General features: G+C 34.3%; 2 protein-coding genes, 2 long non-coding RNA genes and 1 pseudogene across 4 annotated transcripts; 2 read left to right on the top strand and 3 right to left on the bottom strand.

Annotated features, from left to right (window-relative positions):
- Window positions 1-20,893: 20,893 nt before the first annotated feature.
- Window positions 20,894-23,003, top strand: LOC108478482 (xanthotoxin 5-hydroxylase CYP82C4-like). Its single transcript, XM_017780942.2, has 2 exons — window positions 20,894-22,028; window positions 22,106-23,003. Exons 1-2 carry the CDS (start codon window positions 21,090-21,092, stop codon window positions 22,727-22,729), a joined length of 1,563 nt encoding a protein of 520 aa, XP_017636431.1. The 5' UTR covers window positions 20,894-21,089; the 3' UTR covers window positions 22,730-23,003.
- Window positions 23,004-24,892: 1,889 nt separating this feature from the next.
- Window positions 24,893-27,265, bottom strand: LOC108477203 (pentatricopeptide repeat-containing protein At2g15630, mitochondrial). Its single transcript, XM_017779676.2, has one exon. The coding sequence runs from the start codon at window positions 27,031-27,033 to the stop codon at window positions 25,138-25,140; it is 1,896 nt and encodes a 631-aa protein (XP_017635165.1). The 5' UTR covers window positions 27,034-27,265; the 3' UTR covers window positions 24,893-25,137.
- Window positions 27,266-29,038: 1,773 nt separating this feature from the next.
- Window positions 29,039-30,014, bottom strand: LOC108478245 (uncharacterized). Its single transcript, XR_008275586.1, has 2 exons — window positions 29,577-30,014; window positions 29,039-29,232 (listed from the first exon to the last, which is right to left on the bottom strand). It is a non-coding gene; the product is annotated as an uncharacterized LOC108478245 (long non-coding RNA).
- Window positions 30,015-40,097: 10,083 nt separating this feature from the next.
- On the bottom strand, window positions 40,098-70,996 carry LOC108477627 (protein JINGUBANG-like; annotated as a pseudogene).
- On the top strand, window positions 62,641-68,565 carry LOC128285755 (uncharacterized). Its single transcript, XR_008276304.1, has 3 exons — window positions 62,641-62,713; window positions 62,796-62,864; window positions 68,503-68,565. It is a non-coding gene; the product is annotated as an uncharacterized LOC128285755 (long non-coding RNA).
- Window positions 70,997-72,089: the final 1,093 nt, after the last annotated feature.

Here is a 72,089-nt window from a genome sequence, read left to right as displayed (position 1 = left end):
ATAGGTTGTTGCAATCGTGTTGGCCCACGCCTTCGCCTTGTTAATTTCTTACAATACCTTTCGTAACCATACATGGCCTCCTTGCATTTGGTCTTTATAACTCATTGTTCGTTTTGGAAATAGTGCCATAAAAAAAATATGTCTCCTGCACAACTGAGGTTATCGTCAAATGACTTGTTCCTTTTAGAACAGAATTTATGCATTCAACCATGTTTGTGGTCATATGACCATATCCTAGGTCGCCATCGTATGCTTGTGTCCACTGTTTGAAAGGTATGTTACAAAAGTAATCTGTGCCTTGATCGTTAACTGAATGCAAATTCTCTAACATCTCATGAAAACGGTCCTTATTGATCTCATACCCTGCCAATATAAGTTGATAGTGAAAATTACATACCAATATTCCATTCAGAATAAAGTGAATATTACAACTGAAAGCATATTAATAGAGATTAAATACCTATGCTGGTCACTTACTTTCGTTCAGTCGTAGACTGATATTGCCCGTAGTAGTTGGACGCAACATGCCTTAGAGAATATCGATGGTGTGTGCGATCCCATAGGCTTCCATGTCACTCAATTGCTGCTAGTATTCTTGTACTCTGATCCGATATAACGCAAATATCAGGTTGGGGGCATACATGTCTCCTTAACCTGGAAAGAAAGAAATCTCAATCATCAACTGACTCTCTCGGTCTTATTGTAAATGCAATTGGAAAGATTCTCCCACCACCATCCTGTGCCACAACTAACAATAGTCGATGGGTATATCTACCATACATAAAGGTACTGTCAATTTGTACCAATGACTTGCAGTATACAAATGCGTCCTGACATTGCTTAAAGCTCCAGAACAGACGTTTGAAAACTTAGCATCCACGGAGCAATCGGTCGTTGTAGTACGCAGGGATTGTTTCAAGGCCTGTTATGTAACCTAAGATGTACCTCTCCAGCACTTGACACCACTGCCAAACCTCATTATATGAAGCGTCCCGCCCACTATGCATTTTTTCCAACGCCTTTTGCTTAGCTATCCAAGCCATGAGGTAAAAGGTTATGTACCTCAATTGGCTACGAATACTGGCAATTATACATGATACAGAAGTTCTGGGATCTGCCTTCAACATCGATAGTATTAAGCTAGCTATCATGCCTAAATCCATCTTGGGATGATATTGTGACACCTGTTAACGAAGTACGTTAAATAATGCAACATTAAGTAATAACATTATTATTCAAAACCCTAAACACCCAGTAATACTGTACCAGCAACACAGGTATGTGGACCTTTGTACTTTTTTATCTTCCACAAGCCTATCTTTTTCTAAAAGAAGCCATAATTTTTTATGAACATGTACCGTCTTGCACTGCACACTTGGCCTTGAACTTCTCGGATTTGAATTTAACCATATTGTAGTTAACCCCGTGATTGATACTATGTTGTTTCAAAGCACCGAGAAAACTATCCTTACTATAAAACTCCTTACCAACTTCCAAATCATCCGAATCTAATGTCAAACCTATACAGTTATGGGTTTTGTGTGGTAGATCTGGAAAGTCCAACACATCATCTGCCGATATGTCGACATTATGCATGTGGGCTACGCCTTGAATCACGGATCTTCTTCTTCTTTATCTGAACCCTCTTCAACGTCTTCAAGTTCGAATGGAACAGACTTTGGTTCAAAAAATAATGCAACTTCTACACTATCGGAGCCAGGCTCTCAAGGTGGATCCACATCGGACTCATCATCCAACCCACTATTATCTGCAACGTACGAGATCCCCTTGCCAGTGGACGTCGTTGGGAGTACATTATCCCTTCTTGTAGATGTTTCGTAACGTTTCCAATTAGATGTAGATTGCCAACCACTAGGCATTGATGTCATTCCCCAATACGTATATCAAACATCGAACATTGACCCATCGATGTGTATGTCCCATCCACTAATCGAGTGTCATGAAAGAGTTGTGTTTTCTATACAGCCACCAAACACGGACGCTTCCATGTTCTACCCCCCACTAACGGAGTGTCGGCTAGGGGTCTTGTATTCCTCTCAAACAGTAACTGATGTTGAAGTCGCAAATGTTTCATTTGGCAATGAAAATTGAACATATAACTCAAGATAGGGTGATCCATTAGGGAGATAAGTCTGCACCACCGCCTTAAAGTTACGAACACCTTTGATATCAAATGAATCATATGTCACGGGATCAATCGAAGCACAAAATCGATACTTAATAGAAGAAACCCTACTTGGCGTCATTCCGAAGATTTTGTGCCTAATTCTTTTACGAAATTCTGTAAAATCTATACTCTGGTTAAAAAGCATTTGCAATGTGTTCTCTGATAAAAAAACAACACCGTTCTCGGCGTCACGGACCTCACCATCATAGTAAATAACAGCACTAATACGTTCACTCATCTTCAATTTCTATTTTGCTTAGCCTCTCTAATTTTTCTTGCTGTAACTTATGCATCCTGAGAATGAAATTTGCCTCGTTTATAGCCTAAGGTCAATCATAAACTACTGTAGAAAAAGAGCGTCCACATGGGAGTTTTTTTCAGAAATTTTGCTAACATTGCATCCTGCTTGAAGCATTTTTAACACTATTTGTTCAGAAACATCTTCTCAAAATTATTTTTTCAAGAACTACTGTAGAAAAAGAGCGTTCACGTAGTAGTTTTTTTCTGTAATTTTGCTGACAGTGCATCTTGCTTGAAGTGTTTTTGACACTATTTGTTCAGAAACATCTTCTCAAAATTATTTTTTCATGAACTACTATAGAAAAAGAGCGTCCACGTGATAGCTTTTTTCTATAATTTTGTTGACAGTGCATCCTACTTGAAGCGTTTTTGACACTATTCATAAATGTCTTCTCAAAATTATTTTTTCAGGAACTACTGTAGAAAAAGAACATCCACATGGGAGCTTTTTTTTGTATTTTTGCTGACAGTGCATCCTGCTTGAAGCGTTTTTGACACTATTTGTTCAGAAATGTCTTCTCAAAATTATTTTTTTGGGGTACAAATAATCAATTTTGTTAAAAAAATAAACACAATGTTATTTTAAAAAAAAACTAAACCCTAATTTACTTAAATTTAACCATAAACCATAAACCCTAATTTAATTTATTTAAAACCCTAGAATCCTAAATTACTTAATTTATTTAAAACCATAAACTCTAATTTAATTTATTTAAAACCCTATTTTAATTTATTTAAAACCCTAAACCCTAATTTACTTAATTTATTTAAAACTATAAACCCTAAACCTTAATTTATTTAAAACCTAATTTATTTAATTTATTTAAAACCATAAACCCTAATTTAAATAATTTTTATAAAATAACACCAACTCTGATTTATTTTTAAAATCTACTAAAATTCTAAACCTTAACTTGTTTTTAAAAAAAACCTAAACACTAAACCTTAACTTATTTTTTTGCAAAACCCTAACCTTAAAACCCCTAAAAAACCTTAGGTACTAAACATGCAAATATCCCTAACTTATTTTGGCTGACGTGGCAAAAAAGCTCCCCAGGGGCGCGCTTTGCTGGCATTTTTCCCCTTAAACGCGGCCACATAGGTGCGTTTTGCAAAAAGAGGCCCTTTCCAATAAATAATTGTGTAATCGGCTCATTTCCGTAAATATGGAAATGAGCCTTTTTAAGTAAATTAGTCTTAAATTTAATGTGAATTACCAAAATAAAAATTATGTGAATTATAAAACAACAAATGGAACCTTAATATTTGGATTAACAATTTCAATACGTATATGTTTTTTAATTCATTCAATGCGTATATATACATATATATATACATATATATACATATATATATATATATATATATATATATATATATATATATATATATATATATATATATATACGCATTACCAAAAAAAAAATTATGTGAATTATAAAACAACAAATGGAACCTTAATATTTGGATTAACAATTTCAATACGTATAATTTTTTAATTCATTCAATGCGTATATATATATATATACACACATATATATATACATACATATACATACATAATGTATATTAACAATTTCAATACGTATAATTTTTTAATTCATTCAATGCGTATATATATATATATACACATATATATATGTATATGTATGTATATGTATGTATATATATATATGTCTATATTTTTTTTGGTTAAAAGAAATAGAAATAAAATTTTAATCACATAACTCTACTACGAGTCAAATCTTATTCTAGACTGTTGAATAAAGAAAGGATTGTATGAAACTGTGATTCCACATCATCCCTATCTCTTTTCCAATAGGAGAATAACAAATCATATTTTTCCTCCTGGTTTTTAGCTTTTTTTTCTGGAGGAAAAAGTTGAAAATCAAGAGGAAAAATTTATTTGTCATTCTCCTATTGGAAAGGGATAGAGATGATGTGGAATCACAATTTCATACAATCTCTTCTCTTGCTAAATATCATTTTTTAATAGATTCCAAACACCCTCAAGTGGCTTAAAAAAGTAACATTTCACATTTAAATCTCCATTCGACATCTTTGTCATGCAATCCACAACCTTGTTTTGCTCCCTTGGAACGTGTCGAAATTTAACTTGCCATTCCTTCAATATCATAGTATGTATAAGTCAAATTTCTAAAATATTACTGTCAACATCATATCCATTACTAACCACATCAATCAACATAGCATTATCACTTTCTATTTCAATTTGTTGGAACCCTTCATGCCAAGCAACCATGAGTCCCTCATAAACTGCCCTTTGCTTCTGTTTAGAAAATGCCAGATCTGTCAATTCTCATGATAAAATCAAATAACCAATTCCCCTTATGATCCTGAATCACACCCTCCATAGCAGCAAATGATGTATGTTTGGGTACACTGCCATCAATATTAACTTTAACCCACCCCACAGGTGGTGGCTGCCAATACTCTTTGGTGTAATCACTACAACAAATATTATTCACCCTTACCGAATTAGAAATGTTGCGAGCCCAAGCTATACTAGTTGCCATCAAATCCATGTTACTGTAACTAGCTCCTTTAAAAATAAAATTATTCCTATGCTTCCAAATCAACCAAGAAAAAATCAGAAATAAGGTTGGCCATTCTCCATCGATTGTGGAACTATAAGACTTAAGCAAAATCATTTTAACTCAGTCTTCCAAGGATGAAGGAAAAAAAGAAAGCCCAGTCATGTTGTAGTACCAACGATTTCCCAATGTTAGCTGTAAATCGGCAACCACAGACTACATGGTCCTTGTCTCAATTAAAGCTTTATATTGTGGACAACACCCTTCATCAGTCTTTCTTCTCTTTACCCTTACCTCATTGGTAAGAAGGCGATTTCACAACAGTAGCAAAAGGAAAGTTTATTTCCTGTAGAATCAGGTCTATAGTGACCAAAGAACTTGTTGATTTTGCCTTATCCAGGAAAGCAAAAGGTAAAGCTCCTATTGTAGAGAAACAGAACAAGAAGAAGAAGACATTGGAGGATAGTCCTCATGATACCTTGACTGAGTCTAGTTTGGATTCCAGTCATTTCAATAATACTCTACTTAGGTCTACAATGATACCTCGAACCAAGAACTCCAATGTTTCACCTCAATAATTCAAAAATAATAATTAAATATCAAAATGAGTTATCCTACAAATAAATTATTGAAATAGATCATTTGTTACAGCATTTTTTAGTGTCGCTTGATTGATTGGCGGTACTACATGAATTTTTTTTTAAAAATGACTTTTTATTGCTGCCGTTAGACACATTGACGACACCAAACTAAAATGTAATTAGTGATTATATTTATTGTATTATAAAATAGCTATTTTAGCTTAAGTGGTAGAGTGTAAGATTTTGTGGTTGCAAGTTCAATTCCCACATATCTCATTTTATTTTTTTCCTCCAAAAGGTGAGTTTATTATGTTTTGACAAAATAACACTATTTGTGGGAATCAAACAATTAGTTTATAATATGGTCACTATAATAACTAATTGTATTGTAGTCTTGTGCCCCCAATGCGTCAGGAGGCTCCAATAAAAATTAAAAAAAAAATTCATGGCAGCATCGAAAATTATTGTAGCAAGCGATCCATTTCGATAATTAATTTATAGGGTGACTCATTTTGGTATTTAATTTTTTTTTTAGATTATTAAGGTAAAAAAGCCTTCTTTTAGAAAAGCATAAAGAAAGAATATTGGTGATCAAGGATAAAGTGTTAGGCTGTTAAGACCTACAAAAATAAAACCTACTTGAAAAATATAAAATAGTAGATAGTAGCGAGTAGAGTCGTATCCATAGAGATCAGTGATAATTTTATTTCTTCAATAAAAACAAAAATAAAAATAAACGGGTTTTAAAATTAAAAAGTAAAATTAAAATTAGAACAAAGTAAAGAGATATTGTAAAATAAAATAAAATCAATGAGGAAAAACTCTAGCCAAAAGTAAAATCTTCATTTGATCCGTAGATTCGATCATCAATGCAAGGATAATTTTAATGCCTTTAATAAATTAGTTCTTGCTAACTCAGTGTCAGGTAACCAATCTCTCATTACTTGTTCGATAACCAAGAGGTAGGTTGTTTGAAATTACTTTCCTAATCGATAAATAACCCTATAACTCAGCGCCCAAGATTTAATTCATGGGCAACATTTAGAATGATAGAGGTCTAATTCTAACTAACAAACTCACCTCAATTGAGTCCATTTAAGCTAGATCACATATCCATACCACAAAAACGTAAACGACAACATAAACGAGTTATGCAGTTCGTCACTAGTATTAGAATGAATTAAACAATTACGGATTTAACTATTCTAATTGACAAGGTAACCATTCTAAGCTATCAAATACCACTCGGATATCTAATAAACCTGAGCACTTGTAATTAAAATAGAAGATGCATGAATATTAAAGAACAAAGAAGAATTAAAACGCAAGTTAGGTCTCACGAATTCATTAAATCAAACTTCGATAAAACATTTGACTAGAAAAGAGGATTTAGTAATCCATAAAATAAAGAAACCAAATAAAACTAATAACAACTATCTCTCAATCTAATAATTTTTATTTATAAGGCAAAAAAAATATGGAAGAAAATACAAAAGTGCCCTTAGTTACATAAAGCGGAATTTTTCAAGATATCTTGGTAATTTTTGCATCAAACTTTTCGATTTTTTTGGACGTCTTTCTGACGTTTTTGGGCTTAATTCGTGAAATGCCTTTAGATAGATTTTTCAATTACCTTTGAATTAGTATATTATGGGTCCAAAATGGACACTAGTAGCTCATGTTATAACCAAAATATTGAAGCTACATTGTATTGAAAGTCCAATCCAAAAAAACTTGTCAAAATAAACTTTAAGCTCATTTTTCTCCAATTATTCCCTAAATACACAATAAATTAAATATAAGTATAAATAATATAATTAAGAACATAATGTAAAAAATAGAACATCGATAATGACAATATATCACAAAGAAAAGAGAAATAAAAATAAAGAACACGCAGATTTTACGTGAAAACCCTTTCAGGAAAAAACCATGGGCAGAGGAGAAAAACATTCACTATGTCGAATTCGAATTAATACAAGAGGAATAGACTATGTCTATTTATAGACTTTGTAAAGCCATATTCTAATAGGAGTTTAGTAAGATTGAAACACCTTATTTTAATCAATATAAAATAGATGGAGTTTAATAAGGTTTAAAAAACCTTATTCTAAAATAAAATAAAAGAAGTGTAGTTCTATATGGATTTTACTTTTATTTTATTTTACCACTGTATTTTATTTAAATAAGGATTCAGGTCACTTAATTCTAACAATCTCCACCTTGACACGAATTCTCAATGAGCAAGTTCTTCATTGCGAACTCTCAATTAAAAGTTCTCCATCTCTTCCATAAAACTCCTTAAGGGTTCAACTTCAACAGTGAACACCAACCAAGTCTAAGCAATGCTCAAACTTGGTTATAGGAAGTGACTTAGTCATCATATCTGCAAGATTTTCATGAGTATTAATTTTGCTCACAACAATACTACCATGAGCAATAATATTATGAATAAAATGATATCGAACATCAATGTGTTTTGTTCTCTCATGAAATATCTAATCTTTTGTAAGGAAGATTGTACTCTAACTATCACAAAATACTGTACTGATTTGAAGGTCTTCATTGAGTTCACTAAAGAGTCCTTTCAACCAAATAGCTTCTTTACAAGCCTTAGTAATCACCGTGTACTCAGCTTCAGTGGTAGAGAAAGCGATTGTAGTTTACAAAGTGGCTTTCCAACTGATTGCACAACCTCTGATTGTAAAGAGATAACCTGTGAGAGATCTTCTTCTATCAAGGTCTCCAGCAAAATCAGCATCAACGTACCCAATGACTCCATCTCTAGTTCTACCAAACTGTAAGAAAACATCAGTAGTACATCGTAAGTGTCTTAAAATCCACTGAACTCCTTTCCAATGTTCTTTACTCAGATTTGCCATGTATATGCTAACTGCACTGACTGCATATGATAAATTTGGACGTGAACATACCATAGAATACATGAGAGATCCCACTGTACTAGAGTATGAAACATGTGACATGTACCCAATCTCATCATTTGATTGTGGAGACAAAGCCGATGAAAGTTTGAAATGGGCTGCTAAAGGAGTACTAACAGGCTTAACACTCTGCATTTTGAACCTGCAAAGAACTTTCTCAATGTACCCCTTCTGACTTAGGTACAATTTACTTGTTTTTCTATCTCTGAGAATCTCCATACCAAGTATCTTCTTTGCTGGTCCCAAATCTTTCATCTCAAATTCTTCACTTGTTAGGCTTTGACCTTTTTTATCTCTCCTTTATCTTTACTGCTATCAACATGCCATCAACATAAAGAAGTAGATACATAAAATAACCATCATTGTTTTTCTTAAAGTAAACACAACTGTCAAAACTACTTCTTTTGAAATAATGAGAAGTCATAAAGGAATCAAACCTCTTGTACCACTATCTTGGTGACTGTTTCAAGCTGTAAAGGGACTTTTTCAGCAAGCAAACATAGTCCTCTTTTTCTGAGACTGTAAAATCCTCTGGTTGTTGCATATAAATATCCTCAAGTTTTCCGTGTAAAAACACAACTTTTACATCTAATTGCTCAAGCTCTAAATCATGCATGGCCACAATACCAAGCAAAGCTCAAATCGAGCTATGCTTCACAACTGGGGAGAACACATTTGTGAAGTCCACTCTTGGAATTTAACTGTAACCCTTTGCAACAAGCCTTGCTTTATATCTGGGTTCTTCAACTCTTAGAGTCCCTTCTTTCTTTTTAAACACCCATTTACAACGAACAACCTTTTTACTTTATGAAGTTTTACAAGATCCCATGTTCTGTTTTTGTAGAGTGATTTCATCTCCTCTTGCATAGCAAACATCCACTTTTCTGAGTCTTCACAGCTAACAGCCTCAGAATAATTAGATGGCTCTTGGTTTGCATCTATATCTTCAGCTACATTTAAAGCATAAGCAACTAGATCAACCTCAGCATACTTCTTTGGAGGTTTAATTTCTCTTCTAGTTCTGTTTTTGGCGATAGAGTATTGTGGTGAAGAAGCAACTCTATTCTCAATTTTTTTACTGACTTGAAAAGTTGACTCTGTTGTAAATTCTGTATTAAACTGATGCTCCACCTGCTTTTGATTTTCTTTAGTGGAAGGTTTTTTAAGAGATAAGTTAGGTAACATAGCAGTTCCATCAAAAACATCTCTTCTAATCACAACTTTTCTATTTTCAGGACACCATAACTTATACCTTTTTACACCAGTTTTATAACTAAGAAAAACACATTTAATAGATCTCGGTTCTAATTTTCCATTATCAACATGAGCATATGCAGGACACCCAAAGATCTTTAAATCAGAATAATTAGCAGGATTACCAGCTTATACCTCTTGTGGAGTCTTTTTCTCAATGGCAACGGATGGAGATCAGTTGATAAAAGAACATGCAGTAGAGGATGCTTCGGCCCAAAACGACTTTGGTAAGTTGGCATTTGACAACATACATCGAACCTTCTTAATGATCATCCTATTCATTCATTCTACAACGCCGTTTTGCTATGGAGTATAATGAACTGTCAAGTGTCTCACGATCCCTTTTGACTTACACAGTTTATTAAACTCATCAGAACAAAACTCTAAGCCATTATCTGTGCAAAGGTATTTTATTTTTTTTTCCCGTCTTTTTTTCAATCATATTTTTCCAAGGCTTAAATGCGAAAAACACATCACTTTTCTGCTTCAGGAAGAACGCCCAAACTTTTCTAGAAAAATCATCAATAAAAGTTAGCATATAATTAGCTTCACCTCTCGAAGGCACTTTAGATGGCTCCTACAGATCATAATGAATATACTACAACGTTCCTTTCGTGTTATGGATTCCTCTGGTAAAAATCTCTCTTTTGCTACCCAAAAATGCAGTGCTCATAGAACTTTAATTTACACATTCCTTGCCCATTAAGAAGTCCTCTTTTGCTCAATTCTGCCAAGCCATTCTCACTCATATACCCTAGGTGCATATGCCAAAGTTTAGTAATATCATCATCTGACAAGGAAGAGGAAGCAACAGCTGCATCACCAGTAATAATAGAACCTGCAAAACATATAACTTGGTAGTCTTTCTCTGCCCTTTCATCACAACAAGGGAACCTTTGGAAATCTTCAAAACTCTACATTCATCTGTGTATCTGTACCTTTTTGAATCAAGAGTACTCAACGAAATTAAATTTCTCTTCAACTCTGGAACATGTCGCACGTCACTAAGTGTTCTGACAACTCTCTCAAGCATCTTCACTTTAATTGTTCCAACACCTGCAATTTTACACGAAGCATTATTTCTCATCAAAATAACACATTTAGATACTGTTTCGTAAGTTGTAAACCAATCCTGATTGGGACTCATGTGGAAGGTGCAGCTCGAATCAAGGATTCAATCATTGCTTACTTTAAAATTGTTAACAGAAGCGACTAGAAGTTCACCATCGCTGTAGTTTTCTACAATATCAGCTTCACCAGAATTTTTTGGTTGTTTTCCCTTTTGATTCACAACCTCCCTTTTGATCTTATTCTGTAGCTTATAGCACCCAGATTTAATGTGCCCTTTCTTCTTGCAGAAGTTACAAGTTTTATCTTTGTTTGAAGACTTCGATCTACCCTTAGATTTACCGCGAGGATTTCGTTCCTGTGTCCTTCCACGATCATAATCAGCATTCTGATTTTGTCTCTCACGAACAATGAGACCCTTACCCTAAGAGTCGGCTTTAACCACAAGATGCTTCATCTTATCATATGAGGTCAAAGAATCATAAACCTCATCAATTGTGAGAGACTCGTGGCTATATAAAATTGTGTCTCTAAAGGTCGAATAAGACAAGGGCAACGAACAAAGTAAAATCAACCTTAAATCTTCCTTATCATACTGAACTTCCATGGCCTCCAAGTTTGAGAGAATTTCTTTAAACACTGTTAAGTGTTCGTGCACAGATGCACCTTCCTCCAAATGATGAGCATAAAGATGCTGCTGAATATGCAGCTTGCTAGTTAGAGTTTTCGACATACATATTTGTTCCAGCCTTTTCCATAATCCAGCGGCGGTCTTTTTCTTCATCACATCCTGTAAAATTTCGTTCGACAAATACAGATGTAATTGTATTAATGCTTTTCGATCCTTGCGCTTCTTCTCTTCCTCCGTCAATGTCGAAGGCATCTTATCTACCCTGATAAACCATAATATATACATATTTTTACCCCATGCTTGGCATATTTATGGATGATTTTTCCTTGGTTTCATTGAATTTGATGCTCCTAATCCTTTAATTTCATGTTTTATACTCAGGAAAGCTTAGGATAGCAAAAAGAGTGAGAAACGGGCCAAAAATAGACAAATTGGGCCTAAAACAGTGTTTCACATGGCCTAGGCACTTCCACAAGAGTGATCCACACGCCCGTGTATGATACGGGTAGACCATACGCCCATATGTACACACGGGTAGACCACACGCCTGTGTGTCATGGCCGTGTCGACATTAATCCAAGTCAAAATTACAAACGGCCTGAGTACCTTCACACAGGCGTGCTACACGACCGTGTCCCTGTCGAGCCCAAGTCTAGTTCTACTCAGAAAAGGCTATTTTGGGCTATTTTGGGCATTCAAAAGTCTATATAAACACCTTAGAAGAGGATTGAGAAGACACAGAGAATTGAAGGCAGAAAATACTCAAGGACAGCCATCAGAATCACCTTGGAGGCAGGATCTACATCAAGACTGAAGATTTCCATCCAATTTCCTAGAAGATTTTGGGTTTATTTATGTTTTTTGTTTTCTAAAGTTTGAGATGTTTTCCGTTATTATTATGAACTAAACTCCTTAAATACCTAAGGGAGATAAAACCTAAGACAGATCTTATTATTATTTGAGTTATATGATAAATACTCATTCTTATTCTTAATTGTGAATTTAACCCTTGTTTTAATATTTCAGGATATTAATTCAGGTTTTTGATGTGTTTATTCAGTGGAGCAAAAGTCTATATTTAAGAGTAGATCATTCATAATTAAGCGAAGTTGCATGCAATCCTAGAGATAGGATAACATAAATCTACCGGATTAGAGTCAAATCTAATAAGGGAATCCATAGATCGAGTTAATGCGATAATAGGGGTTTTAATTAGAAAGAGATTTCAATTAATCAACCTAGAGTCAATTGTTTTTAGTCTCGAGAGAGATATTAACATAAATCAGGGATTTCTACGGATTAAGTCAAGTGAATAAATGTCTAACTTAGAGGTAATAAGTGAAGTCTAGGTGGATTCTTCCTTGGGTATTGTCTTCTCCATCGGTTTTCCAAAAAGTATTTTCCAATTTTAATCTTTGTCGTAATCTTAGTTAATTAGACAATTAGTTTTAGAAAAAACATTCTCTTAATCTTTTAGGTTAGATAATAAAAAGATAGTAATTACTAGTACTTTTAGTCCTCGTGGATACGATATTTTCGGTCTTACCATAACTATACTACTGCTCGACAGGTGCGCTTGCCTTAAGTCAAATTTTTAGTTAGTTTCACGACCATCATACCCCTAATAGGGCTTACTCTAAGTCCATATGTGCAAGAACTGCCTGCATCTTTATCTGGCACAACGCAAATCTGGTGTTGCGATCCAACAGCAAAATTTCATACTTCAAAGATGAAATTATCGTGATCGAGATGAATAACTCGAAAGCTTTGATACCAATTTTAAAAAAATATAACGTCAGTAATGACAATATATCACAAAGAAAAGAGAAATAAAAATAAAGAACACACAGATTTTACGTGAAAACCCTTTCGGGAAAAAACCATTGGCAGAGGAGAAAAACATTTACTATGTCGAATTTGAATTAATACAAGAGGAATAGACTATGTCTATTTATAGGCTTTGTAAAGCCATATTCTAATAGGAATGTAGTAAGATTGAAACACCTTATTCTAATCAATATAAAATAGATGGAGTTTAATAAGGTTTAAAAACCTTATTCTAAAATAAAATAAAAGAAGTGTAGTTCTATATGGATTTTACTTTTATTTTATTTTACCACTATATTTTAGTTAAATAAGGATTCGGTTCACTTAATTCTAACACATAAATAAAATAATTCAAGGGGAGAAATATCACAAATAAATAGATAAATTACACACTTATTATGATCTCACACACTCAAACCATGCTTGTCCTCAAGCATGAAACTAATGCAAAAGGAAATGAAAATGTAACCTAAAGAAATACTAAAATCGAATTCACAATTAAAAATATAATTATATACCAATGAAATAGGTAAAAATGTTTTCATGGATAGAATCGAAATCCTATATGCTAAACAAAATATAGTAGCAACAACAATTAAGAACAATTAGGAAGAATTAGAAACAATAGTTCTTTGTGCTCGTGTGTGGTTGTCTCCTTTAATAATATGCAATTTATAAGAGATATTAGAAAAATCAAGAGAATATTTATGAATTTCAACATGCTTTTGAAAGTAACTAGATTCCTAAAATCCAAAATTCCAATCTTGCATAAAGTATCAAACTTTTTTTCTTTCAACTTTACCACAAAAATTTATCAACTAGCATGAGATCAAAGCACAATTTAAGTAATATAACCATTGAGGTCTCTTTTCTTTCCCCAGTCAAGTTGAAGGACCCATTTGTCATTTTCACGTTCCAAATTTTCCATGGTCTCTTCTCCTTCATCGTTTTCTTTCCCCATGTCTATCTCATCTAATTCAGCTTCAGTTAACATCTCACTTTTTGAATTATCAGATTTGACTTCTAGTGGTATGACTTCTCTCTCAAAGTTTCTAGCTCTTGACTTATACCTCATACATGCTCGTTACTTCTTACCTTCTCTAGTATGATAACTATTTCTTGGCCTGCCTTTGACCAAATACTTCCACTTGCTAACAGTCATTTATTCTGCCCATCCAACCCATCATAGAAATGATGCAATTGTATAGCTAGGTCAATACCACCTCCTAATATTGCCCGGATGATCACCTTAAATCTATCCCATGCCTATTCTAATGTTTCGATAGAACCTTACCTGAATCTAAATAGCTCTTTATATGTGCTAATTACCTTACTTATAGGTGCAACTTGGCGTAGGAATAACAGTATGAATTAGGCCCAAGTATTAATGGTGTGAGGAGGTAGCACATCGAACCATTCTTTTGCTTGTCCTTCTAAGGTAAATGGAATGAGTAATAGTTTAATAATATCTGATAGGACATCTGCATACACAACTGAACTGTATAAGTGCTCAAACTATTGAAGAAAGGCTATTGGATCGCCTTCTTTATAACTACTAAACTTGAGATTTGAAGATATCCATGATAGTAATTTCAGGTTAAAATCAAACTGAGGATTCCTAATAACAGGTTGGACAATTCATGTCAAAAGGGATTGCCCCTAAAACTTGCATCATCCTACTAGTTATAGAGTCAATCAAGTGAAATTGAAATACTATTAGTGAGTGGAAAACAATTTCTTGCAGTTAGTCTTGTAAGCTTTCATGCCAACAAGCTTGGTGAACATCTCCTTACCTCTACTTGTACCCTGGAATTTACAATGAAATGAAATAAATTAGTGAATTAACTGACTAAAAATGAAAAATAAAAATCGCATCTATGATTTAAAAATTTTCTAACTATCCTACTAAGTGTAAAAAAAAATTAAAACTAATTTAGTGGCGTTAATTCTTCGGTAACGGCACCAACAACTTGATCACCTTCGAGCGTTCTAATGTCTAGAGTGTAAATGTTGCAACCAAAATATAAGTATTAAGAGGTTCTACAAGTATATGGGTCAGGTTGTAATATAGTTTTACAACGAAGTATGGAAGTATTCTAGGGATCATACCCAAGGGAGGCGAAACTAAACTATTTCTAACTTCTATGCTAATAGGTCTAATTAGTAATTTAATTAAACTATATCACGATTAATCTTAAGATGGCGAAAAATAATAATTTATAGAATACTCAAAAGAACATAAAAAATAAATAAGAAAATAAATTGAAAATTTTATCAAATCTAATCGAAGAAGACTAACTCACTCCGGTGTTCATAACTAACTCTTATTTCGGGTTATATCCAATCAACTAGTCATTAACCTAGCAGGGCCTATTGGTCTTCCATTAATCTAATGAGTCATCAAGAACTCCTTATCTCCCAACATCACAGTTCAGATAGGATTGGGGTAAGTTTTCACGAATAGGCAATACCAATTTTGGTTTCATTCCCACCTATATGGTCATCAAACCTAGGGTTTTAAGTTTTTCCTATCCTAACTAGCTGATCTACTAAGAAACCCTATATAGAAGTTAATTAATCTCATGTCTTCTCGTTAATCTTCTGTTAATGAATTAGCTCCCCATGGATTTAACAAACATCATAAACTTGAGTAAAATGATAAACATTAGAAATAAATCAAGAAAAAAGTTTAGAAAAATCCTGATATATTAATAGTAGTGAGAATAGTAATTCGTCAAATAGTTTGGTGAATCCGCAATCTGGATTCCACCAATAATGAAATAAACTAACTAGAATTACAACTGAATAGAAACCTGAATTACAAACAGAAAATAAAACTAAGAAATGGAAAATAAAACTTAAGTAAAAACTATCCATAAACTTAGCATAGCAATCCTATTTACAAGCCTAGGTTGGCGGTCGGTCCTTGACCTAATTTGGTTGACTATTTTCCATTAAAAATGGTTGTGGATGAAAACACCCTTGGTTCATTAATTGGCCTCGTCACGTCAGTGTCGAGATGTCGCTACACCTTATGGCTTGCATTGTGACACTGATGGCAATCTACTAGTTTGGGTATGTCTTTAGGGTTGTGTCGCGACACCTTCTGGCTGTGTTACAACGCGAAAGGCAATCTATGCCTTTTGAGTACTTTATTTATTGTGTTGCGACATCGAAGCTCTTTGTTGCAACATCAAGAGTAGTCTACTGTCTCCGGGCCTCCGATTAGTGTCCTACCCATTCACTGAATATGTTAGTCTACCTTTAGACCTTTCTTGGCCCACTCGGTCATATAAATAGTCAAAATTGCTCATTTTATTATTTAGGAACTAAATTGAAAACTAAAGAAAAACATAACTAAATTGCTGTCCTACGAGCTCGTTAAGTACAAAAAATAGTTTAATATTCTACAACAAATTGCGACAGATCAGTGTTAAAGTTTGAATATAAACAAGGAGTTAAAGCATTTTATTTTATTTTAAAAATTTTACCCCAATTAAGAAAGGGCAAGATATGAAATTTGGTAGTAAAGAAACTCACTAAGTTCAACTGAGCTTACAAGGGTTTTGACTATTGGTTGTTGGATCTGTGGAATAAGGCATTCGATGAGGGACCAAGCTAGACTATGTTGGATCAAGGAGCTCCGTTAGAAAAGTGTTGTGCCCGTAGAAAATGGGTACCTTTAAAGACTTTGTCACGGGGGAAAATATAGTGTATTTATGCAGTCTCTTAGAATTCGGAGTTGAGACAGTAAACTTTTTTTTTTTAACTTATTGTCTCTGTTGTATAGGTTTTTACGTAAATAGGTAATACAATATGATTGTTAAAATAGTAAGACCTAAATGTGTATATCATGTAACAACCCAAATTTCAATGGTGTCGGAATAGTGATTTGAGATCATTAAATCCGACATATGAGTTTAGATATTAGTAAGTAAAAGTTAAATGTGGTTTTAGAAATATTTTTGAATTAGTAAAATTATGAATTAAAGGAAATTTATAGATTAAATGAGATAAAAACGAGGTATCGAGACCTCAAATTTATAATTGAGCCATAAATATTTATGGAGTGTTAATAAGTTAGTATTAAAGTTTCGTTAAGAAATTTTACTATTTTGATAGCTTAGTATTAAAGTTTCGTTAAGAAATTTTACTATTTTGATAGCTAATTGAAGAAAAAGGATTGAATTGAATAAAGTACAAAACTATATAATATGATTAAATAGCTTAAGAGATTATAATTGAAGGAGTTAAAATGTAAATAGACCCAAATTAGATGGGTTGACAGCATGAGTGTGCAGGAAAAATAAAAATCAAGTGTGAAGAAGGGGCAAAATTGGAAATAAGGCAAAAATTTAATTGTAAAATATGATATATTAGGTAAATCAAGAGTTTTCTTCATTTTTCTTCATCCTCTCCAGAAAAAACACCATTGAAGGGTTCTTTTAAGCTGGTCTCTCATATTTTTATTACATGTAAGCTCAATTCTTGATTATTTCTTGTAATTTTTGTGTTTTTGAGACTTTTACAACTAGGTCCATTTATTTAATTCATTAGTTTTTGATTTCATGGGTAATTTTGAAAGTTTCCATGACTAAGTGCTGAAAGTTTATGATGATTTATCATGGAATTTAGGTTTTAATTTTATTATATGATGATTTTATGAAGAGATTTTTATAGAAATCAATTTTTAGGATCTAATTGTGAAAGTTGTTGAAATTAGGGTTTTGTGATGAAATTTTGAGTGTTATAAGGATTTGAAGTAGTTTATAATGTCTTGATAAATTGTTATTTGAGAAGAATTAGCTCAATTGATGAATAATTTGAGCAAGGACTAAATTGTGAAAACTAAAAAGTTTGGGGTAATAGTATAATTTCAAAAATTAAAGGGCATAAATTATGAAGTATAATAAAATTGAAATAGATGCTAATGAAGGAATGGTTTTATAATTATAGATCAAGAAAACGAAGTGAATCGTGGAAAGGAGAAATTGTAAGAATAGTCCCTAAGTTTCTACGACTTTTGCAAATTAGCCTAGGTAAGTTCATATGGAAAAGTTCTATATTTTATTATGAAAATCTTATGATTGCTAAGGTATCTTATTGTAGATGAATACTATCAAATTGTACTAATTACTAAATAATGTTTAATTAAAAGTACAAATTAGTTAGAACAATGGTTTTGAGTGCTTTCATTTTATGACCGTGATCAATTGACAGAAAAGATGTGATATGTGCGCCCTTATAAGACCATAGTTGGGCTATGGCATCTGTGCAATGTGATACGTGTTCCCGTATAAGACCATAGTTGGGCTATGGCTTCGGTATGATGTGATAATGTGATTCCATATAAGACCATAGCTGAGCTATGGCGTCGGTGTGATGTGATAATGTGATTCCGTATAAAACCATATCTGGGATATGGCATCGGTATTATATGTGATCCGTCTAAGACTATGGGATGGATATGGCTTCAGTGTGTGATATGTGACTGTGTGCAAGTCCATGGTTTTACCATGGCAATGTGATTGTGAAGCACTCAATTCCATTACTGTTCCTTAATTTGTCAATGGAAGTGAATGAGAAATGGGCCCAAAGGAGTTAAATTGTGAATAGCAACATGGAAATTATTCAAATGAGTTTATTAATGAATTTGTAATTTACAGGATGAATTAGTTAACTTAAAAGATATATGTTTGAGTACCATGTTCTGTAAGATTTATATCTTATGCCTATGAGTTTACTAAGCTTTTATAAGCTTAATTGTGTATGTTTTTTTGTTTTGTAGATTGATTTATATACAAACGGAGGATCGGATCTACATCAAGGATCACACTATCCAAATTTAATCTGGTAGTTTTTGTTAAACAAATTTTTGATTTATATGGCATGTATAGGGGTTGATTTGATAATGTAGTTGTAGGAACGATTAATTATGCAAAGTAAGTTGAATGTGATGTTTTGTGTTTGAGAATGAAATATACATGTTTTGGCTTGAAATGATTGATTGGTTGGATTCTATTAGTGTGTAATTGTGTTTAAGTGCAGGAAATGGATGAAAGGGTGAGAAAGGTCGCCTAAAATGGCCTATTTTCATCCACACGGGTAGACACATGGGCGTGTGTCTAGGCCGTGTGTGACACACGGTAAGCCCACCGGCATGTGATATGATCGTATGTCCCTTGCATCCTTAAATGTGAAGTCATGATAGTACACGGGACAAAGACACGACTATTGGTCGTGTGAAGGACAAGGGTTTCAAGCACGGTCGTATGTCAAAATCGTGTGAAAATGGCTTAAAATGGTGAAAAATCAGTGTACCACATGGCTTAACCACATGGGCGTGTGCCTAGGCCATGTGCCGCTCTGATAACATGAGTGTGTGCCTAGGCCGTGTGCCCCTCTGATACTTAAGAAATTGCAAGTCAGAATTCCACACGGGCTTGCCACACGGCCATGTCCTAAGCCACACGAGCGTGTGCCCCTATCTCCAAGGAAAAATTTCTAAAGTTTCCAGTTTAGTCCTGAACTACTTCTAAAGCATGTATTGGGCACCGTAGGCCCATATTAGGGACTTTAGGGTGAAATTTGAAAAGAATTTATTTGGAATGCGAATTTTATGACTCAGTTTTGTATAAATGATAGTGTATAAGTCCGATAATGCCTCGTAACCCTATTTCGGTGACGGTTGCAGGTTAAGGGTGCTACATATCAACCCGGTTCAAATGTGACACTTTGTACCCGATTTGACGATTGACACAGGTAGGGGTGTTACACAACTGTTGTTCTTAAAATTACTCCCTAAAATAAACACATATGAAGAATTGATTATCCATATTTAATATTAAACCTGTAAAAATAATTAAAAATATATATATATTTTTAATAATAATTTGAAAAACAAGATTCTACGGTAAAAATTATAATAAAATAAATTTAACAATCTACTAACCTTACGAATTTTTCTTTCTTTTCTTCTTTGTTTTCTCCTTTTCTCCAAAATTTTTTCTCCTCTTCTCCAAAATTTATTTCCTTTTTCCTTATCAGTTAACTATTAAACAGTTCAAGAAAACACGAAAGTTTGATATTTAAATAGGGGTTCGATGCCACCTGACAGTGCTTCTCCCCCCAAACGGTGTCACCTAACAACGTCCCTCCACCTGGGTGCCACCTGACAGCTCTCCTCCATCCCCTTCCAACCTAATTCAAACATTTATTTTAGCAGGAATGAGTGCTACATATCGATGCCGCCGTATAAGGTGACACTACCAATAAAATATGATTTGTTTTAAACCCTATTCTGGCATGATGATGGGAAAAAATTGGTGGTACCGCCACCTTGTCAGGCACCACTCATAGTTACTATTCAAAATATATTATTTTGATAATTAGTTTGATTGAGATAATATTTAAGTTATTAATTTTATTTTTTGTATTATGAAGTAAAAAAACAAAAAATCACTATCGCAATAAGCATGATGATCACGATAATATCTGTTAAACTTACAATTACAATAAACGTGTGAGGACCGCAACTGCAATTTAAATACTTGAAAATTATAAAACGAAAGGAAGGGATTCGACTGACTATTAAATCAAGTACGTGGCTTGAATTATCATCTCAAGACTTTTACAGATTTTTCATTTTGTCAGGATCCCGCGGGGTTTATCTTTACATAACTTACAGAGGAGACGAATAGCTCTGAATTTCGCTCGTTGGGTCCTATTAGTGACGCATACACTATGGGATTCTCCATAGAATTACAAGAACAAATCATTTTGGCAATTCTTTTCACCATATTTGTGGTTTCACTTTCAATCCATGGTGGAGACAAGAAGAAACAGCAGAGACCAGCACCGCCAGAGGCAGCAGGGGCCATGCCTTTGCTTGGTCACCTTCATCTTCTCGGAACAAATCAGCTGCTACATAGAATATTCGGGGACATGGCCGATAAGTACGGACCTGCGTTCTTGGTCCGACTCGGCAGTCACCGGGCACTTGTGGTGAGTAACTGGCAAGTCGCCAAAGAATGTTTTACAACCAATGATAAGATCTTTTCAACACGTCCAAGATCCTTAGCCTCAAAACTTATGGGGTATGACAATAAAATGTTAGGTCTCGCACCTTATGGACCATATTGGCGCAGTTTAAGGAAGCTAGCAACGCTTGAGCTCCTCTCCAGTCGTCGGATGGAGTTACTTAGGCATGTTCGGGACACGGAAATTGATTGTTTTATAAAGGAATTATACGAGCAAACAGTGAGGAGCGGAGGCATTGCAGTAGTGGAAGTGAAGGAAAAGATCGGCAGCTTGGCAACCAACATCATAGTACGGATGATAGCTGGAAAAAGATACAGTTGTGGAAGTGATGATGAAGAATCAAAGCGATGCCAAAATGCCATTGCTGGTTTCTTTCATTTGGCGGGTTTAGTCTTGGTTTCAGATTGGGTTCCTTTTCTTGGTTGGATTGATGTTGTGATGGGACGCATAGCCAAAATAAAGAGGATATCACAAGAGTGCGACATGATAATTGGAAGCTGGGTTAATGAGCATCGCCGCCAAAGGAAGCTTGGGGAAAACATCAAAGGGGACCAAGATTTCATCCATGTCATGTTGTCTATCTTGGATGATAACAATATTCCTACTGAAGAGGCAGACGCTATCATTAAGGGTACTTGCCTGGTATGCAAAATTGTTAATTCAGCCATAAATAGAATTATCATTATCAACAATTTCATTCAGAGCTAACCTGATTGCAGAGTCTTATCTTGGGTGGCATTGATGCAAATGTGGTCGTGTTAACATGGGCAGTGTCGTTTCTGTTGAACAACCGCCATGTGCTAAAAAGGGCCCAAGATGAACTTGACATCCATGTTGGAAAGCACCGGCAAGTGCAAGAGTCAGATATAAATAACTTGGTATACTTGCAAGCCATTATCAAGGAGACATTGCGGATAAAGCCACCGGCACCTCTATCGGCACCAAGGGAAGCCATGGAGGACTGCACAGTAGCTGGTTTCCATATTCCGGCGGGCACTCGCCTTTTCCCTAACATATGGAAATTGCAGCGTGATCCCAGCATTTGGCAAAAGCCTTTGGAATTCCTGCCAGAGAGGTTCCTCAATGATCATGCTAACGTAGATGTAAGGGGTAAAAACTATGAGTTTTTACCATTTGGTTCTGGCAGAAGGATTTGTCCAGGTATTACATTTGCACTTAAATTCCTGCCCTTAGCATTGGGTCGGCTGCTTCACGGATTCGAATTGGGGACAGTCTCGGACGTAGCAGTCGACATGAGTGAAAGCCCCGGATTGACTGCTCCTAAAGCTACCCCATTGGAGGTTACTCTTACCCCACGCTTACCTGCCATGCTTTATGGGTAATTGGGAATAAATGTGCCATATGCACCATATTGGTTTGCAGTTCAAGTTAGTGAGACATGTAGGGGTACGTTTTCTGTGGGTCCAGCTCCACAAAAAGTTACTACTAATCATATTACCTAGAATAAAGACAGGAACAGATTTCCTCTGCTCTGTTTATCTGCCTCTATATGTGACCAATTAATTTCATTTTCTTTAATTCAAGTAATAGAAATAGTTGATTAAATGAAAACCAAAAGAAAAAAGAATCAATTTCTAGAGGAATTAATTTCAAAAATTGAAACTACAGAAAGGATTGTAGAATATTTTAAAGAGATGACTCCAAATTGAAGCTTTGAAATGCATGGCCATTATTGTTCTTCATACTTGAATTGAGATGAACACAAGATGTCATCTCTTGATATCAAAGAAGTGAACAGGGAAACACTACAAACAGATTGGAATGGGGAGTTGGAGCCCGTGCCCCATTTGCCTCTTGATTTGATCTGTCTAAATATAATTTGCATACAAAGTGTCAACATTTCCTTCGCGAGAAAGCAATGAAAGAGTCGATGTTGTTTTGACACTTCTAACAATGGCTGCCATGTTTTTGCGCCTCTTTAACTATTGGGTTGGGAATTAATTATGGGATGCACCCAGACAAAGCGTCGGGACTTGATGGTATGAATCCCGTTCTTTTTTCTTCTTTTTTTTTTCCAGAATTGTTGGAGCATTGTTGGTCAGGATGTTTTTATAGTTGTTGTGATTTGCTTCAACATGGTGAGTTTTCACCTTCAAATGATACCTTAAAAAGATAAGTCAGATTGCATGAAATATCTTCGGCCTATTGCTTTGTGCAATGTTCTCTACATGTTGTTGTCGAAAGTACTTGTTAACTAGCTTTAAGACAACTTTGCCCGGATATAATTTCTCCGATGCAATCGACTTGTGTTGGGTTGGGTCGGTCACCTTTGAATTGATGCGTCAAATGAGGATTAAAGGCAGAGGTAGGGTGGGTGAAGTAGTCTTGAAAGTCAATATTAGTAAGGCTTATGAGGTTTTCTTGAGTTTATTTTGCAAAAGATAAGTTTTACCAGATAATGATTATATTGTTCTTTCTAATGGTCGTGAGATGGAGCCCATTGTGCGCAGTGAGATTCACTGTCTCCTTATTTATTTATTTTGTGCACACAAAATTTATTTATTTCGCGGGGACCTTTATGATATTCAATTTCAACAAGAATAGAACCGACATATATTCTTATAAAAATAAATAAATTTTAAATCATGTATTTAAACGAGTTAATACATCCATTTACTCAAAGGTTGCATTAGTATTTATCTTCTACTCACTCAAAAAAATTCAATTTCAAAATAATAATATATTTAAAGTAATTTGTTTGCATAAATTTAACTTTAGCAATTAATAAAATATAATATAACTAATAATCATATTTTTAATACAATGCTAAATATAAAAGATTTGATCACTTCCAACTTAATATAAGATTTATACATGATTTATTTGTAATTTTTAATTATGTATTTAAAAGAGTTGTTTTGTAGGTTCATTTAGAACCTCATTTAAATTCCATGTTCAATTTTTTCCTCTTCCCTTTTTAAATAATGTACTTGAAATGATTATTCCAAACATCAATCACAAATAGATTTTTAATAAATATGATTAACCTTAAATTATTATCATAAATATAATTTTGTAATTAAAATTATAATTATATTAATAATATTGTTAAGATATAAAAGTTAAACAAATAATTTTTGGGTATACATATAGAAATCACATATTTAGACTATAAATTTGTGTTTAAAAATAATATATAATAAATAATGAAATGTATAATTTGATACTAATTAATAATAATAGCAAATGAAATATGTATAATCGTATAAAAAAATACATTGTAAGTATAACAAAATTTAAACAAAGTAGTACATCAAATTATTAATACTAAATGAATAGAATTATTTATCATGAAATTATCATCAATTCTAAAGTATAGAGTTAATTTGTAGCAACATCTCAATCAACAACATATACAATTGATAGAAATAATAAAATGTGCATAATAAAATTAAAATGTTTAAAAAAATCAAAATAAAACTTTGGTTGAATGGTAAAATTAAGATTTTACGAATGCAATTACGGTGGGTTCAAACCCCTTCGGATTTAAGAAAACTTTATTTTAAATTAATTATTATTTAATAAAATAAGTTATAGAAACAATTATAAATCCCCGAAGTTAAGGCTAGCATAAATAAATTGTACACTACGTATGAGAAAAAAAAATCTGCCATCATTCACAGCCACATGAGAAAGGAGTTTGAGAACTGACCTTCTATATCTCTTCATTTTCATTCACAGTCGTTCCAATTTGTTAAACACAGTTGGTTTAGGACAAACAAGCATGCAATCAACAAGAGTTGCAACTTTCTACGGACTGGTCAATGTTCCCCATCCCCTCGATCAAAGATAAGTAAGTGCTGTCATCAGGGGTAATTCCTTTACTAATCATCTCCTTTAGGACTTCTTCAGCAATATCTCCTTCCTGGTTATGGCAAAAACCTTGTATGAGGGCATTATAAGTGAGGAGGGTTGGATTGAAACCTGTACTCAACATCTCATCACGAACTCTTAATGCGTCCTTCATATCACCTCTTCTGCTATACCCACTAATTAGAGTGTTGTAACTAACGTGATCAGGTTTGATTCCCCTTCGTTTCATTTCATCGAGAAGCTCACGAGCTTCTTCAACTCTCCCCTCTCTACAATGACCCTGCATCAAAGTATTATATGTCACATCATCGGGAGGAACTTTCAATTTATCCATTTCCTTCAACAACGAAAACGCACGCTCCATATTGCAATTGGCACAGTGACCATCGATCAATGCATTGAACATTATAACATCTACCGCAACTCCCTTCTTCATTATCTTCTCAAACAGGTTATCTGCTTCTGTCATTCTATTCCGCTTGCTTAAAGCATAGATAAGCGATGTATAAGTTATCTGTGTAGGTTGAATCCCCTTAGTTAACATCTCATCGTGAAAACTGAATGCTTTCTTCACGTTCCCACACCTGGAGTATCCATTAATTAAGATGCTATAGGTAATCTGATCAGGAGCCAACCCCTTATCTTCCATTTCTTTAACCAAATCATCGGCCTCATCCATTTTACATTCCATAAACAAAGCATGAACTAACATGTTGTAGGTTGAGACAGTTGGTGATATACCCTGCTCTACCATTTCGTCCCGATAATGAAATGCCTTCCCCAAATCCCCTTCATTGCAATAACCATCAATTAAGATATTATAAGTCACAGCACTCGGAACCAACCCCATTTCTTTCATCTTCTCAAACATCTCAGAAGCTTCCTCAAGTCTTTTATCCTTACACATCCCACTAATAAGTGAACTATACGAATAAGAATCCGGCTGAATACCTTTACTTCTCATTGCATTCAGAACCAAACGAGCTCCTTCAACCCTTCCTCTTGAACAATAAGCATGAATTATTGTATTATAAGTAACAACATTAGGATTAACCCCTAAATTTTCCATGAACCCAATAAAGTCTTTTGCTTTCTTTAGCTTCCCTTCCTTGCACAACACGTTTATCATTATGTTAAACGTGTACATGCTCGATTTAATCCTCATTTTAAACATCTCAGCATACAATACCCAAGCACTTTCAGTTCTGTTCAACTTCAAAAACGTACTTAACAGGGCATTACAAGTCTCGATCTTTGGAATGAAACCCTTGTCTTTCATTATATAAAAACACTCTAATCCTTCATCCACCCTCTTCATTTCGCAACAAGCTTTTATTAACAAATCAAAAAGAATGGTTGTTGAAATGCCTAACCTTTCACGAGCAAGAGCCAGCTCATCGAAAATGACTGCCACACCGGTAATATCACTAGAAACGGTTCGCTTTAATAGATTTAGAGTGGGCTTGGGAGATGGGAGACGTGAGGCAACGGCAATGGCAAGGCAACGGGTTTTGATATCGAGTCGATGGAACTCAACGTGAGAAGTGAATTGAAGGGCTAATTCAGGAGTTTTGTGTAGACTAAAGAGGACCGTTGATATGAGAGATGAGTCGAGGTTGGGTGAGAGGTGTTTGATGAAATGCCACTGAGAAGAGCGGGCAGATTCAACGAGGCTATCAGGAGATATTTCGGATGAGGGGGATTGAAATTGGTCCGAGGTTGACGAGGAAAGTGCAGAGAAGAGAGAGCGCTGGTGGGGGATAAGAATGAAGGGTTTGGGGTTTTGGTGTTTGAGGATTTTGTAAGGTTTCATGTTATGGAAAAAGCAAACAGGTTCTGATGGGACTGTTAAAGGGTTTGGAGGAGGAGAGGGGTTTCGCAGTTTAGAAGCTGATGGCCGGGGGAAAGAAGGGTTTATTCACTATTTAGTCCTTTTCGAGGAAGATGAGAAACGAGCGAGCTTGTTTGCTTCCTCCTTTTACGTGTTTAGAAGCTTGGGACTTCGGCGTCGCACCTTGTTTAAACATAACCTTATGCTTCTTGTTTTCCTTTTACGGTTAAATAATTTTTAGGTTTAATATATCAAAAAGTCCCTCTTAAATAATTTAATAATCAATTGAGCTCTCAATTAAAAATATCCCTTAATTGAACCTTAATCAAATATAAGAGATCAATTAAACACTTTAAAAAATGTCCGGTGTGATACTTAAATTATCAATATGTATTACCATAATAGTTGTAGTTAAAACTGTTAATAAACGCTAATTAATGAATGAAAATTTGACACATAAGAAACTAAACAAAACAAAATTAATTAATTAATTAATTAATTAAACGTAAACCACGATTAATAACAAAAGGTAAAGTCATGATAAAATTTTCAGTTGAATAAATTAATTAAAGTAAATATTCTTTTGAAAAATAAAATAAAATTTTAGAATATTAGAAGATGATCTACAAGTCTAAAGAATTTTCTCAGTTTTCAATTCTAAAATAATCAACTAATTTTTCAACAAAAAAAAGAAAACATATTTCAGTCTTTACGAGATAATCAAAGAAAATACAATTCCTAACCCTAAATCAAATACCTCTTCAAAATTTTCACAACCATAAAATGTTTTGACTTTTTGAGCTTAAATGGGAAATTGATTAACTTGTTTTTCCGACAACATTAAGATTCTCTACTTTTGCTTAAGAAATTTTTTGGTTCTTCTTAGCTGAGGTTGGTTAACTTGTGTTTTTTTACTACCATAAAATTCTTTAAATTTTACTTGTGAATATTTTTTAAACTAAAATTTTTACAAGAAAATAGGGAAAATCAAAATGGTAAAACCCAAACCTATTCCTACTTAATTTCATTTCATTTAGTTTTTCACATATATTATTTAAGTGAGATTGTCAAAATAATGATTTTGAGAAGAAAAAAAAATTCACATGCCCACCTTTCACTCACTAATGCTTTTTATTTGATGTTAACTCCCAAGTTCCAAAATGATTAATAACTCAAATACCACATTGAATATTTTAGATATCAAATGTGACATTATCCAAATTTAATTGTAACGGTGGTACTTTTCTTTTTCTTCTCTCCTTTTTCCTCATTCTTTCCCTTCCCTTCTTTTTCCTCTCTTATAGATTACAGATATAGATTAGAAACCTAATTATATATATATGAAGTTCTTAAATGGTATTACATGTTATAAATTTATAATATGATTTGGATCATAGAAGAAGTCTACTTGAAGGTCCCATTTGGATCCCAATCAGAATGTGTCTATTTGAATCCCAATCAGCGATCACAGGTTTTGTTTTCTGACTGGAAACAAACCTTTGAGATCCAAATGGACTATTCAATAACTGGGCACATTTCTTAAGGAAAATGTTTTGTTGAACAACCAGCAACAAGCAGACAGCATAATAAAACACATTCAAACATCAAACCCATAGCCATCCCTTGCAACTCAATCTCGTAGCATTACATATGTCTATATTGCTACAAAAAGGGTATGATGCTTCGACTCTTAAGTTTAACACCCACGTCTGGAACATTCTTCGAACATGGAGAAGAAATTATGACCATCCAAGTATACATGAAATACAAATATATTCACACCCAAGTTCAAGTAACTATATGCTGCAACAAGTAAAGCAAACAACTGCCGACACATTTAGATATCGAATATTCGTGTTAAACACATATCTAGGCATGGAAACATATGTATTAGTACAAATCTTTATGAATATTAGTCATACTCATGTGGAAAAGCATATATTCATATCTGAGCTCTTAGTGACAGAAACATAAAGCATCTCATCTGTTACTGAAGAAACCAAATTCATGTATTTATTCATAGGGATTTCAATGTTAAATTAAATACACCCACAGATATACCAAAATTTCCTCACCAATGCTAGCAGCACAGCGCACATAAGGAACTAATCTCCAACAAAACATTCTTGCAATCTGCTATAAAACCAGTTTTACTCAAGTGTAATATTTGCCATTTGCCATCTGCAATGACAGAAAACAGCAATAACAAATGTCAAATTTTGGACTGATTTTGCTTCAGCGAACTTAAATATGTAAATAAGCTACCATGAAGCAAACAGAAATCGAACCAATAAAAAAACACAAAAGAATTACTGTTCAACATCGCATCAAAATATAGTAAATTTCTGATTTGAAAAGAAATTAAAAACAAAGGAAATTACTATATTCTGATCAATTAAAAGTTCAAGATAAAGAAAATCTAGGTTAACGAATCAATAAAACCCTAAATTATAAGATAAATATAGTTCCCAACAAATAATTCAAAATCGACAACATCGTAGTTTAAGAAAAAAAGTAATAATTACCTGAAAGTTCTCAAGCAACGGCGACGGCTTGTCGTTTTGGAGGCTCAAGATTGTTATTTGAATTTTTGTCGGCGAAATCCTCGGCGTTGTAGATGACGGTGATGTAGAGAGAACAGCTGGGGCAACGAGCGATTTCCTCGCCGATCTTGAGCTCTTCTTTTGTTATCTGAAAAAGATCGCCGCAAGGGCATGGATATGTGTATGCCTGCAACTCCTCGCTCCACTGCATGTCCTCTATCTCCACGTCGTCGTACGACATCGTTAGGTTGACCAAAGCTGCAATTTTTTTGGGTGCGAGTTTTAGAAGACGAAAAGCCTATTGAATTTTGTCCATTTGGGATTTAGGGTTTGTTTATCCTATATTTATATGTAATATATTTTCACCTCTATTTGGAGTAAGCAGGGGTAGTTTAGGGATGGTCAAATTTTATATCTATAATATATATTTTCAGTGTTGAAGTACGTCTCTATAATAATTGTATCAAATTAATTACCCTATTGTTAAATAAATGTATTTATTTTTATTATTAAAAGAAACTAAAGTATAATAGAGTTTATATTTATTATTTAAAATATAATAAAAATTATTACTTTTCATTAATAATTCAACTTTAAACTAAAGTTTTCATTTCTAAAATCATACAAAACTTAAATATCAATCCTATTAAGCAACGCATAAAAGCTTTTTAGAGATTGAATGGAAATTTTGTTTAAATTTTACGTTATTTGATTTTTTAGGGTTAGTATTTAGTATATCGAAAGTGTATTTTTTTATTATACAAACGCCTTAAACTTTTGTCATGTGACTCTTTTTAAATATTTATTTTTAATATTTTATTATATCATTATAAAACATTTGTCAACTCTTTGGCCCTACTTGTGAAATTTAAAAATTCACTTGGTAATGTACTAAATATTTTCTCTTCTTTTTAATAGTACAAACAATAAATTGATTCGTTTAATAATAAATATATTAACTTGATTTGATCTCTATAATAGAGGAACATCAAGTACATCAAAATTTTAGATAAGTTTCAATTCCTAACGAGTTCTTTTGTCACTTGGACAACTTTAAATATGTCATGTATTCACTTTTTGAGTAAACTATAAAAAAAATTATGTATGGTTAAATTACATTTTGGTCACTAACATTATCAATTTGTAACATTTTAGTTACTATGTTGTTACTTGACGTTAGTTGTGTTACGAAAATCTGCTATGACATGTTAAATGCTAACATCGAAGCTATGTCAGCGCCACATAATTTAAAACTTGATTTTTAAAATAACCTCTCTTTTTTTCTTTTTCCTTCTTTATTTTTTTCCTATTGTTTTCCTTTCTTCTCACTCCTCTCTCGTCTTTCCCTCTTTCTTTTCTCATTCTTTTCTTTTTCTCTTCTTTCTTTAACCAAACCTCCAAAGCCATAGATCGTCACTAGACCTCCAATTTTTAATTTGTTTTAACCAGTGGAAGGAACATGGCATATACAACAAATCCATCAACAAAGTTTCATAACTTATGATGAAAGGACAAATATCTTTATAGCTGCAAAAGAAAAAAAAAACATAGACCAACGTAGGTTTCTTCTATGGTTAGTTTCTTTTTTTCTCACCTAAATCACTAAATGGTTGGCTTTTAATTCTCTCTTGCTTTAGCCCTAAACTGATATATATATATATATGCAATTTATATGACTTGAGTTGAGAGAGCAGAAATCTACCGATAAATAGCAAAGATAATGAACACAAAGATTCAAGACAAAAAACCAAAATTTGGTGAGATGCAATTTTTATATACCAACATTAGCCGCCAACAACAAAGCTTTACTCTACAATCAAAGATAAAAAAGAAAGAAAAGGAAGAGAGGAAGCACAACTCCTTTCGGATTTGACCAATTTAAGGGGTTTAAGTTCTTTGTTCATCAATCCTAATGGTCAAAGGTTGACTGTTGGTAAGAAGAAACACATATCAGAAACTGGAGATGGTCTGTGATATAAGAGAGCTAGGAATCGAGAAATGAACATGAGAAAGGAGGAAGAAAATCGAAAGAGAATAGAGGAAAACAAAATTCAATTCCTTAATTTCATAACCATTCCTTTTACGGACATTTTTCACCCAAATAGGAAAATGTTGCAACTAGGGGTAAGCATTTGATTGAGTTGAGTAAAAAAATTTCGAGTTAGTCGAGTTGATGAATTCTATTTTAACAACAAAACTCAATTTGAAATTTTTTGCAAATGAAATTGAATCAAGTAAAAAATTTCGAGTCAAATCGAGTCGAGTTAACGAATCTTATTATTTATATTTAATGTTGCGTTTACATAAACTGAATATTTAACTAGTAGACGAAGTACAAGATTATTTAACTACATAAACAATATAATTTTTTTGCTTTTTAACTTAATGGTTTTGACTTTTAACTTTAGAAAAGGTAAACATTTATCAAAACGACGTAGTTTTACCTTTTCTTATTCAAATTTCTGGATAACGTGAATTGTATAATTCGTATTCGATTTAAACAAAAAAAATTGATTTTTTATTCGATTTAAACCGAATAACTCGATTAACTCGAATAAATCAAACTATTTAATTCAAAATTTTAATTTTTTATCAATTTTTTCTAATCATATCGGATTTTGCTCACACCTAATTGTAACAATTAAAAGGTTGGTTACTAAGGCCGTTACTCGATAGTTGTGGCCTTCTTCCAATCTGCACCGTTTCAATTAAGCAGATTAACACACAAGACGCTCATTTCCACCATCCCTCAAAAATAAACTAAGCGCGTTGTTTCACTAATGGTTCATTGAACCAAAACGGTGCACAACACCAACAATCCACAAACATAAAACAATAACAGAAAATAAAAGAAGTTGAACAAAAACATTCCCTCTCATAACAAGTATTACCTTCCCTAAAGAGATCCTTGTCCTTAAGAAAAGTATTTGCCCACTCGACCAAAACTTTTGTGACAGCATGATTCCCTTTTCTCACCATTCTCCCATCCAACACTTAAAGTGGCTCCTTCATCACGGCCCTATCATTTCAAATCAGTGGCAAGCTAACTTGACTTGGGGCCCTTCTTACACGTCTCCTGAGTTGAGAAACATGGAAAGTAGAATGAATCCTTGATCCCAATGATAATTATAACCGATAAGCCACTTTTCCTATTTTTCCTTCCATTGTATAAAGACCAAAGTACTTGGGGAGAAAGCTTTTGGTTCAAGACCCTTTTCATTGTATGTTGCTTAGAAGGTTGTAGCTTCAAATACACATAATCTCCAACTTTGAATTCCCTATCATTCCTCCTACAGTCAGTTGTCTGTTTCATCTTGTCTTAGGCCTTTCTCAAATGAAATGTAATGCCTTGACTAATTTAACTTTGTTTCTGTGAATTTTGTCATAAATGAGTATTTGCTTCAATGGTTTTGTCATAAATGAGTATTTGCTTCAATGGTTAAGTGTTCTAGGTGTATATATGAGGTCTTAGGTTTAAGTCCCACTTTTGGGAAAATAAGCTATTTTTTTTATCCTAGCTTATTCCTTAGAGATTGGGCTTATATTTGATCTTTAATAAACTCATATCAGAATGAGCTTACTGGTTTGAGTGGTAAGGTGTTAACTTGTCTTAAGGTTTCATGTTCAAATCCTTGTGTGAGCATGGATGATAATTTTTGCTTCGGTTGTCTGATTAATTTTAATTTTTTTTATTTTTTTTAATTTCCCAAAACTTCTCATTCTGACTTTTTTTTCTCTCTTTTCTATTCACCATCAAAATCTTTTTTTCCTTCTTTTCTAATTTTGTCACAAACCTTTCGCACAAATCATGGTGTTTCGATTTACGATGTTTATTTTCGGTTTGGTAAATGGTGTGTGACTTATTGTTTCGTGTTTAACTTTCAGTTTCTGTAAATCATTTATGGAATTTTCTTTTGAAATGGCATAGCAGTGCGTAGTTAAGGAATTTGATTTTTGCGAATCTATTGTGTAGGAGAAGGCGGTGAACCTGTGAATTTTGCTTCAACAGCCTAAATCGTGATAGTAAATGTTTTTATCGGTGGTAGGTTTGTGTGTGCTATTCGGTTTTACATTGATGAATTCCCAAATTGATTGTTAATTAGTCGTTGGAATGCTATTTTTAGGTTCTGGTAGTCTTGATATTGTTTTCACATTAAAAACGAACCAAGTATGTAACGAAAACATGAGAAAACAAGGTTCGTCGAAAGTTGAAAAAGTGGTCTATCGACACCATGTGTGGTAGGTCGTGTGCGACATACGGCCATGTGACGGGAGTGTAACACCCCCTATCCGTATTCTGAGCCTAGAATAGGGTATGAGGCATTACCAAACTTAATATGATAAATCATGTAAAAAAATCAGCCATAAATTTTTTTTCTAAATTAAAAACTTTCATACATATGTTTAACGTCCCTTATATGGGCTTACGGGGCCCAAAACATACATTCAGGGTGGTTCGGGACCAAACCGTAAGCATATGAAACTTTTGCAACATTTAGAAAATTTTCACACTTTGGAGAGTCACACACTCGTGTTTTCAACCTGTGTAACTCTCTGTTTATAACTTCATCACCCTTGTCAGTCGTACACTTTATATAAATAACAAGAAACGTGTATGGGCTTAATTCTCATTCAATTTCTCATATATATACATAATTTCACGTTATGTAATCATACAACATATATCAGCCATATCTCGTAATCTAAATATATTTTCATAACAACTTATCTTGATTTGGACTATTTCCTATTTAAGCTTAAATAACCAAAGTATTTGAAATATCATCTTTATGCAAATAGTACACATGAGGTATATAATTCTATAATTATGAATAAACACATTTATCAAACATTTTCCATATTCATATATCAATGTCTCATGTCTCCATATATCAATAACCGTCATTTTCATGAATTCCGAGTTCAATTTCATAATTATTTGTCTCGTGTTCAATTTATTCCATATCGAAATTTTATTCATTAAAACATTTGAATTATCAATACATATGGACAGTACATTCAAGATGAAAAATTATATAATCACAAATGAATTCATTTATCAACCAAGTTCTATACTCGTATCTTATCAACTCGTACTTCCTTGTATCACATAATTCCATGTAACACTTACCAAACTTTGTCAATTTAGTGAACGTCTTACGAAATTGAGTACTTCGTTTTCTCGATGCCATAGTTCAACTGTGGTCTTACACATCTTCACATAATGATGCCATAGCCCAGCTATGGTCTTACACATATTCATATATCGATGCCATAGCCCACTATGGTCTTACGAATCACATATCTCATCGATGCTATATCCCGGATATGGTCTTATACGATAGTATATATCACACCGATGCCATATCCCGATATGGTCTTATCTGAAATCACTTGTCACTTGTCACTTGTAGCGAAGCTACCACTATTCATCGATAAGGTAGCCGAGCTACCATTTTCATCGATCGGTAGCCGAGCTACCACTTTTCATTGATCGGTGGCGGAACTACCACTTTTCATCGATCGGTAGTGAAGCTACCACTTTTCACTTGTCATTTGTCATTGATCGATAAGTGTAGCGAAGCTATCACTTATCACTTTCACTTTTCTTGATCGATAAGTGTAGCGAAGCTATCACTTATCACTTGTTGCCATGGTCCAACCATGGTCTTTTCCTTCAATTCATCTTGTCTTTGAATGAAATGCTCAATTTGATCATTTATTCAATTTTCATGCTTTTACATTATTCACGATTTTATCATCAACACATATGAAATAACACATCATGAAATTCATAAAATTAACAAATAATCACTAAAATTTAGCCATATAAACTCACAAGTTCAATTTTTGTATTATAACAATAATCATAATTTCATAATAAATATACCAAGTAAAACATTATATCATTTCTATTCCAACACTTATCGATTATAATCGGGCATGAGATCAATTTATACACGAGTAATTCATATATTTTTGTATATTTTCCTCCTCCTCCTCTCCATCCACGTCCTTAGTATAAACAACACACTTGTAGGTAACATTATCCATAATTTTCACTATCTACTTATGTGAATATTCAAGTTGTTCATCTGTGTCATAGTCACTAAATTATTTTTACCTTGAGCCACAGAACTCCAAATTAATATCCATAAATTTTCCCAAAAACTAGACTCATATGTCTTCTTACCATAAAAATTTCATAAGTTTTGGTTGGGCCAATTAATACAGTTTATTCATTGAAGTCTCCCCTATTCTGCTGTCTGACAGTTTCGACCCTTCTTCACTAAAAATTAATTATCTTCTCGTACAAGATTCGAATGATGCCCTCGTTTGTTTCTATTGAAAATATACTCATTCAGGATTCTAAACATATAAATTTAAGCCTCTAATTATTTTTATCCAATTTTTTATGATTTTCCAAATTCAGAACAGGGGAACCCTGAAATCATTCTGACCTTGTCTCACAAAAGTTATTGTATCTCATGATTTACAATTCCATTGCTTACATAATTTCTTTTATAAGAAACTAGACTCAATAATATTTAATTTAATATTTTATTCATTCTCTAATTCGATTTCTACAATTTTTTGTGATTTTTCAAAGTTAAACTACTGCTTCTGCCCAAAACAGTTTTAGTGTAAAATGTTGATTTCCATTTTACCCCAAATTTCACAATTAATACAATTCAGTCCCTACTCAATTAACCCCTAAATTAAGATAATTTTATACTTTTTCTAGACATTATAAGTTATTTAATAACTATTGAGATTCAGAATTTCCACATAAAACTCTAACTTCAAAATCTTTTACAATTAGGTCCCAAACATTCACTTTCTATTCAATTCTTTCAATAAAATCAGAATATAAACAATTTAAAGCTCTAATTCCATGCCAAATCATCATATACTTCCAGCACTCATCCATAAAAACTTCAAAAATTAGACATGGAATCACAAACTAATGAAATAGTAAGTTGGACCCAATTGTAAAAGTCCAAAAACATAAAAATGTCAAGGAGAAAGCAAGAATTAAACTTACATGAAGCTAGAGTATGAAAACCAGCTTGAACCCTCCTCCATGGCTTTTTTTCAGCTGATGAATATGAAGAGAAATGAAGAGAATTCTAGATATTCCAATTTAGTCCCATTTTTATTTAGCCAATTTTGTCAATTTTCTAATTTTGCCCTTATTTCACCCATTTCCTGATTTTTCTCAGCTATTGCCGCCCAAAATATCTCCTTTGGGCTTATTTGCACTTTAGGTCCTTCCTCATTTGACAATTGAGCTATTTAATCCTTTTAACAACTTTTACACGCTTTTCAATTTAGTCCTTTTTATTTAATTAACCACCCAAACGTCAAAATTTTCTGACTAAATTTTATTATTACCTCACCAACACTCCATAAATATTTCTAAAAATATTTATGGCTCGATTTATGAAGTCGAGGTCTCGATACCTCATTCTCGACCCAATTTACCTAATTATTTCTTTTAAATCACCAAATTCACTAATTCAAAAATGTTTTTATATTCACATTTGACTCATAGGTATTAATTTATTAAATTTTCAACTCATCCGTTGGATTTAGTGATCTCAAATCTCTATACCTGATACCACTGAAAATTAGGTTGTTACAGGGAGTATGTGTGGCCGTGTGGGTCATAAGGCCTAGGCCAGTTTGGGTGTGTAGGCCACAAGGGTAGGGTCAACTTGGGTGTGTGGGCCTACACGTGAAAGCAACACGGGCATGTAGGCCTAAAATTTAGTATTTTTCCCTAGGGTCACACACGCCATTTTGATCAATTGTGGGCCTTCCGTAGGGTCGGTAAGGACAAAACAAACCCTAATGCATGAGATCTACTAATTTGATAGACTGATTTGAGTATTAAGAAAACTGATATGTATGATATGACTATTTGTATATATATGTATGATATCTATATATGAGCATGCAGGACATGTTAATTCTGTAATATCTGTTTATCTGTTATCTGTATTTGTATATAGGATGAGATTTGTATATGTGGAAGAAGTGCTCTGTGAGGCGACATTTCGCCAATATACTAGTAGCTTGGCTACAGGCTATTCTGATAAGTGTCGTATAAACACTATATGGTGTGTAGGGATGGGTGAGTGTTTTATACACTACGTGGTGTGTTAGGATGGTCGGAGATGGTGTGTAGAGGATGGGGGTAGAACTTTGCACATCTGTATGTTTCTAATAATTCTATTCTGTTAAGGACTTATGTCCATGTCTGATTTGTTATGTGATAATCTGAGTTAATATGCATGTAAGTTTAGTAATGTTACATTGAGTTTTTTTCAAAACTTACTTCTGTTTGTCTGTTCTATGTAGGTAATCCTTAGGCATAGGCGGGTTGGTGCGACGGAGGCTCAATAGTGAGTATTAGTTTGCAAACTATTTTAATTAACGGTTTTATTTAAATTTCTAATTTTATTGGGAGTTTTGTAATGTTGGGACTCTTTTGACTTTTGGTTTTCTTTTGGGTTTTGTTATTGGTTTTGGTTTTGATTAAGTTTTCTGCGATGCACAATAAACAACTTTACGGAAATCACGGTTTCACGTAAATAAACATTTTGAAAATACAAAGTTGATTTCCAAAATATAACGACTTCTAAAATTTCCACTGCAAAGTATGTTTTTCTAAAAGAGCAACTATCGACGATTTCATTAATCAAGAAAAATGTGAACTCTCTTTTAGTAATAAACTATACAAGGTTTTAATATGATAAACTAAATTCGAAACCCTTCTTCGTAACATTCCCAGATTCAGCCATAACATCTAGGCCGGGTTTGGGGTGTTACATGAAATTTGAGTAACTACTTGACTACCTCTCTAATGAAGGCTTCTATCTATTGTATCCACAATGAAGGGTCTAACTAGATAAGGTAGGTGATAAATGGGTTCTTAGCCATATAATGCCTCATATGAGGTTGAGTGGATGACTAAATGATAGGTGATATTATACCACCACTCTACTAAAGGTAACCATAATAGCTAATCATTTAACCTCTCACGAGTTATGCACCTAAAGTACCCTTCCAGGCACCTATTGAGGACCTCTGTCTGTCCATCCATTTCAAGATGATAGGCAGTAGACATATGAAGGCTTGTACTAAATTTTTTAAACAGTTACTCCCTATTTTCTCGAGCATTGCAACCACTCAAATACATAACCCCTTCATTATGGAATACATAAGAGTATTACCTGTAATTTACATATGGCCTTTCACAGGCCACTTTGAAACCTATTTCAAACCTCACTTGATTAAATTGGTCTAGAACTTATCTATAAGCCCACAAAGGGCAGAATAGGTTTTTTAATACCAATAAGACCCTACATGAGTTTACCAAAACAACCAAAGGCTACTTAAACCCAACAAGAGCCCAAATAAGGTTCATTCCAATGTGAACACATTACAACTAGTTAAAAAGTAGTCTTCGGAAGCTAAAGAGCAAAAAAAAAAAATGCACCGTCTTGAAAATAAAAGATAAGCAAATGATTGTTAGATTTGAACACCTGCCCAACTGGACCAGGATAGATTTCTAAATACTATAAAACTGTTATGTATGACTTATTAAATGTAAACCTTCTTCTCCAACTAATTTTATATTTTTCTTGAATTTTTCTGACAGTGCTCCTAAATCCAAACTCCAACACCCTTCTTACTTTTCTTCTGTTTTATAGCTTAATTGGCCTTTCAACCCATCACAAATTTGGCATCAAAAAATTTATTTTAATTTAAAATTAAATTTATTATTTGGGTATAAAATAAAGTATGTAATAGAAGTTCCGTCCATTGAACAGTAAAATAAATCCAAAACATTTAACACAAAAATTTTCCCCTCAATATTGAAATTTAAATTTGACAAGAACATCTCAGCTGGGATTTACAAACTTAAACAAGTAAAACTTATTATCAAAATCTACACAAATTTCACACCAATATGAAACATTCCAAAAAGATAAAGCAAAAAGTCATTCACAAATTAAATCAATAACTTTGTCAACCTTTTGAATATGTCGAAACTGTACTTTTCAACAGGGAGGCGCCTTCCACACTTCCCTTAAAAAGACATTTCTTGGAGGCTAAGTCTACTTATTACAGACATAATTGTTACAAAACAATGCATGAATGACAATGAGCAATGTTAATTATTAGACATAAAAAAACAACACTAAAAGAATTTGCTCTCAAAAACGAATTTAATCGAACCCTTATGGAAACTGAATAGCAAAGGCTCAAATGACAAAAAAAGAAAAAAGAAAAATATATTACTTTTATAAAAGGCAAATAATTGTATCCTCTTAAGTTCTGGAAAATTCGAAATAGCTTATATAATGTAGTAATAAATTTAATTTGTACACGTAGCGCCTACCACAACTACCAGAGAAGGCTGAATTAGGAACCACATTACAACAATGGCTACGCCATGCAATGCAACATCATATGCTCATTCACGGCGGGGCGTTAGTTAAAGTAAGTCAAACGAATCTCCTTCAACTCCGTCACTTGCTTTGAAACTTGCCATATCTTGACTGACTTATCCAGGCTACCACTATAAACAACTCACTTTCGATCTGTATTGCTTAATGTTTGATGCTCTTATTCAATGGCCAGGCATTTTATCAGGCCGACGTGACCTGTTAGGATCGAAACGCAACTGTGAATCCCACCATATTCTCGTCTCCACACACATACGCTATTATCAGTTGAGCCGCTAAACACCAAATTCTTGGATGCCACCAAGTACAGCGCCGCCATTTTATGTTCCCTTAGGGCCCCGCCATGTATTAACTACTGGTCTTTATGTTCTCAGAAGTTAAGGAGCCCATCAGATGATCCACAGTATAGCATAACTAATTTTTTGTTGACAGCCAATGTGGTGACGGCGTTTTCTTGGTTCAACAACAATTCAACCACCAAATGTTTGGTTCTTTTCCGGATTAACTCCCTCTTCCATACTTTTAACTGTCCCATCTGCGACCCTGAAAACACCAAGCAGTCCAGTCCAGCCACCAAAGAGTTGATTGCGTCATTGTGAGTGTTGAGAAGCAGAAGAAAGCTGATATGAAAATATTTCTTTTTTCATTGAATATCATTGAAATGCAAAGGGTTATTTAATACAAGTAGATAACAAACTAACTAACTAACACTTTTAACTAACTTCATCAGCAAAGCCTTTCTGTTAATGAGATACTAATAACATGCATCGTGCTTGGTTAACATTTCCTTCCTCTTGTAACTTCATGTTCATAAGGGACAACTCTAAGCTGACTTTTAAATTTATTGAATAATCCTTCTGTTAACGGTTTTGTTAGGATGTCAGCAATTTGATCTTGACTTGGCATATGACCTACTTGAAAAACTCTTGCTACCACTTTTTCCCTCACAAAGAACAAATCAAATTCAACATGCTTGAACTTGGAGTGCATGACTGGATTTCTTGTTACTACAGCAACAGCTGAGCTATCACACCATACTAATGCCTTTTTGTTAACTGGAACACATAACTCAGTTAACCAGGATCTAATCCAAATCATTTTTGCAGTGACATGATCAAGACTCCTGTATTCTGCTTCTGCTGTAGACCTAAATACTACTTGTTGTTTCCTAAAACTCCAAGAGATTGGATTCCCTCTAAAAAATACACAATAGCTTGAGGTTGACCTGCGGTCATCAGTATCTGACCCCCAGCTAGAATCGGAGTTGTAACACCTCGAACCCGAGACCGTCGCCGGAGTCGAACACGAGGTGTTAACAGACTTCAAACCACTTATTGAGAATTTCCCAGACAAGCTGCCAATCTGTGTACTAGTCGCTTCAAAAACCATAACTTGAGTTTTACAACTCGAAAATCAGTTTCGTAATTTTTCCCTGAAACTAGACTCATATGTCCATCTACAGATTTTTTTCTAGAATTTTTGGTCGAGCCAATTAGTACAGTTTATTAGTTAAAGTCTCCTATGTTACAAGGGTTGACTTCACTAACCTTCGTGCGTTACAACTCGAATAACTCCCTGTGCAGGGATTCAATACTGATGCCGTTTGTTTCTATAGAAACTAGACTCAAATAGGAATTTATACATATATGGTATGACCCCTAATTATCTCTGGTTAATTTATAATTAATTTTCAAAGTCGGAACAGGGAATCCAAAAACCGTTCTGGCCCTGTTTCACGAAAACCCAAATATCTTTTAACATACAACTCATATGACCGTTTCGTTTCTTCCATATGAAAATGGATTCATCAAGGTTCATTTACATAATTTATTCACTATTTAATTCCATTCCTACTATTTTTAGTGATTTTTCACATTCACATCACTGTTGCTGCCAGCATCTATTTCTAGGGTAGACTTTCTCTAACACATAGTTTCTATGATTCAACCACCCCTTTTTCATATATAGTCCAAAATATGATCATGATGAACCATTCTAATGGCTGATCGTTGCCAAACATTTCCGTGCCTCTTAATGAGCATATACATACTGAATGATTATAACATTATGCTCAAAACATTTATAAGCCATTTTCGCATGGCTATTCAAAATTTTACATACCAAGTTCAAACAAAACATAATAGCCTATACATGCGAAATGTACTCCAAGACCAACTACTGAAGAAAATACCAAAAGTTGTTAGCGGTGTGATGACTTGACGACGGTCCCAAGCACGCATAAAATGGATCAAGAACCTAAATAAACAACAATAAGCACCAAATGAGTACGTAACTCGAAGAAGTCATAAGCAATGCACTACCATCCATTAATAACATTATCATAAGAGGAAAACAAAATGGAGCGATGCTAATTACTTCCTCTAAACCGAACTATACCATAGTTCCTTAGACCTTCGGTTCAATCTCACACCAAGTTACACATTCACATTCACATTCCATATACTAATCAATAGGATATTGAGCGTTTTTATACATCATTTTTGTTTTCGTTACAATCATACAACTAAATAGCCTTTTCACTTATTCGCGATAATTCTCATGTACGTGACTTCAATTAAAATTGTCACATAGGTTCAAAACTTACCAAGCTCAACTCCAAATATAAACATAGCGCCTATTAGCCATGAACTCAAGGTGCTTACCCGATCCGCTGTCCGTGATCGACTCAATAATGTCGCACACTCAGTGTCAATAGTGATTCCGCACACTTAGTGCTATATAATCAACTCGCACACTTAGTGCTATATGATCAAACTCGCACACTTAGTGCTGTACAAATTTTAAACCCGCACACTTAGTGCCATTCTCATGATCACGATTGTTTATACCCGCACACTTAGTGCCGAAATTAACAACTCAATACATCTCACCACTTTTCTTTTTATTCAATACTTTCATCACCACATACATACATGTATATAAATTTATCATTCCTTTCGGCATAATTACATAGACATCATGTCTATTTAAATCAATACAAAATATGTGCTTAGTGACTTACCTTGTGTTGGGTAAAATAGTTCCAAGTCGGCTACTCGATGACCTTCGTCTTTCCCTTGCTTGATTCTCCTTCTTTAACTCCTTGAGCTTAATCAATGAATTAACTAGTTTAACCATCTTGCTAAACATTCATAATTCAATTACACATGCATATGTATGTTTGTATATTCGGCAACCATCCTCACTAGTTACCCATTTAGTCGATTATACACATGATTAAAGGTAACATCACGAGCGGGCATACTTACATATATCTATACATATATATATACACTTCCAAATGGGCATCACAATTAGATTTAACACCACCTTCAAACTCAATGAGATGGCGAATGTATGTATATATATACAATGTCAACTATAACATCTTTTAATCACCTAATTTCATCTCATGAACACTTAATCAATTTTTTTCCTAATCTAGCATATATTTTCACATCTATTTGTATTATCATGTAAATTCACATATAACTACGCTTCTTAAGTTCTACATCTTAATGCCCATTATAGCCACTCCCAAAACCTAAATCTAAAAATCGGCAACATCCCTTTCAACTATGTTAGCGAATACTCATTCTCTTTTAGTCCTAAATTGACACCTCCAACAAAATGACCTAACAACTTCAACTTTCATGCTAACATAACAAGCAACTTAACACATCCATATAACTAACATGTTAATAGCATCAAGGTATCAACTAAAATTTTAAGCTTCTTTGTCAAATCCCAACTCTCCGACAACCCCAAATCCAACCTTGGGATAGATAGAATTTAGACTCATCACCCAAAGGTTGTGTAAACTTCAAAAATATCATTGAACATACCTTGATCTAAAGGACCACTTTGGCGAATCTTGCTTTCTCTTCTTCCTCTAGTTACGACAATTGCAAAAGAAAGAAAACATGAGCTCTCCTTCTTCCCTCCTTATTAAGCATTCAAACTCCCTCATTTTCATGCCACAAGAAGTGAAAGAAAATGATAAACATTTTTTTCTTTCTTCTCTCCCTCAACTCACGGCAATGGGGGTACACTCACACCATTCTCTTTTTTTTTCTTTATTACCCATATTTCTTATTTTATTTTTCCTACATACCCACTAACTAAACATGTTTGCAACATGTTTCCCACCCATAGTATGGCCGGCCATCATGCTTACATTTGGGTAAATTGACATGCAAACCCACCTTTTCACAACATGCACTTATAGGCCATCCTACATTTGCCTAGCACATTTCTAAATTTTCTCACATAAGTCCTATTTGATAAAAATTCACCTACAATTTACAAAATTCAACCATGAAATTTTCACACATGCATATGTACATATAATGAGCATCAACTATGACAGTTAATTATTTTTATGACTCGGTTTAGTGGTCCCGAAACCACTTTCCGACTAGGGTCAATTTAGGGTGTCACAACTCTCCCCACTTAAGAAATTTTCGTCCCGAAAATCTTACCGTAAATAGGTTTGGGTATCGTTCTTTCATAGAGTTCTCAGGTTCCCAAGTAGCTTCTTCCATTCCGTGTTTGAGCCATAACACTTTCACTAACGGAACCCTTTTGTTTCGCAACTCTTTCACTTCACGAGCTAGAATACGGATCGGTTCTTTTCATAACTCATATCGGCTTGAATTTCAATCTCGGAGGGTTTATTACATGCGAAGGATCGGATCGATGCGTCAAGCATCGAAACATGGAAAACGTTGTGGATCCTTTCGAGTTCAGGGGGTAAAAGCAATCTATATGCTACTAGGCCAACTCGTTCGGAGATCTCATACGGCCCAATGAATCTCGGACTCAATTTGCCCTTACGGCCAAATCTGAGTATCTTTTTCCAAGGCAATACCTTAAGAAACACTTTGTCCCCCACCTGATACTCAATATCTCTTCGTTTTAAATCCGCGTACGACTTCTGACGATCGGAGGCTATCTTCAGATTTTCACGGATTACTCTTACTTTCTGTTCAGCATCTTTAATCAAATCCACTCCGAAAATTTTGCTCTCATCGAGCTCGGTCCAAAACAATGGTGTACGGCATTTACGCCCGTACAAGGCCTCGTAAGGCGCCATCTTAATACTTGATTGAAAACTATTGTTGTAAGCGAATTCAATCAAAGGTAAATATCGTTCCCATGAACCACTGAACTCGAGGATGCAACATCTCAACATATCCTCAAGTATCTAAATTATTTGCTCGGATTGACCATCGGTTTGAGGGTGAAAGGCGGTGCTGAAATGCAACTTGGTACCCAAAGCTTCTTGCAATTTCTTCCAAAATCGCGAGGTGAACCTCGGATCTCTATCCGACACAATGTAAATCGGTACCCGTGTAATCTCACAATCGAGAAGCGTACAATTCAGCTAGTTTATCCAATGAAAAATCCGTGCATACAGGATAAAGTGAGCCGACTTAGTCAGTCTATCAACAACAACCCAAATCGCATCCTTCTTACTAGCTGACAATGGCAGCCCGGACACAAAGTCCATTGTGACTCGATCCCATTTCCACTCGGGTATCATGATCGGTTGAAGTAACCCTGAAGGCACTTGATGTTCCGCTTTCACTTGTTGACATATTAAACATCTCGAAACAAAGTCGGAGATATCTCGTTTCATACCATGCCACCAAAACCGACATTTCAAATCGTTATACATCTTCGTACTCCCCGGGTGAATTGACATTCGGCTACAATGAGCTTCGTTCAGAATCATCGAAATGAGTTCTGAATTTCTTGGAACACACAAACAATTTCTGAACCTCAAACAATCGTCATCATCAATTTGAAACTCCGATTCCTTGTTCGGAACACACTCAGCCCGTTTTACAACCAACTCATCGTCAACTTTTTGAGCTTCGCGAATTTGATGAGTCAATAATGGTTTGGCCTTTAATTCAGCTATTAACACATTGTCGGGTAGGATAGACAAGTGTACATTCATTGCTCGTAAAGCAAACAGTGATTTCCGGCTTAAGGCGTCCGCAACCACATTAGCCTTTCCCGGGTGATAATCAATGACCAGCTCATAATCTTTCAACAACTCAAGCCAACGTCTTTGTCTCAGATTTAAGTCTCTTTGAGTCATCAAATATTTGAGACTTTTGTGATCCGAATACACATGACACTTCTCCCCAAATAGGTAGTGTCGCCATATTTTCAAAGCGAATACGATGGCAGCTAGTTCGAGATCATGGGTCGGATAATTTTTCTCATGTGGCTTTAATTGTCTCGACGCATAGGCCACAACTCGACCTTCTTGCATCAATACGCAACCTAACCCAAGTAGGGAGGCGTCACTATAGATGACAAACTCTTTGCCGATTCGGTTGCACTAATCTTGGAGCTTCCGTCAAATGAGTTTTCAATTGATCGAAACTTTTCGACACTTTTCCGTCCATTCAAACTTGACATCTTTTCAAGCGGTTTCATCATGGGTGTGGCTATCATCGAGAAACCTTTCACAAACCGTCGGTAAGTAAGCAAGTCCCAAAAGCTCGAACCTCGATAATATTTCTGAGGCTTCCGGTTAAGTATGGCTGAAATTTTGCTCGGTCGACTCGAATACCGATCGAGATACCACATGACCCAAGAAGCTAACCTCTCTTAACCGAACTCACACTTGCTGAACTTAGCATATAACCGCTTATCCGTAAAATTTGCAACACTAATCTCGGTGCTCCACATGTTCGGTCTCATCTCTTGAATAGACCAAGATGTCGTCAATGAACACAACTACGAACCGATCCAAATACGGTCTGAAGATCCGATTCATCAAATCCATAAATACCGCAGGGGCATTAGTGAGCCCAAGCGGCATCACTAAGAACTCGTAGTGACCATATCTCGCTCAAGGCGGTTTGGGTATGTCCGAATCCCGAGTTCATGAATCGATAATAGCCCGATCTCAAATCTATTTTTGAGAACACCGAGGCTCCTTCAGTTGATCAAACAAATCATCGATACGCGGTAACGGATATTTGTTCTTTATTGTCACTTTATTAAGCTGACGATAGTCGATGCACAACCTCATGGTTCCATCCTTCTTTTTCACAAACAACACTGGTGCACCCCAAGGTGAAAAACTTGGTCGAGCGAAACCTCTATCCGTCAACTCTTGCAACTGAGCTTTCAACTCGGTTGGTGCCATACGATACGGAGCTATCGAAATTGGCGTAGTCCCAGGTACAAGCTCAATACCAAACTCTACTTCCCGAACAGGTGGTAAACCCGGTAATTCTTCAGGAAAAACATCCGGGTATTCACAAACCACCGGCACCGATTTGGGTTTCTTTTCCAATTCCTTATCATCAAGTACATACGCAAGGTATGCTTCGCACCCCTTTCTTACATGTTTCTGGGCCAACATTGTTGATATTACAGCTGGCAACCTCTTTAAGTCCGTAGACTCAACTCGGATTATCTCGTTATTCGCGCACCTCAAATCAATAGTCTTGCTTTTGCAATTCACAACCGCATCATGCACGGTCAACCAATCCAAACCAAGAATAACATCAAATTCATCAAGCGGCAAAAGCATCGGTCCGCGGGAAGCGGGACCCTCGGATTACTAGGGACATTTCTTGCACACTTTGTCGACAAGCACGTAACGACCCAAGGGATTTGACACCCGAATTACGAACTCAGTAGACTCAATAGATAAAGTCTTACTGGATGCTAAGGTTTCGCATATATAAGAATGAGTAGAACCAGGGTCAATCAAAGCAATCACATTAGTATCAAAGAGAGTGAAAGTACCAGTGATAACATCAGGGGAGGATGCTTCCTCTCGTGCACGGATGACGTATGCCCTAGCAGGAGTACGGGTCTCAGATCGAATAGCCGTATCAGTGGCCCCTCTCTGACTACCACCCCTACCTCCTGAAATTCTTGGTGGTCTACCTCTAGCTGTCATCCCACTAGGTCTTGCACCTTGTATCCTATTCTTCTCATCAAGCTCCGTGCAATCTCTAATGAAGTGGTCCTTCGAACCGCATCCGTAACAGTCCCTTTGGTAGACTTACCCCAACATTCACCTATGTGTCTTCTCCCACATTGGGGGCATTCAGTTTCTCTTGACGGTTATTGCCCACACTAGCTACCGAAGTAGCTCGGAGTCCGTCGATGGTCGTGCTCTAATGGAAATTCCCGCAGTCGTCCTCGATTTATTAGTGTCCTCCCTGAACTTCTTTACAGCCGAGAACGGAGCTTTACCCGTCGATCTTTTGCGATAGTCTCTAGCTTCAAATTCAGCCTTCTTCTTCTCCTTTCCAAGTTCCTCCGCCTTGCAGGCTCGTTCAACTAGTGTTACGAATTCTTTTATCTCCAAAATACCCACTAGTAGCTTTAAATCTTCATTCAATCCTTCCTCAAATCTCTTGCACATAGCACCCTCATCAGACACACACTCCCGGGCATACCGAATGAGTCTTACGAACTCATGTTCGTATTCAGATACTGTCATACGGCCTTGCTTGAGTTCTAAAAATTCCTTACGCTTTTGATCGATGAACCGTTGACTAATATATTTCTTTCGAAATTCTATTTGAAAGAAATCCCAAGTAACTCGTTCGTTCGGGACTATGGAAATCAAAGTCCTCCACCAATAGTAAGCTGAGTCTCGCAACAAGGATATAGCACACTTTAGACATTCATCGGGTGTGCATGACAGTTCATCAAACACCCGAATGGTGTTATCAAGCCAGAACTCGGCCCTTTCGGCATCATCAGTAACTATGGCCTTAAACTCCTCAGCCCCGCGCTTCCTAATCAAGTCTACAGGTGGCTTACTCAGCCTCACAGGATCAGTAACTGATGGCATTACGGGTTCTTGGGGTGGATTATTCAAATTCGGGAAGTGTTGGACAGCCGGATTGGTTCGGGCATATTGCGTGACCCACTCGTTCATCATGGTAAAGAAGGCTTGTCTAGCCCTCTCACCCTGATTATTCGCAGATGACTGAGGTTCAACAGGCGGCGTCCCTTGTGCAGGAGCAACGGCTACACTTTCAACGTCATCCGCCAAGGTTCTCTCTACACCGGGATCCATTTACTAATCAAAACAATAATTTTAACCGTCAGAAGTCATCACACATTTAAACATTAACATTAAGGCATGTATAGCTAGACTCATACGTGCTATGGTAGTCCTAGAACCGACTAAACCATAGCTCTGATACTAATAAAATTGTAACACCCCGAACCCGAGACCGTCGCCGGAGTCGAACACGAGGTGTTAACAGACTTCAAACCACTTATTGAGAATTTCCCAGACAAGCTGCCAATCTGTGTACTAGTCACTTCAAAAACCATAACTTGAGTTTTACAACTCGAAAATCAGTTTCGTAATTTTTCCCTGAAACTAGACTCATATTTCCATCTACAGATTTTTTTCTAGAATTTTTGGTTGAGCCAATTAGTACAGTTTATTAGTTAAAGTCTCCTATTTTACAGGGGTCGACTACACTGATCTTCGTGCGTTACAACTCGAATAACTCCCTGTGCAGGGCTTCAATACTGATTCCGTTTGTTTCTATAGAAACTAGACTCAAATAGAAATTTATACATATATGGTATGACCCCTAATTATCTCTGGTTAATTTATAATGAATTTTCAAAGTCGGAACAGGGAATCCAGAAACCGTTCTGGCCCTGTTTCACGAAAACCCAAATATCTTTTAACATACAACTCATATGACCGTTTCGTTTCTTCCATATGAAAATGGATTCATCAAGGTTCATTTACATAATTTATTCACTATTTAATTCCATTCCTACTATTTTTAGTGATTTTTCACATTCACATCACTGTTGCTGCCAGCATCTATTTCTAGGGTAGACTTTCTCTAACACATAGTTTCTATGATTCAACCACCCCTTTTTCATATATAGTCCAAAATATGATCATGATGAACCATTCTAATGGCTGATCGTTGCCAAACATTTCCGTGCCTCTTAATGAGCATATACATACTGAATGATTATAACATTATGCTCAAAACATTTATAAGCCATTTTCGCATGGCTATTCAAAATTTTACATACCAAGTTCAAACAAAACATAATAGCCTATACATGCCGAAATGTACTCCAAGACCAACTACGAAGAAAATACCAAAAGTTGTTAGCCGGTGTGATGACTTCGACGACGGTCCCAAGCACGCAAAATGGATCAAGAACCTAAATAAACAACAATAAGCACCAAATGAGTACGTAACTCAGTAAGTCATAAGCAATGCACTACCATCCATTAATAACATTATCATAAGAGGAAAACAAAATGGAACGATGCTAATTACTTCCTCTAAACCGAACTATACCATAGTTCCTTAGACCTTTCGGTTCAATCTCACACCAAGTTACACATTCACATTCACATTCCATATACTAATCAATAGGATATTCGAAGCGTTTTTATACATCATTTTTGTTTTCGTTACAATCATACAACTAAATAGCCTTTTCACTTATTCATGATAATTCTCATGTATGTGACTTCAATTAAAATTGTCACATAGGTTCAAAACTTACCAAGCTCAACTCCAAATATAAACATAGCGCTTATTAGCCATGAACTCAAGGTGCTTACCCGATCCGCTGTCCGTGATCGACTCAATAATGTCGCACACTCAGTGTCAATAGTGATTCCGCACACTTAGTGCTATATAATCAACTCGCACACTTAGTGCTATATGATCAAACTCGCACACTTAGTGCTGTACAAATTTTAAACCCGCACACTTAGTGCCATTCTCATGATCACGATTGTTTATACCCGCACACTTAGTGCCGAAATTAACAACTCAATACATCTCACCACTTTTCTTTTTATTCAATACTTTCATCACCACATACATACATGTATATAAATTTATCATTCCTTTCGGCATAATTACATAGACATCATGTCTATTTAAATCAATACAAAATATGTGCTTAGTGACTTACCTTGTGTTGGGTAAAATAGTTCCAAGTCGGCTACTCGATGACCTTCGTCTTTCCGTTGCTTGATTCTCCTTCTTTAATTCCTTGAGCTTAATCAATGAATTAACTAGTTTAACCATCTTGCTAAACATTCATAATTCAATTACACATGCATATGTATGTTTGTATATTCGGCAACCATCCTCACTAGTTACCCATTTAGTCGATTATACACATGATTAAAGGTAACATCACGAACGGGCATACTTACATATATCTATACATATATATATACACTTCCAAATGGGCATCACAATTAGATTTAACACCACCTTCAAACTCAATGAGATGGCCGAATGTATGTATATATATACAATGTCAACTATAACATCTTTTAATCACCTAATTTCATCTCATGAACACTTAATCAATTTTTTTTTCCTAATCTAGCATATATTTTCACATCTATTTGTATTATCATGTAAATTCACATATAACTACGTTTCTTAAGTTCTACATCTTAATGTCCATTATAGCCACTCCCAAAACCTAAATCTAAAAATCGGCAACATCCCCTTTCAACTATGTTAGCCGAATACTCATTCTCTTTTTAGTCCTAAATTCGGCACCTCCAACAAAATGACCTAACAACTTCAACTTTCATGCTAACATAACAAGCAACTTAACACATCCATATAACTAACATGTTAATAGCATCAAGGTATCAACTAAAATTTTTAAGCTTCTTTGTCAAATCCCAACTCTCCGACAACCCCAAATCCAACCTTGGGATAGATAGAATTTAGACTCATCACCCAAAGGTTGTGTAAACTTCCAAAAAATATCATTGAACATACCTTGATCTAAAGGACCACTTTGGCCGAATCTTGCTTCCTCTTCTTCCTCTAGTTACGACAATTACAAAAGAAAGAAAACATGAGCTCTCCTTCTTCCCTCCTTATTAAGCATTCAAACTCCCTCATTTTCATGCCACAAGAGGTGAAAGAAAATGATGAACATTTTTTTCTTTCTTCTCTCCTTCAACTCACGGCAATGGGGGGTACACTCACACCATTCTTTTTTTTTTTTCTTTATTACCCATATTTCTTATTTTATTTTTTCCTACATACCCACTAACTAAACATGTTTGCAACATGTTTCCCACCCATAGTATGGCCGGCCATCATGCTTACATTTGGGTAAATTGACATGCAAACCCACCTTTTTCACAACATGCACTTATAGGCCATCCTACATTTGCCTAGCACATTTCTAAATTTTCTCACATAAGTCCTATTTGATAAAAATTCACCTACAATTTACAAAATTCAACCATGAAATTTTCACACATGCATATGTACATATAATGAGCATCAACTATGACAGTTAATTATTTTTATGACTCAGTTTAGTGGTCCCGAAACCACTTTCCGATTAGGGTCAATTTAGGGCTGTCATAGGAGTAGCCTTCAAGTAAAAATTTTAGAGCTCAATTGAACCTTAAGCCATGATCCAAAGTGCCTTACAAATAACGCAATATTCTTTTAACAGCTCAAAAGTGTAAATCCAATGGTTGATGCATGAACTGACAGACTTTGTTGACTGAGAAGGAAATGTCTAGCTTGGTAATCACCATATATTGTAGAGCACCAACAATGCTCCTGAGAAATTGTTTATCTTCAACAGGGCTGCCTTCATGTACTGATAATCGAGAGGTTGTAACTATTGGTGTAGGAGAACCATTAGACTTGTCCATTGATGTCTTTCTAAGGAGATCAAGTATGTATTTCCTTTGGCTAAGAAAAATACCATCATAAATGTAATTGACTTTAATCCCCAAAAAGTAACTTAGCTTTCTCAAGTTTTTCAAAGAGAACTATTTATCGAGCTTCTTAACAAAGTGGTTTATAGCTTGAGAGGTAGAACTAGTGACAATAATGTCATCAACATAGACTACAACATATAGTAACTGATCTCCCGATCGATGGATAAAAAGAGAATTGTCAGCTTTGGATACTTCAAACTCATTAGCTAAAAAAAATTCCCTTAGCTTGTGAAACCAAGCCCGAGGTGCTTGCTTAAGGCCATACAAGGCTTTTCTCAACTTGCATACCAACTGTTGACCATTGTTCCCTTGCTGTTCAAAACATGGTGCTTGCACCATATAAATTTCCTCATGCAAATCACCATTCAAGAAGGCATTATTAATGTCTACCTGCCTAAAAAACCAACCCAAGGACATAACGATTGCCAACACTATTCTAATCATTTTCGGTTTAACCACAAGACTAAAGGTCTCCTGAAAATCAATACTTACCTCTTGAAGGTAACCTTTCACCACCAACCAGCCTTTGTATCGAGTCACAGAACCATCAGCATTTAGTTTGATCATAAAAATCCATTTGCACCCTACTGCTCTTCAACCTACAGGAAAGGGCATAAGATCCCAAATGTGATTGGAAAGTAAAGCTTGATATTCAATTTGTGCAGCTACTATCCAGGTAGGACTCTGAAATGCCTCTGTAATGAAAGTTGGTTTTTTTTTAGTCAGAATAGAAGAAAAGGCCTTTGGTTTGTAAATGCCACTCTTGGATCGAGTTTGTATAGGGTGTGAATTGACAAATGCGGTTATCCTGACAGAAGAAGTAGATGGATAACAGATGGCAGGCACACAAGCTGTAGCTAAGGAATCTGCTTGTTGATCTACAGAAGGAGAGTGATCAATATGAGAGTTTATGCTAGAATAAACTGAACAAGGACTTACCATAGGAGAAGAGATGACTGGCCCTGATGAAGGAGCAGAAACACCAGCTAGAGGAATAGTCACTGTAACCACAGAAATGTGAGACCGTTGATGAAGAACTCTGATGGAATCTTAGGGAGATCATGAAGAAAAACCATGTTGAAATGGGAACTAGGATTCATCAAAGACAACATGTCGAGATACAAAGATTCGACCATCTTCATCAAGGTACTTGTAGCCTTTTTGATTTGTTCCAAATCCAAGAAAAACATATCGCTTTGAATGATACTGCAGTTTGTGTTGATAAAATGGTCGTAAATAAGGAAAGCAAGTACATCCAAACACCTTTAGGTGAGAATAAGCAGGTTTGCTTTATAAAGTCTTTCATAAGGACTACTCTTTTGTAGAACAGGAGTAGGTAACCTGTTAATCACATGAATAGCATGAGCAAATACAAATGACTAGAATTCCAAGGCCACAGATGCTTGAGCCAAGAGAGTCAACCTCATGTCAACGATTTGTTGATGCCTCCTTTCAGCCACATCGTTCTGTTCTGAGGTATGAGGGTAGGTAACTCTATGTTGAATACCAAGCTTGGAAAGCTCATTAGACAGAGAGTGATACTTTCCCCACCAATCACTTTGAAGCATATTTATAGAACACCCAGATTAAACTTGTACCATTTGTTGGAAATGAATGAAACATTTGAAAACCTTAAACTTGGTCTTTAGAAAATAAAGCCAAGTATACCTGCTGTGCATATCAACAAACGAAACATAATAGGAGAATCCATTGGATAGTATATGTGCTGGTCCCCAAACATCAGATACAACAAGTTCAAAAGGCAAAGAATACACTGTTTGAGAAGGACTAAAATGTAGTTTGTAAGATTTGCCTAATTGACAAGCTGAGCATACATGAGGCAAATAGCTATGTTTGAAAGAAACATTACAAGATCTCAAGATATGTGCAAAGCGTGCTATTACACGGATGGCCAAGCCTGTTATGCCATAATGTAGGAGAATGAGAGAGTTGTGTATTGCATAAAATAGCTGAGTTGGACTGTTGAGCAGTAATAGGGTTGTTGGAAGAAGCCTGAGACACATCAAACCTGTAAATACCATTAGTATGTGGCCCACTAGAAGAGTTTTCTTTGTCTGAGTATCTTTCAAAAAACACAAATATGGGTGAAACTCAAAATAAACAGCATTATCCCTTGCAAACTGACCTACAGTTAGTAAATTCTTACAGACAATAGGTACATGCAGAACATTCTTAAGGCGCAAAAGCCTAGGACCAACCAATAAAGAAGAAGAGCCTACATGAACTATAGAAACAGATTCACCATTTCCCATAGACACCTGATTTGTACTTGTGTAGGGAGAAATAGACGAGAGTGTAGCCAGGTCAGGAGTAATGTAATTTGTGGCCCCAGAGTCACGATACCAGATCTAATCAGGTGATGTTGAAGAAGAAGCTCGAGGAAACGACCGAGGAGATGAAGAAGGAGGCTGGGAATGGGAATTACAGTAGTGGGACAGAGAAGAGCATGAAAGAGTAGGAGAGGAGTAACTTTGCCCATTGAAATGAAGATAGTTAACTGTCATCGAACTCATAGCAGAAAAATTCTCATCAAATCTATGATAACAAGACTGAACCACATGTCCAAGTCTGCAACATAATTACCACTGTGGTCTGGATCGTGACCATCCCTTTCTATTTACCATAAGCTCTGCCACGAGACCAGCCTCGACCTTATCCTCTGTGTCCTTTCTTAGACTCATGAGAGTAGCTATTGGAGTCTTCAGTGTTTCTCAAATTATCATGTTTTGAATGGGAGGCCAAATTAGCTTGTAAATAAACCTCTGTCAACAAAGCAAGTTGTCGTGCTTCACAATCAAGAAGCATTTCAGTCAACAAATCAAGAGACATAGGATAACAGAGGCAAGCACATGAATGGAATCATATTCAATTGAACGACCAACCAAGATAATGCTCACTTGTTCTTGTTCAGTAACCAAACTACCAGTAGCAATAAGACTGTCTCTTAGACTTTTTACCTTGGACAAGTACTCATTGACTGTAAGATTTGCTTTCTTGAGTGAGTATAGAGCATGGCACATACTCGAAATCATGATATTGGTTTTTTCACCAAATTTTCTTTTAATGGTCGTCCAGATCTCAAAACTAGTCTTGGCTATTGTGAGATGAACCAAGATGTCATTTGTGACTGTAGAGAGTAGCCAAGATGCCAAAAACTTGTCTTGTTTCTTATGAACAAGAAATGTAGGATTAGCAACTAACTGACCCTTATTCCCAAGGATGAAAAGAAAAGGAACAGGAATAGTGCCTAACACAAAACCTTCAAGATCGTACCCTTCAAGAATCAATAAGAGTTGATGTTTGCAAAGGAGAAAATTCTATTCACTGAGTTTAATGGTGTCATGCTTGGAAAAATAATGGACTGTTTGTAGTACAGCACTGCCTTGACCTTGTGAATGAATTGCTTCCTCAGTGTTGAAAGAGTGTCGAAGGGTATCAACCACAGGCACAGTTTCAGTGGCCGTGAAAAAGAAAACAAGAGAGAAAAAAATTATACCAAAAAACCTTAGCTCTTGATACCATGTTGAGATGCAAAATAAAGCTGATATGAAAATATTTCTTTTTTCATTTAATATCATTGAAATGCAAAGGGGTATTTAATACAAGCAGATAGCAAATAAACTAACTGTGTTTCACTAACTAACTAACACTTTTAACTAACTTCATCAGCAAAGCTTTTCTATTAATGAGATGCTGATAATAGTGAGCAACAATGGATTCCAAGTACTTGGAGTTGGCTACTCGCCATACTTCCATGGTTCTATCCCAAGACCCTGAATACAACAGCCCAACTTCTTCATTCAAGCTCAGGTAAGAAACTGCATCCACTACATGAAAATAGGGCTTTAACGGCGTTTTTAGCGGCGTTTTATCAAAAAACACCGCAAAAATTGTAAAACACAGAGCAATAACGGCATTTTTGGTAAGACGCCGCTAAAAACAGTAGCGGCACTTTTGGTAAAACGCCGCTAAAGACCAGAGCATTAGTGGCGCTTTTGGTAAAACGCCGCTAAAGACCAGAGCATTAGCGACGCTTTTGGTAAAATGCCGCTAAAGACCAGAGCATTAGCGGCGCTTTTATTAAAACGCCGCTAAAGACCAGAGCATTAACGGCGCTTTTGGTAAAACGCCGCTAAAAGTCATATAACCCCTAAACCTCAAAAATATCATAAACACTAATCTATAACCCGGCGCTTTTGGTAAAACGTCGCTAAAAGTCATATAACCCCTAAACCTCAAAAATATCATAAACACTAATCTATAACCCCTAAAATAATAATTATTAAAATTTATGGTTATACAATATATTAAATATTTTCTTATATAATCGTAAAAGAGATAGTATTGAATTTAAAATATTAAATTAATTATCATTGTAGTTTAAGGTTTATGGTTTAAGGTTTATGAGTTAACTATGGTTTAAGATATATAGTTTAGGGTTTAAGTTTAAGAGTTAACTAGTATTTGAAGGTTTATGATAAATTATGGGTTTAGGGATTATGATTTAAGGTTTAGGGGTTAGGGTTGGAGTTTAAGGTGTAAGGGTTTGGGGTTAAGGGTTTAGTGTTTATGGGATAGGGGTTAAGAGGTTTAAAGTTTAGATAAGCAATAAAATTCCTTTTTAATTATCTTTGTCCTTGTAATATATATATATATATATATATATATATATATATATATATATATAGGGTTTAAGGTGATATTGGTCTAAGATCTAATGTTTATGATTTGGGGTTTAAGGTTTGGGTTGTGAAGTTTATGATTTAATTTTTAGGGTTTGGGGATTAGGGTTTAGGGTTTAGGGTTTAGGCTTTATAATTTAGAGCGCCTTAGAGTTTAGTGTTTATGGGATAGGGGTTAAAGGTTTAGGGTTATGATTAAGTAGTGTTATTTAATTTATATATTAAACGATTTCTTAATAATTGTAAAAGAGATAATATTAATTTGAATATTATATTAAAATTATAATTATTTAAGAGATAATAGATAAACTTTATATAAATAAAATGGTTTAAGATTTAATCTAAAAATATTTTGATATATTAAAATAATTCAATTCAAATTAATTCCTCTACACTTAATTTATTTAAGTGAAATTTAAACTTAAAATTGTCATAGAATATAACAAATAAAAATGAAATATAAAAACTAAGAGATTAGTGGCGTTTATTTAAAAAACGCCGCAAAAAACATAGCAGTTTAACGAAAACGGCGTCGTTTTAATTGGATTTTTAGGGGAGTACCGACGTTTTTTTAAAAACGCCACAAAAAGAAAAAAAAAGTATAACGTAACGGCGTCGTTTTATATGAAGATTTAGAGGATTAGCGGCGTTTTTAAAAAAAACGCCGCAAAAACATAGGACTTTAAAGTAAACGTCGTCGTTTTCATATGTACCCTAGAGTAATATGGGTTTGAATCATAGTTGTATTAATTTAAAAAAAAAGGCAAATTATGCTATTATCCCATGTACTATATGTAAAATGTGTATTTAGTCCTTATATTTTAATTTGATTAGTTTTAGTCCCTGTATTTTTCAAATCGATCAATTTTATCGTTTGTACTTTTCAAAATTTAAAATTTTAGTAATGGTGACTCAAATGATAGCAATTATATATGTTTGATTAAATTATGCTATTAGTCTTGGTATTGTGTGTAAAGTTGTAGGTTGAGTTCATGTTATCCAATTAGATTATTATTGGTCCCTATATATACTTTTCGAATTTTAAAATATTAATTTTGACACAAATGACAACCGTTAAATCCGTAACTGACTTTTTGTGAGTAATATGTTTGTTACATTAGATTTTAGAAATAGCAAAACTTAATGAATTTAATAGCTACCATTTAATTAATTCTACAATTTTAAAATTTGAAAATTAAAATGACTAAAAATAACAAAATGAAAATAAAAGGACTAAATCCACAACTTACATATAATTCAACAACTAATAGAAAAAAATATAATTCAAAATATTTAACTTGTTTATATTTAAAAATTAATAAATATCAAATGAAAATAACTTGTATATATTTATAAAAAAATTAAAACAATATCATTAGGTTTAAATAAATTTACTTTAAGTATTTATAAAGATTTAAGGGATTTAAGTAAAATTAAAATTAAAACGCCGCAAAAAATTAAAATAGTAAACGAGATCGTTTTAAATGGATATTTAGGGGATTACCGGCCGCAAAAAAACTTAATTGTTTACCTTGAACGGTGTCGTTTTCCTTGAAATGTTTGCTTCTTTCTCATGCCCGACACCCATTCCCCCCAACCCAAAATAGATTTCTCCAATTCTCTAATTTCTTCTAATCCCTAAATTTTCCCCAAAAGAATCAACAGACACGATTAAGATTCATTGTCGAGCTAACATACATCTGACTTAAATCCCTAAATCTCCTTTTTTGCAAACTCCATTAAAGTTTCTTATCCTTTTTATAACTTTTGAAAACTGCAGATATATAAGTTGAAAAGCTTTGGAAGCCATTTAAGCAACTCCTGCCATGAACAAGCATGTAATGGAATCTTCATGTTCATAGGGTAAGCTTTTCTTATTTTGCTTTTAAAAACAGTTGTGGGTCATTTTCGTATTACTCTAGACCGCCATACTTGAAGTTCCCTAGTTCTTGAACTTGTGTCCTCAGTTCTCACGATAGAGCCCTCTGCTTCTAGATTTTTACTTAGTTCTTTGATTTATTGATTTGTTCATATGCGGTGAATGGTGCTTGTGGTTGATTTGCGTCCTTGTTTTATTCCATTGGTCCCGTAGTCTTGCTCATTGTTGGCTTAAATTGGTTATGAATAATTTTAGCGCCTACAATGTTTCCCACTGCAATGCTTTCATTGCAACCCCTTCATTTTAAAATATTGCTGCAGGCTTTCTTTTGCTTTCGTTTTCAGTTGTATAATTGCTTTCATTTGTCCCTGGTTGACGTCTGGTATTGTATCTATTACACAAGACCTTTTCCTATAAATACTTTCAGAAATTATAAAGAATGGGTCAACTCTCCAATAATACCAAGTCTACATTTAATCAACCTAATTTCAACTCTCAGCCTAAATACTCTTATCACCTCCACTCTCTAAAACTTCTAGCTCCCAGTCTTCATTGAGTGAATCGACCTCTACAACGATGACCACTCTCTTTTTTATATCACCTCCCTATTGTATCACTATATCAATAAATATATATTTCACCCACATACTAAATGTAGACGTATCTAGTTTTCAACCATGGCTTTAAATTCAACTAGTTTAAAATGGTATTATGAGTCATTCAATTTGTTAAAATAAGGAAATTAATAAAGTTGAAAAATGTTCGGTAAAAAAAGTTGAAAATGTGAAACTTGAAAGCAATACTAGTTTTGGTAGTGATCCACCACCGAAGACTTGAAGGAAAAAAAAAATGTTGTGGAATACCACAAAGTATATCAATTGCGACATCAAAAAGTAACATCAATTTATTTTATAGATGTAATCAATAATAAAGTCTTTAAAAAGTAGTTCTTTTACTGAAAAACAAATAAAACTCAAAAAATAATAAGATTATTACTTAATATCATAAAGTTAATATACGATAGATTTACATTGAATTTCATTACACATAATTCATCGCTCTAGATATGACTTGGATCAAAGTCACGCTAATCACGTTACCGTTAAAGTTTTACCTTTTTATTATAATTTATCAAAAAAACAAAAATAGATTCATTTCTCGGGAGGATAAGTATAAATTATTACTTGTAGTGTACGCTATCCCATTTTAATATGCATTAATTCTATCGTATTACACAAAGTTTCCTTCTTCATTCAAAAAAAATGGAATTTTATATTTTTTTATCAACTTTATCAATATATACAATTGCTTTCATTTGTCCCTGGTTGACTCTGGTATTGTATCTATTATATAAATCCTTCCTCTCTTTTCCCTTGTTCTTTGCAGGAGAAACTATTTCAATGGATTTTGAGGCAGCAAGAGGAATGATCATGGGTTACAACAACTGATATAGCTTCATATTTGCAGGTATCTTCTGTAATTTCTTGCTCTTATTGTTTTGATGAATCTGCTTGGCTAATGTTGATTCTTTTACTTAATGCTTCAACCAACAGTATGTTTCTGCACCACTCCGGTGAATTCAACTGTAGTGTCCAAACAGTTAAGCACTTAAACAGATCAGTGTATTTTGGTGTGTAGAATAATCAGAGTAAAATTATAGGTGAGAGGATGAAGACGGTAGCATAGGATAGAAGAGAGGAGAAGAGACTATTGGTTTTCTAAAAATCCTAATTAATAGATGCTTGATACTAGTTGAGAAGTATGTTTGGTGTTTTGGATAGAAACGAAAGTAACATAGTGTGTGGGAGAATGAGGTGATGGAAAGACTTATCATTTTCTAAACCCCCTAGATACATGATTGTGCACTAGTTGTTATAATCACACCTTCCTTAGAAGCAATTGCGGTTGAGGTTGCTCCATGTTCTCTACTGTCAAATTTGCCCAAGCTCTGTCAGACAATCATATATTTTTTAAAATTAATAAGTTTGCTCATTTTTGTTTTACGGTTTATAAGATTACTTTTTTCGTGATTCATTTTTATTTTTCTTCAACTTGAATTAATTTATTAATTAATTCATTTTTTTATTTGAAGCAAAAGTGAAGAGATATATTTTCACAAACCAATATATGGGAATGAAAACCCCCTGGATTCCTGCCCCGCATAGGAAAATATGCTACATATGTTTTTTTTACAGTTTTCTTTCATGTCTTTGTTTCATTTTTTGCGATTTTCATTTTAATCATGCAATAATTTTAAAATATAAATAGTGTTAGAAGATAAATAAATTAAAAATACATGTCTCTTTTCATTTATATATTTTATATTTTTAAGTCGCCATAGAAAATTTCTTTAAATTTTTTAATAATACATTAAATATTTTTAAAAATTAGTTTTAAAACAATTTTTAGATTAATTTCCTTAAAACAATTTAAAATAAATAATAAACTCAAAATAAAAACTGTTAAATAATTAATCAAAGTTTTACGTTATTTTATTAATTTTACTTTAACAATATAATATTTTTGAAAAATTGTTATGCATTCATTTGTATTTAATTAGCTCCTTACATTTATTTTATAAAATAATTTGAAAGTTTATTACTTTATAAAAAAAAGAGATGTTTTTTTTTATATAATTGGATCGATGGTCGAATCGGTCAAGCTACCGGTTTGTCGATCATATTAAAAATCAAAAATAAAAATATTGTTCAATCGGTTTTTTAATTAGTTCAATTGATACCTACCAATTTATGGTTCAATTGATTCTATACCCTTTTCTGAACCAATACTTTAACTTATTCCCATTCTGACTAATCCAATTCAATTCAAACATTATTGATGAAATTTTAATTTTGAATTAAAATAAACTTTTCAAAATTTCAAGATTATCCATTATTTTTAAATTAAAAATATTTAAATTAAAAGGTATTTAATATTAAATATAATTACGTTAATTGTTAAGGCATATCATATTTTTCTTTTGATTGCTGCTTCACTAAAAAAACACTTTCTGTTTGGACCGATTCAAGCATCGATTCTTTGTTTCTGCTCCTCCTGCAACTATTGGTTCAACTGAAGCTGTCATTTAATCTTCGAATTAATATTTGGTACTGATATAGATAAAGTTTTTATATTTGCTTAAACTGAAATATATTTGGTGCTACTCTTATAATCTTATATGTGTCTGTATTAGTGAATTAATGTTGTATGTATTTCAGTTACTGCTTCCTGCTCCTCTTGCAACTATTGGTTCAACTGAAGCTGCCATTTAATCTTCGAATTAATATTTGGTACTGATATAGATAAAGTTTTTATATTTGCTTAAACTGAAATATATTTGGTGCTACTCTTATAATCTTACATCTGTTCTAGGTACTATCGAGCACCTAAATTAATATTTGGTGCAACTAAATACACCACAGCCATTGACATCTGTTCTAGGTACAGGTTTCGTTGCTAAATTTTTATTACCATGTAGCTTGCTTGTTCATTAAAATTACAACAATAGCTGACCTTCTTTCCAACCTTATTTTAAATATTTTAAAGATTCAAAGTATATAGGCTGGAAACCTGACGGGTTGCCTTATATCGAGCTGTAAGATATAATGGATCCTCCCTAAGTGTAACAACGCCGCGTATGATGAATCTTAAAAAATTCAAAAAGACTTGAAAAAAGTTCTATCGATCTCATTTACTATTGAATATTTATTACCATGTAGCTTGCTTGTTCATTAAAATTACAACAATAGCTGACCTTCTCTCCAACCTTCTCTCATATAACTTACATAATTTACATAACTCACATAACGTACATAACAACTTACATAACTTAACTAATACATGTAGTTTAATCTAATAATTTCCTCAAAAGCATATAGTTTAAAGTTCAAATTTCATAACTTACATAATCTACATAACTTACATAAAACATAAAAATATATCATATCAAGACTTACATAATAAACAACTTACCCGTGTAACTTATTGCCAACTTTAGACTTCAACAACTACGAAATGGATAGGACTTGGATGAATTTCTCAAGGGCAAGCAACGAGTATCAAAATGGAGTGCAATCTTTTTTAGATTTTGTATTTCACAATTCAAGCCAAGAGAATATGATTCTTTGCCCGTGTAAGAAGTGTGGCAATATCTATTGGCATTATCGTGAAGTTGTCTACGAACATCTAATTGTTGATGGCTTCATTCGGGGGTATAAAAAATGGATTTTTCATGGAGAGTGTACACTTAGTGGAGCCTCTTCGACGATTAATCCGGGTTATTCTTATAGTGGTTACCGTTAGTATGTTAGATAAGATGACATGGAAGGTATGATGCGGGATACATTTAATATGCGAAGTGAAGGTTTCCAATCATTTCCACCAAACTATGTTGCATCCGATGATTATAATATCAGTGGGAATACTTTTATGGAAACGAGAAGAAGTGTACCAGATGAACAACCGAATGAAGAAGCGGTGAAGTTCTACACGTTACTTGGTGAAATGAATGAAGAACTTTATGAGGGATCAAAATTTTTGAAAATGTCATTCTGTATTTGCCTTTTCCACTTAAAATGTTTGGGAGGGTGGACCAGAAACTCTTCGACAATGTTGTTAGAGCTTTTGAGAGAAATGTTCCCGTTTGCAAAAATCCCTCAATCATGTAAAGACATGAAGAAAGTGATAAAAGATTTGTGCATTGGGTACAACAAAATTCATAATTGCCCAAATGATTGCATGTTGTATTGGGGTGATCGGAGAAATCAACAGTCTTGTCATGTTTTCGGTAAACCTCGTTGGATGAATAGAGATGCAGAAGATGTTAATAAGGATGAATATGGGCCACAGTCAATAAGGAAGCCGAACAAGATTTTGCGATATTTCCTGTTAATCCCAAGGCTTCAAAGGCTATTCATGTCGTCAAAGACAGTCGAGTTTATAACGTGGCATCATGATCAACGAACGGATGATGGATTATTAAGGCATCCTACAGATTCTTTAGCATGGAAATCATTTGACAATAAATTTCCAAGCTTTGCAAGTGATCCTCGGAGTGTAAGGCTCGGGTTAGCATCTGACGGATTTAATCCTTTTAAAATCATGAGCACCTCGTGCGAGACTTGGCACGTGGTCCTTATTCCTTATAATTTGCCTCCATGGCTCGCATGAAGCAATCTTCTTTGATATTATCTATGATTATCCCCGAGAGAAAGGCCGGAAATGATATTGACATATATCTGCAGCCACTTATTGAAGAGTTAAAACAATTATGGGCGGGTATTGGGGCGTATGATGTATTGAGAAAGGAGAACTTTTACCTACGTCTTTGCTTTTTGTGGACAATTAATGATTTCCGGCATATGCGAATTTATCTGGTTGGAGTACCAGAGGACGTTATGCTTGTCTTTGTTGTGCTGCTCAAACGTGTTCACAGTGGTTATATAATGGGAAGAAGTTCTGCTATATGGGGCATCGTCAGCGGTTAGATGAAAATCATAGCTATAGATTTCAGAGGGCTTTATTTGACGGTACTGAAGAGTTGAAAAAAGCTCCTGAGCAGACCATTGGATCTGAAATCTTATTCATGTTAAAAGATATGGATTTCAGTTACGGGAAGCTGAATCAACCATCTAACAGGCAAACAAATAGACGATCGAGGGATGAATCTGATGATAAATCTGACGAGGAGGATGACCCTAAAGAGGCGGACTTGTGGAAGAAAAGAAGCATTTTTTTTTAGTTGCCTTATTGGGAGCATCACATATTACGCCACAATCTTGATGTGATGCATATTGAAAAGAATGTCTGCGAGAACATCATCCAGACAATTTTGAACGTCGATGGTAAATCAAAAGATAATCTTCAGAGTTGAATTGATTTAGTTCACATGGGAATTAGGCGTGATCTTTATCCCCAAGTACGTCCTAATGGAAAATATTGGTTGCACCTACAATTTTTGCAATGTCAAAGGAAGAGAAAGAAATGTTCTGCACGGTGTTGAAGGATATAAAGGTTCCGGATGCGTATGCATCAAATATATCTCGATGTGTAAGTCTTAAAGATCGAAGACTATATTCATTAAAATCACATGACTATCACATCTTGATGCAAGATCTACTTCCAGTTGCTTTACGATGTTGTATGTCAAAGAAGGTAACGTCCTGTATAATTGAACTGTCCAATATAATGAAAGCAATTTGTGGCAAAGTTCTGAATGTTGAAGAACTTGAAAAAGTACAAGATCGAGCCGCTTTGACATTATGCAATTTGGAGAAGATCTTTCCACCTTCCTTCTTCACAATTATGGTGCACCTTGTCATTCATCTCCCTCGTGAAGCAATAATTGGTGGGCCGGTTTTCTTTCGTTGGATGTATCCAATTGAAATGTGCTAATTTATTTCAAAGGCATTCACCTTTATACCTATAGTTACCAGTTTTGATAATGTTGTATATGGTGTTTAGGTTCCTAAGCAAATTGAAGTCTTATTGCCATAACAAGCGTTATCCGGAAGGATCAATTGCTGAAGGCTACTTGGCAGAGGAGTGTATGACATTCTGTTCTAGATATTTAGAAGATGTTGAAACAAGATTGAATAGACCAAGTAGAAATGCCGGACTCAATGATCCTAGCTTGGCCGAAACTTATTTATTTCAAAGTTATAGAGAACCAATCGGCAAAGTTGAAATTGCAGAATTAGTTGACCGATCTTGGATACAAGCACATAGATATGTTCTTTTCCACCACGATGCACTTGAACAATTACGCAAGTAAGTTCTAGAATATGACAAATATTCATCTTTTTTTTATTTGTTTATTTTTTAACGAATTAAATATGTTTTTAACATAGTGAGTACAAACAAGTCTTAAGATCTCGTTCACGCTCACGAAGATTACAACATCGCAAGATTAATAGGTTATTCGCAGAATCTTTTCATGAAAGGTTAAGCCAAACGGTACGCAACTCAACATTTTATTGACAAATAATAATGTTTTCTCATAACATTTACAATTACTCAATTTACTTTTGATTCAATAGGTTTGGAGTGGGAATGTCGTTAATGACGAAGTTAAATGGCTTTCCCAAGGTCCGAATCGAGTAGTAAAAAGATATAGTGGCTTCATCATGAATGGATTCAGATTTCATACCAAATATCACGAGAGATTGAAGAGAACTCAAAATTGTGGAGTAGTTGTTAATTCTTTAATTACAAGTTACGCTAGTGCTAGGGACAAGAATAATCACGAGGGAAATGTGGAGTATTACGGACTTCTAACCGACATTATTGAGTTGGATTACTATGGAAAATGGAAAGTTGTCTTATTTCGATGTGATTGGGTTGATGCTAATACTACTCGCAGAATTAAAAATGATCAGTTTGGTTTTACAATGGTGAATTTCTCTGGATTAATTCACACTGGAAAACATTTGATAGACGAGCCGTATGTATTTTCTTCTCAAGTTAAACAAGTCTTTTACTCGAAAGATCCAATTGATGAGGGTTGGTACGTTGTACTCTGAAACACCCCTAGAGACTTGTTTGACATGGGGAATGGAAGTAGAGATGACATCGTTGAAAGATCAGAAACTTTGCCTTTTCCAGGACAAAACTTAAATGAAAATATCCCTAGTACTAGAACACAATTTCAATGGGTTCGTCAGGATGTGGACGAAGATATTTACGATTTATGATGTAGTAAGATTTTATGATTTTTTTATATGTAATGTTATAATTTTAACATTGTTCATGTTATATAATTTAACTATTTTATATTTACTATTGTTGTTATTTCTTACTAAAATTTTAACTATTTTATGTGTTGCGGAAAAATGCCTAGAAGAAGATTAAGAGATCTTAGTATTATGCAGAATACTACAAATTTGGAAGAAGTAAGTCTTGAACAATGAGCAGTTGTTGGATCTTCAAGCGTCTTGGAGGCACTTGACGAAGTCTGTGGAATTTCAAAGTAATGTTAAGTTTATTTTACAAATTGTATTAAATTTTATTATTGATTTATTTTTAAATTTCAATATAGTAATAATATATTATTTTTCAGCTGAAAATGGTGGGACGCCTTGAGAGGTGAGGACGACGCTCCTAATGATTTATATAACTTAAATTCATCGAGCGTGTCAAAGTAACTAGAAACGACCATGGTCACTGTTGGACAAGAAGCTCGACTTTTAGCAGGCTATTTGGGCATTATAGCACGAAATGCCAATATGTTGCCCATCAACTACGAGTCATGGCATAACATGCCCGATAGCAATAAAATCAAGCTCTCTAATATTAAGGTAACAAAACGTTAATGTAATTTATAATACTTTGGTTTAAGTTTCATTTATATTTAATTCCCAAACTTGTGTTTTTTAAGAGCGGTTTGCTTTAGAGGTCTCTAATGCCTATATCAAGAAGGCATTGGGTAAAAAATGGAGAGACCATAAAAGCAGTTTGAAAAAAGAATATTTTAAAAAACCCATAAGCCTCGAAGAAAAATTGCAAAATGTCCCACCGGAAATGCTGAGGTACCAATGGGAAGATGCGGTTCGATTTTGGAATTTGAAGAAAGGAGAGGTATTATGTACTTGCAAACTCTTATAAATTTTTTGGTTTATAGTATTTACTATATACGTAATAATAATTTCATTATGTAGGACCATGAGTGAATTGGAACAAGCAGCAGACAAAAACAAAAATTTACGCACACGGCAGGATCGAGAAGTTTTGCTTGTGTAGCTCAGGCCGCGGTACTATGGATTTATTAATTCTATCAAGTATTAATAACTTTTTACTATTAAATAATATTTTTACTACTATATTGTAGGAAGCCTCGTCGGTCAAAAGTTGGATGCCTTGACTTTTTGACATTACGCATGAGGAAAAAGATGGAACTCAGATGACATCCGAGGTGCAAAATTATGGTATATTTACTTAATAAAATTTGATTCATTATAAATATTTATAATATTTAATTATAATGTTTTAATTCATCGTTTTTATTAGTTTAATTTTAAATAATGTTATGTTGTATTCCTTTTTATTGTATATTTCGTTTCTAACTCTTTGAGTGATTTATTAGGAGAAACTAAAAGATAAGAAGGCAGAGTATGAAGCGATCGCTTGATCGATAGTTCTGTTAATTTTGAGGATATTGATAATGTAATTATTAATGAAGTTTCGGGTCTGAAAGGTATGGTCGGGTTAGATTTCAAGGATCCGTGTTAACTCGACCCAATATTTTGGATCCACCTCGCACCAATACATGCCTTCCGGAGTCAAAGTCAAGTGAAGTTCGAGGCTAAAAGATCGAGATAGTTCAGATACAAGCTAGCACAGATGAGCAAATTTCTCAACTCAAAGCGGAGGCGAATGAGGGAGGCGGAGGCAGCAGTGAGGGAGGAGGAGCAGAACAGAAAATACAGTGAACTCCAGCTACAACTTTAGTCTATGATGACTATGTTCCAGCAATTTCAAAATCCGCCATCTTAGACATTTGTTTTCTTGTAACTTTTAACATTATTGTAAGAATATTTTAAATATTCATTTACAATTTATATAATATATTTCTCGTATAATTTTGTATTATTTAAATTTACGGGTTTTGGTTGGATTTCATAGTATATTTGCTGTTTTTGGTTGAATTTATTGCAGGAGGGTTGGATATAGGTGCAAAATGCATACTGCAAAACTGGGCAAATTAGCGGCGTTTTTTAAAAAGCGCCGCTAAAGACCAAGACTTTTAGTGGCGCTTTTTTAAAAAATGTCACTAAAGAACAAGACTTTTAGCGACGTTTTTATATAAGTGTCGCTATAAGTCCTAGTCTTTAGTGGCGTTTTTAAAAAAAAGCGCCGCTATAAGTCCTGATCTTTAGCGGCGTTTTTTATATAAGCGCCGCTATAAGTCCTGGTCTTTAGCGGCGTTACATATAGCGACGTTTTTTGCGATGCTTTAAAAAGCACCGCTAAAATTTAAAAACGCTGCTAAATGTCTGTTTTCCTGTAGTGATCGAAGTGCTTGATTCGAAGAACGCTTTCGACGTAGTTCTTAGGTTTGACGGAGCATTTCATTTGATCTTTGAAAGTTGGCAAACTACCTTATGTTTTGTGGATGATAGGATTTGTTGATGTAACCTTCCAAACGTGGATTTTACCATCTTGATGACTAGTAAATACCCTATCACCAAACAGAATAATGGCTTTAACCAATCTACTTTTAGATTTAAAAGCTGAAAACTCCTGCAAGTTTTTCCATACGCGGATGTTATTGCTATCGGAACCCGCGTATAACAATCTCCTAGAAGCAGCTAACGAATAAACATGACCTTCTTCTCGTACAAGCGACACAATGAGCCCGTTTTGGCCAAAATCAGAATCCGGTGGAGTTGAGGCAATCCATGGAGATTTGTTGTATGGAGAAGTGCACGGGTTAAGGGATGACATCATGTAAGGAGAAGCGTCACCGCTTGTTGTGGTGTTGTTGGAATACCTAGGGGAATGGCCGTAAAACCATTGCTTTCACGGTGAGGGGAATGGCCTTCCATCCCAACAACCTCTACACTGTCATTTATAGAGAACATTGAAAGTTCAGATTGCTGGGGGAGAGTTTCCAGGTTTGGTCAGTCATACAGTCCCGTTTGCTCCATAAATCATAATCATCCTTCCTTCCACTCGTATCCTTTCACGTTAATTCACTAATTTCTACCCGGTGATGAACAAAACATGATCGAAAAAAAAATTGGAGAAAGCTTTATAGATTATGTTTTTGACGGAAAATGAAGATTAAGATGGAATAATTTTAGTTCAATTTTCTGGAAAACAAAATGAACAGTGGGGGGTCAAGTAGTGTATATATATACACATAGATAATTGAAAAGTTGGAGGTAACATGAGGTTCTGGGTTTTCGACACTTGGTGGGTAAGACATAAGACGTAATCATCACAAATCAGACATTGGTTGGCATATTTTTCTATAATTTTTTGCTTATGTTGTATTTGTTACTAGTATATCTGTATATAGGTGATTTTTAGTTCCAAACTTGGTTCAATTATTGCTTGACACGTTAACTATCATTTGTGTAATTTCTTTGTTTGCTAAGTTTATGTCTAATTATCATATAGGGATTTCAGATCTGATTGTGGAGTTGGATGCTTTGATCGTGGAGTTGGATGCTTTGATCGTGGCTCGGTTGTTGAATCGGCCTTATATGGAGGATGACCCTATGAGTAGGTATGTTAGGGATTGTTTACCCATGACTGAGGAAGGCTGGGTGGCGGAGATACGGCACATCTTTCGTGAAGGTAACATCTGCGCAAACATCTTGCTAGTTTAGCTCAGGCGCAAACCATCCTTCGTGAAGGGAAATTTTATTTGAATTTCGGAAATGTTTGTGCATAAAAATGTTATTAGGAGACCATAAGTTTCCATTCTTAGGAAGAAAATGACATTTGAAATCGTCAAAAGCAAGCATGCAATAACGTAGTATATTAGAGTCGTAAAATGTTAAAGCGATTCCCATCCCCATTTGCCCTTCAACTTCATATTGCTTCCTATCTCCACTTAAAATGTTGCCCATTTTTTTATTCAAAATATATCCTTAAAATTTGTGGCAGCTCACATCCCAAATGTAATTATTACGTTTTGGAGAATTAATGTAAAGGAAATTTATGGTTTCAAAGCATATCAAAATAAAATTTATAGTTGTTATATTTCTACTTAATTTGGACATGTCGCATTTTAAGAGGATACTTGAGAAGCACCTAACACGTCACCTCACATCATTAGTGTGGTCACTCACCAGGCCACATTTGATTTTAGATTCTTTTGCTTTTGAAGATTATTAAAATATTCACTCATCATAGTCAGGGCGGTAGTAGGGATAGCCAAAGGTTTTGGTCTCCCTAAAATCCAACCTTTAATCTTTTAAAATATATTTATAATATACCGAAAAATTATAGTTTAATCTCAAAATAATAAAATTTTAATTTAATTTTAAAACTATAAAATGTAAAATTGTATTCTAGTTATTATACAAATATATCTTTTAGTTCTGACCTGTAAAAAGTTATTGCTTTTTTGGGTAAATAAAATAGCACTAATGCAATTACAAAGACAATAATATACCACCAAATGATATTAGCCATATGATGAATGACTGACTTGAGTAAATTTTCTATCGAAACTCAAGTTTCTATAAAAATCTGTACGAAGTTTAATAATATAATCAGTAACTTTATTGTAATGAAAATTTGAAACTTAGATTCTCTTCATACTGTATATTATTTTTATTTATATTGAAATGTTGAAATCATCATAGCTAATAAGATTTCTTATATTTATGTTGAAATTATTATAAAATGTATAAACAATTAATAATGTATTAATTTTTTGAAATAAAATAAATTTCAATTTTATGTTAGAATTTGAAGTTGTCGTTTGGATTAATTATTCGTTGTTTTGTGTAAAGCATATTTTATTGGTAATTAAATGTGAGTTTACAAAATAAAATTTTAAGTAATAAAGTAATTTTAAATATTTAATGAAAATGTAAAGACAAAAAACAATTAATGTAATTGTTAATATATAAAAAATATAGTAAAAAATGTTATTTTATTTTATCCTTTATATGTAATAATAATGGTTAGAAAAATAGTTATTGATGTAAGGGA

The sequence above is a fragment of the Gossypium arboreum genome, chromosome 12 (genome assembly GCF_025698485.1).
Source record: "Gossypium arboreum isolate Shixiya-1 chromosome 12, ASM2569848v2, whole genome shotgun sequence".
In the NCBI taxonomy this organism is placed as follows: domain Eukaryota; kingdom Viridiplantae; phylum Streptophyta; class Magnoliopsida; order Malvales; family Malvaceae; genus Gossypium; species Gossypium arboreum.
Note: the sequence above shows the minus strand (reverse complement) of the source record. Positions and strands in the feature narration are given on the sequence as shown.

Excerpts from the sequence above, each read along its gene's own strand:
- LOC108478482 (XM_017780942.2), top strand. The coding sequence starts at position 21,090 with ATGGGATTCTCCATAGAATTACAAGAACAAATCATTTTGGCAATTCTT. Across the intron at positions 22,029-22,105 it reads TCATTAAGGGTACTTGCCTG|AGTCTTATCTTGGGTGGCAT; the intron begins GTATGCAAAATT and ends ACCTGATTGCAG.
- LOC108477203 (XM_017779676.2), bottom strand. The coding sequence starts at position 27,033 with ATGAAACCTTACAAAATCCTCAAACACCAAAACCCCAAACCCTTCATT.